At 51.8% G+C, this 62,640-nt stretch overlaps 9 protein-coding genes across 9 annotated transcripts; 6 read left to right on the top strand and 3 right to left on the bottom strand.

Moving 5' to 3' along the window:
• Window positions 1-13,515: 13,515 nt before the first annotated feature.
• Window positions 13,516-14,773, top strand: MIND_00896000 (Dienelactone hydrolase endo-1,3,1,4-beta-D-glucanase; the record flags this gene model as incomplete). The annotated part of the gene is made up of 9 exons (XM_037365607.1): window positions 13,516-13,603; window positions 13,653-13,751; window positions 13,798-13,829; window positions 13,915-13,971; window positions 14,018-14,080; window positions 14,127-14,259; window positions 14,310-14,545; window positions 14,600-14,635; window positions 14,684-14,773. Exons 1-9 carry the CDS (start codon window positions 13,546-13,548, stop codon window positions 14,771-14,773), a joined length of 804 nt encoding a protein of 267 aa, XP_037218849.1. The 5' UTR covers window positions 13,516-13,545.
• Window positions 14,774-16,921: 2,148 nt separating this feature from the next.
• Window positions 16,922-18,529, top strand: MIND_00895900 (uncharacterized protein; the record flags this gene model as incomplete). The annotated part of the gene is made up of 1 exon (XM_037365606.1): window positions 16,922-18,529. One exon carries the CDS (start codon window positions 16,922-16,924, stop codon window positions 18,527-18,529), a length of 1,608 nt encoding a protein of 535 aa, XP_037218848.1.
• A 134-nt stretch (window positions 18,530-18,663) lies between these two features.
• MIND_00895800 (Short-chain dehydrogenase/reductase family protein) lies at window positions 18,664-18,942 on the bottom strand (the record flags this gene model as incomplete). Its single annotated transcript, XM_037365605.1, has 1 exon — window positions 18,664-18,942. One exon carries the CDS (start codon window positions 18,940-18,942, stop codon window positions 18,664-18,666), a length of 279 nt encoding a protein of 92 aa, XP_037218847.1.
• A 1,844-nt stretch (window positions 18,943-20,786) lies between these two features.
• On the bottom strand, window positions 20,787-22,289 carry MIND_00895700 (uncharacterized protein; the record flags this gene model as incomplete). Its single annotated transcript, XM_037365604.1, has 1 exon — window positions 20,787-22,289. The coding sequence occupies one exon, from the start codon at window positions 22,287-22,289 to the stop codon at window positions 20,787-20,789; it is 1,503 nt and encodes a 500-aa protein (XP_037218846.1).
• Window positions 22,290-22,898: 609 nt separating this feature from the next.
• Window positions 22,899-27,336, top strand: MIND_00895600 (Kinase-like protein; the record flags this gene model as incomplete). Its single annotated transcript, XM_037365603.1, has 18 exons — window positions 22,899-22,973; window positions 23,021-23,235; window positions 23,282-23,318; window positions 23,370-23,538; window positions 23,585-23,640; window positions 23,684-24,437; window positions 24,488-24,615; window positions 24,663-24,812; window positions 24,867-25,040; window positions 25,092-25,340; window positions 25,392-25,580; window positions 25,626-25,694; window positions 25,743-25,952; window positions 26,001-26,756; window positions 26,808-26,907; window positions 26,955-27,024; window positions 27,073-27,199; window positions 27,244-27,336. The coding sequence occupies 18 exons, from the start codon at window positions 22,899-22,901 to the stop codon at window positions 27,334-27,336; spliced, it is 3,621 nt and encodes a 1,206-aa protein (XP_037218845.1).
• Window positions 27,337-27,877: 541 nt separating this feature from the next.
• Window positions 27,878-28,682, top strand: MIND_00895500 (uncharacterized protein; the record flags this gene model as incomplete). Its single annotated transcript, XM_037365602.1, has 4 exons — window positions 27,878-28,131; window positions 28,189-28,282; window positions 28,337-28,514; window positions 28,564-28,682. Exons 1-4 carry the CDS (start codon window positions 28,010-28,012, stop codon window positions 28,680-28,682), a joined length of 513 nt encoding a protein of 170 aa, XP_037218844.1. The 5' UTR covers window positions 27,878-28,009.
• A 725-nt stretch (window positions 28,683-29,407) lies between these two features.
• On the top strand, window positions 29,408-30,630 carry MIND_00895400 (GH16 domain-containing protein; the record flags this gene model as incomplete). The annotated part of the gene is made up of 4 exons (XM_037365601.1): window positions 29,408-29,540; window positions 29,593-29,816; window positions 29,865-30,336; window positions 30,389-30,630. The coding sequence occupies 4 exons, from the start codon at window positions 29,408-29,410 to the stop codon at window positions 30,628-30,630; spliced, it is 1,071 nt and encodes a 356-aa protein (XP_037218843.1).
• A 128-nt stretch (window positions 30,631-30,758) lies between these two features.
• Window positions 30,759-33,162, top strand: MIND_00895300 (uncharacterized protein; the record flags this gene model as incomplete). Its single annotated transcript, XM_037365600.1, has 12 exons — window positions 30,759-30,951; window positions 31,001-31,053; window positions 31,107-31,392; window positions 31,646-31,706; window positions 31,756-31,849; window positions 31,897-32,061; window positions 32,111-32,264; window positions 32,314-32,363; window positions 32,420-32,740; window positions 32,791-32,941; window positions 32,995-33,033; window positions 33,080-33,162. The coding sequence occupies 12 exons, from the start codon at window positions 30,759-30,761 to the stop codon at window positions 33,160-33,162; spliced, it is 1,650 nt and encodes a 549-aa protein (XP_037218842.1).
• Window positions 33,163-52,664: 19,502 nt separating this feature from the next.
• MIND_00895200 (CxC2 domain-containing protein) lies at window positions 52,665-56,395 on the bottom strand (the record flags this gene model as incomplete). The annotated part of the gene is made up of 14 exons (XM_037365599.1): window positions 52,665-52,830; window positions 52,881-53,025; window positions 53,076-53,258; window positions 53,308-53,708; window positions 53,756-53,766; window positions 53,956-54,118; window positions 54,158-54,357; window positions 54,406-54,804; window positions 54,849-55,122; window positions 55,173-55,471; window positions 55,749-55,877; window positions 55,924-55,951; window positions 56,004-56,293; window positions 56,348-56,395. 14 exons carry the CDS (start codon window positions 56,393-56,395, stop codon window positions 52,665-52,667), a joined length of 2,736 nt encoding a protein of 911 aa, XP_037218841.1.
• Window positions 56,396-62,640: the final 6,245 nt, after the last annotated feature.

The following is a 62,640-nucleotide window of genomic DNA, read 5'->3' as shown; positions in this document are numbered from 1 at the left end:
ACCTTGGATGATATTGTGACAGAATGCTTATGTGATTGCCTACAATGCCCACCAATCATGTCATCATGAGAGCTCCGCTTTGAAACAAAATCCTTGAAGCCACGCTGCGTCCAAAAATTCAAGGATACACTGTTCATGTATATATTGTTTGTAATAAGCAATCACTTTGACTTTTTGACTTGAATTTTGGACGCAGCTTCAAGGATTTTGTTTCAAAGCGGAGCTGGGCATGTGCCTCATGATGATGTGATTGGTGGGCATTGTAGGCAATCACATAAGCATTCTGTCACAATATCATCCAAGGTACCCCTACCTGAGCTGCAAGGTGTACCCTAGGGTATACCCCAAGGTATACCCTAGGGTAGCACAGAAATATCATATTTCTTCACGCCTATTAGTCCTGACAAAAAGCTAATCTTTTAGTCACACTGAAAGGTGTACAGAAAGATGCCCTTTCCTTTCCCCTTTTGGGCAATCACAAAGATGTTCTTTGTGATAGTCCAAAAGAGGCACAGAAAGACGATTTTTCTGAATGTCTTTGTGTGTCATTGAAAGTTGTTCTTTGTGCAACACAAAAGGCACATCAAAAGCCCTGATTTTCAATTGGCCTTTTTGCAAAAACACAAAGATCACAATTTGTTGTAGACAGAAAGTTGGACAAAATGGCAGTCTTTTAATTGCTCTTTCATTGTGATGAAAAGAGAGTCTTTCTATGGTACTTAAAGATGGATAAAAAGAAATCATTTTGGTGTCTATTTTTATTCAGATAAAATATCTTATTTCTTTCCAAAGGAAATATATATTAAAAGGTGATATTTGTGTTCATGTTTCTGAGGGAAAAGAAAGATTTGCATTTACCGTGTGAAATGCACCAGCTGCACTCAGGTCTCATTGGAGCTAGTGGATTTGACACCAGGTTGACTCAGTGCACTCAGTGCAGTTGTCAAATGTGCACAACTACAGATGCAATGGGAGGTGGTGGAGGGAGTTCACTCCAGGGGAGGCAGCGACAGTGTACTGCTTGGTATTTTCCTTTCCCAGGCAGTGAGGTGGCGAAGGACGATGGCCAGAGTCGCGGGCAGAGCCAGAGACAGAGTCGAAGCAGGGGCAGGGGAGGGTATGTAGGGCAAAGGAATTGATTCGTCATACAAGATCAACTCCGCTAACATCTCGTCACCGAGTTGTTGGATCACCTGTCGAGGATATCCATCAAGCGGACATCCGCGGGGAGGGGGCAATCCTGGGCAAGATGGTTTGGGTTGCCGCACCTGAAGCAGGCGCGACAAGGAGCACCCCGAGCCCTAGTGTGATCCAACTCCATAGGGACAGGAGCTGGAGGCGCTGGAGTGGGGGGCGCGGGGCGCGGGTGGCACGACTGGGGCCACTGGGCGGAAAGGGGCCGCAGCTGGGATGTGGTTGACCGGAAACAAAGTCCAGATCACACTGCCTGGCATCTTGGATGCAGCTGACTTGATCAGCTTGGCCCAGACCAGGGCCTCGTATTGACGGAAGGCCCAGGTCCACCAGCTAAGGTAGTCCCAGAGGTGAGGTCCGGGGGGTCGTTTGAGGACGTAATTCCGTTGTTGATCAAGGGATCAAGTCTATGGCGGAACTTAGTTACCTTGACCAACGTGTCCTCGAATCCGGTGAGGTCCATCAGGTCCTTGAAGTCATCAGTCTACTGGTAGACATCCTGCGTACCCATGTGATAGGCGGAGGTCTCCAGTTTGGAGAGAGCGTGATCTTGCAACCAGAGTCGAAACTCGGAAATGAACGAGCCCCAGGACGGAAACGGAAATGGGGCTTTGCTTCCGTGGCACTCTACCCATTGCTGAGCAGGTCCTTCTGCCATAAACGACATGGCATAGCGGACGGCCTTTTCCTTGCTCGCCTCTCCATTGACCACAAAGGCCTCAGGGGCAAGATTAGATGATTGTAAGGGCAACCCCGGAGGCCTGAGATCAAGGTCCTAGCAGGGGAGGATCCAAAGCGTGAACATTGGTAAGCGAATACAAATGAAGCTGACCTAGCAGGGGAGGATCCAAAGAGAAGAAACTCTAAGGGTCCGCCTGCTAGGGAGCTGACTGTATACTGCTTGTCCGTAGCTGCCGCTGTCGGGCACAGAAGGCTTGGGCGGCGTCGCAGGCGAGGTCCCAGGGCGACCGTCGGGAGGGCGTTGACGGATCGGTGATTGTGCGGGCGAGATGGAGGGCCGGACCGGAGACGGAACCGAGTCGGACCGGAATCGGAGGCGTCTCCGAGGGGCCGAAAGGGAGGTTCCCCTGACATCACCCCCCTTTGAATGCGGCGTCCCGACGCATAGACCGGAACGGAATCGAGTCGAAGGTCGCGGAGGCGATGTGTCGGGGCTTGCCAGGGTACTTACGATAGAACTCCGCAATTTTCTCCGGGCGAAGACGCGGTCGAAGCGGACCCATTGGTCGTGCGATGCGTCGTAGCCTTTCCATCTGACGAAGTAGTTCAGCCGCTTATACCTCACCCTTGCGTCCAGGATTTCCTCTACTTCCCACTCCGGGACTCCGTCCTCGAGGTCCGGAGGGGGCTGGTCGTAGCCGGGGCGTCCGTCGAAGGGGTCGTCCTGAGCGAGCTCGAGCTTGACGACGGGGAAGACCGGGTGGAGCTTCGAGTAGCGCGGAGGGAGGTCGAGCTTGTAGGCACCTTTGCTGATCTCCGCGACTATCTTGAACGGCCCAAGGCGGCGATGGGAGAACTTTTCCGAGGGGCGAGTCGTCCTGATGTCAGAGGCATCCAGCCAAACACGGTCGCCAACCTTAAACTCCGGAGACGGAGTCCGTCTCCGGTCGTAGTAGCGCTTGTACTCCTCTTTGGCCTTAGTGAGCGGCCTTGGCTTCAGCAACACCAGTGGCGATCCGGTCGCGGAACTCGTTCACTGACTCCATGGCGGAACGGACTCCGGGTTCGAAGCCCATGCGCGGAGCCGTCCCGTGTCCGTCATGAAGGGGACCTGCTGCGTGGAGGAGTGAACGTGGTTGTTGTAGGCGAACTCCGCGGCCGGAATCAGCTCATCCCAGTCGTCCTGCTGGTAGTTGGTGAAGATCCGCAAGTACTGCTCCAGCTCCTGGTTGACGCGCTCTGTCTGACCGTCTGTCTGCGGGTGGTACGCGGTGGACGTGGCGGGCTTGATGCCGATTAGACGCCAAAGTTCTCGGGTGAAGTCCGCGATGAACTGCGAGCCGCGGTCGGAGACGTACTTCTCCGGAGTCCCATGGTGCCGCCAGACATTCCGGTAGTAGAGGCGGGCTGCCCCTACTGCACCGACCGTCGTATGACACTCTGAGAAGTGGGCGCGCTTTCCGAGGGTGTCAACGACGACCATGATCGCGTCGTACCCATGGGCTTCGGGAAGCTCTACGATGAAGTCGACGGAGACGGTATGCCAGCGTTCCGGAGGCGTTTCCGTGGGGTGCAGTTCTCCGTGGGGCAGTCTCCGGAGTGCCTTGGTGCGACAGCACAAGTCACAGGTCGCAACATACCGGCCGATATGGCGAGACATCTGAGGCCACCAGTAGTTCCGGGAGACCAACTCCAGGGTCTTGAAACGACCTGCGTGTCCGGCGACTCGGGTGTCATGGCAGAGCTCGATGATGCGTCTCCGGAGGTCCTTGTCTTTTGGTATGACGATCTTTCCTCGGAAATGGAGAAGACCGCCGGAGACGGCCCACTCGTCAGAACGTGAGGAGCGGGGGCCTCGAGCTTGACCTTGAACCTTAAGAAGTTGCCGGGCCGCTAGTGCGACGGGCTCCTCCAGGTCAGGCTCACCGGAGAGGGCATCACGGATGTCACGGAGGAGTTCAGAGCCGGGACCGGAACGGAAACGCCCTCGAGTGCGCGGGACGTGGAAGAGTTCAGGCCGCAGAAGGACGACGTCGGAGTTGTCGGAATCGACTCCGTGGTCGGGTCTCCGGGAGAGGGCGTCAGGCCGACCCATATCGCGGCCAGGTTTGTGGTGCAGCGTGAAGTCGAACCGGGAGAGGTACAGAGACCACCGGGCCTGTCTCCGGTTGAGGTGTTGCGTCTTCCTGAAGTACTCCAAATTCTTATGGTCAGTCCAAATCTCGACAGGGTGCGCGGCGCCCTCGAGGAAGTGTCTATATTCCTCGAGTGCGCGGATGATCGCGAGCATCTCCTTGTCGTGGATTTCGTAGTTGCGCTGGACATCATTTAAGCTTTTGGAATAGAATGCTACAGGGTGCCACTTCCCGTCCGGGGCGGATTGTGAAAAAGAACCGCCCCGTCGCATAATCAGAGCTGTCCGCCTCAAGTCGGAAAGGCCGTGCGTCGTCCGGAATCGCCAGGACCGGTTCCGAGGTGACCGGTCCCTGATCGCTTGGAACGCGGAGGCCTCCGCGTCGCCCCAAGTCCATTGCTGGTCCTTCTTGGTGAGCACGAAAAGAGGGCGCGCAAGGGTCGAGAAGTCCCGAATGAACCTGCGGTAGAAGTTAGCGAACCCGAGGAACTGCTGAATGTCCTTCTTGTTTTCCGGAGTCGGCCAAGCGGAGACGCCTGCGACCTTGACGGGGTCCATTTCGACGTGGTTGTGGGAGATGATGACTCCGAGGTACTCGATTGACGATTTTTCAAAGTCGCACTTCTCCGCCGGAGGTACAACTTGTGCTCTCGGAGTCGCCGCAAGACCTCCTGAACAATCTGCCGGTGTTTCCGGAGGTCGGAATGGGCGATCAAGATGTCGTCAAGGTAGATCATGACGTCTCCGGAGAGGATGAGGTCCTGAAAAATGTCATTCATCATCGCTTTGGAACGTCATGGGAGAGTTTGTCAGGCCGAAATACATCACCAAGGGCTCGAACAGGCCTCGGTTAGTCCGGAAAGCCGCTTTCCACTCGTCACCTTCCTTGATCCGGACGTTGTTGAAGCCCCAACGGACGCCGAGTTTGGTGAAGTAACGAGCGCCTTTGAGCCGGTTGATGAGGTCGTTGATCAGCGGAAGGGGGTACCGGTTTTTGACAGTCATCGCATTGAGAGCACGGTAGTCCTGGACGAAGCGGAGTCCGCCGTCCTTCTTCTTGACGAAGAAGACCGGAGACGCCATCGGAGACTTGGAGGGGCGAATCCGGCCCGTCGAAAGCCCTTCCTCGATGAACGCGTCGAGCTCGCGTTGCTCGAGGGGCGAGATGGGGTACACCTTGCAGTTGGTGGGCTTAGCGTCGGGGACGAGTTCAATGGCGTGGTCCCAGGCTCTCCGCTCCGGTAGCGTGTCGAAGGACTCCTTGTTGAAGACGCCCTGGAACTCCTTAGCCCAGTCCGGGATCTCGGAGGGCGGAGGGGCGGAGTTCCTGGCGAAGGCTTCGGCCAGGCGTTGCGAGACAGTACTGCCAGCGCGTATCTCCTCCGAGGGGCGGAACGAGGTGTAGAAGATGCGGTCACCATCTTCAAGCTGACCATCGTCATCGTCGTCGCCGGAGTCCGGCCGTCAGATCAGGCAGGCCGGAGTCGTCACCGGAGACGGAGTCGTCTCCGTCATCAGACCCAGAAAGGTCCATGGCGCAGACCGAGGGGAACGGGCCGGAGCGGAGACGCTTCTGAAGCGACCGGAGTCGCCGCAACTCGGTCCGTTCGACCCGCTCTTCCTCACGGCAGGTCGAGCAATTGCGGGGGCACCGTGTCATCTTGACCTCCTTGGTTTCCCAATTGATCTCTGGGTTATGTTTCCGCAACCAGGAATACCCCAGGATGAGGTCTTGCTTGCCAAGATGGGTGACGGCCAGCTGAACTCGTTCGGCATGGCCCTTTGTAGCGCAGGACCAAGTCCGCGATCTGTTTGATGGAGCCAGCGTCATTGGGGGTGCCATCGACATTGAAAACCGGAATCGGCTGATCGAGGGTGCGGACCGGAATGCCATTCCGAGCAACATAGTTCGTGTCAATGAAGTCGGAGGTGGCACCACAGTCGACAAGCCCAGAGAGTGAGAGCTTCAGCGCTGGTGGTGGACTCGAGCTCTAACGGGAGGTGGAGGGAGTTCGCCCCAGGGGCAGCGGCAACGGTGTACTGCTTGGGCAGTTTCTTTTCCCAGGCAGTGAGGCGGCGGAGGACGATGACCGGAGTCGCGGGCGGAGTCGGAGACGGAGTCGAGGCGGGGGCAGGAGAGGGTGTGTCTTTCGTTTCGGGCTCATTGTAGGGCAAGGAACTGCATTCATCATACAAAGAGGCAAAACGATTTATAGACGCGAACGAGGGCACACCAGTCACTCGTCGCGGGGACAAAATCCTCTCCGGCCATCGACTCCGCTGCCGTCTCCGGCAGGGCAGCTGTGTCCGTGTAGCGGGCGATCAACTCCGCTAACATCTCGTCACCGAGTTGTTGGATCACCTCGTCGAGGATGTCCATTGAGCGGACATCGGCGGGGAGGGGGCAATCCCGGCGAGATGGTTTGGGTCGCCGCACCTGAAGCAGGCGCGACGAGGGGCACCCCGAGCCCTGGTGCGATCCAACTCCATAGGGACGGGAGCTGGAGGCGCCGGAGCGGGGCGCGGGCCGCGGGTGGCACGACCGAGCCACCGGGCGGAAAGGGGCCGGAGCCGGGATGCGGTTGACCGGAAACGGAGTCCGAATCAAACCGCCAGGCGTCTTGGGGGCGGCTGACTTGATCAGCTTGGCCCGGACCAGGGCCTCGTATTGACGGAAGGCCCGGGTGCGCCAGCTAAGGTAATCCCGGAGGTCCGGGGGGTCGTTCGAGGACGTGATTCCGTTGTTGATCAGGGGGTCAAGTCCGTGGCGGAACTTGGTCACCTTGACCAACGCGTCTTCAATCCGGCGAGGTCCATCAGGTCCTCGAAGTCGCCGGTGTACTGGTAGACATCCTTTGTGCCCATGTGATAGGCGGAAGTCTCCAGTTTGGAGAGAGCATGATCTTGCTCGTTCTCCTCGACGAACCGGAGTCGAAACTCGGAAACGAACGAGCCCCAGGACGGAAACGGAAACGGGGCTTTGCTTCCGTGGCGCTCCGCCCATTGCTGAGCGGGTCCTTCTGCCATAAACGACATGGCATAGCGGACGGCCTTTTTCCTCGCCGCCTCTCCGTTGACCACGAAGGCCTCAGGGGCAAGGCGGGCGTAGGTGCGGACCGCGTAAAGGAACGCGCCCGCGTTTCCGGTCGCCGTTGAAGGTGAACGGGGGTTTGGTCGCAAGACCAATTTTGAGGCGAGGTTGATGTCGCCAAAAAGGGCTTCGAGTCGCCCTGGACCGGAGTCGGAGTCGGAATCGACGTCTCCGGCGATGGTGTTTGGGGTCCGCCAGCATTATTAGCGGCGGCAGCGGCAGCGGAAGCCTGGTTGGTGAGTAAAGCAAGGGCCTCAGTTAGGCTATCGATTTTCGCCTCGAGTGAGTCCAGCCGGGCGTCTGCGGTAGGAGTGACTCCGGACGGCATGACGGGTGCGGGGACCACAGGAGTAGAGGAGGAGGGGACAAGTGGCAGGGGCGGTGACGAGGGCGGAACGGACTCGTACTCCGAGCCTGAGTCAGCGCCGAACCTGGCAATCTTGTCCGGTTGATCCCGTAGAGAGTTTCTTCTGCTGTAAGGGCAACCCCGGAGGCCTGAGATCAAGGTCCTAGCAGGGGAGGATCCAAAGCGTGAACATTGGTAAGCGAATACAAATGAAGCTGACCTAGCAGGGGAGGATCCAAAGAGAAGAAACTCTAAGGGTCCGCCTGCTAGGGAGCTGACTGTATACTGCTTGTCCGTAGCTGCCGCTGTCGGGCACAGAAGGCTTGGGCGGCGTCGCAGGCGAGGTCCCAGGGCGACCGGCCGGGAGGGCATTGACGGATCGGTGATTGTGCGGGCGAGATGGAGGGCCGGACCGGAGACGGAACCGGAGTCGGACCGGAATCGGAGGCGTCTCCGAGGGGCCGAAAGGGAGGTTCCCCTGACAATGATGATCATCAACATACCTTGTGGATCAATAATACCTTCAGGATCCTTCCATCTGTAAGGGCAACCCCGGAGGCCTGAGATCAAGGCCTAGCAGGGGAGGATCCAAAGCGTGAACATTGGGAAGCAAATACAAATGAAGCTGACCTAGCAGGGGAGGATCTAAAGAGAAGAAACTCTAAGGGTCCGCCTGCTAGGGAGCTGACTATATACTGCTCGTCCGTAGCTGCCGCTGTCGGGCACAGAAGGCCTGGGCGGCGTTGCAGGCAAGATCCCAGGGCGACCGTTGGAGGGGCGTTGACGGATCGGTGATTGTGCACACGAGATGGAGGGCCGGACTGGAGACGCCATTGGAATCGGAGACGTCTCCGAGGGGCCGAAAGGGGGATTCCCCTGACACCATCTGGTACTTGATTCATGTATCTAGCTCAAGTAGCTATGGAGATAGAGGCCCATCAGTAACCTATTAGCCAGTGATTGAACACTTTTAACATAGTTATTGAGTTGTGACCATAGGTCACTTAATGAAAGTTGTTTATATAGTCAGAATGCACAACTTTGATTTTGTGACAATCTGTGACATTCCCTGATCATTCTGCTGTTAAACTGCGGAATTTCCTTTTTGGGAACTATGTCACACTTGTGACCTCATATTACACAATGTAACAGAGTATATGAACTTGGTAGGATATGTGGGAACTATAGGTGATAGAGTTACTAGCCTTGAGTATCAGCTGTGTCACAAATGTCACACTGACCTTGTGCAATAGCACAAGAAATAACTTAGAGCCTGGGGTCTCAGAAATATTGCAGTTTTATTGCCCCCTTTATTGTGCTGTCCATTCTAATTAAAAGAGATGATTGGGATTAACAGGTGGACCAATTTTGAGGCAAGGTCAACTTGCCAAAGAGGGCTTTGGAATTGCCCTGGACTGGAGTCAGAGTCAGAATCGACGTCTCAGGAGGTGGTGTTATTTAGGGTCCGCCAGCAGTATTAGCGGCAGCAGCGGCAGCGGAAGCCTAGGTGGTGAGAAGAGCAAGAGCCTCAGTTAGGCGGTCGATCTTTGCCTCGAGTGCATTCAGCCGAGTGCCAGCATCAGGAGTAGCTCCGGAAGGCATGACAGGTGCGGGGATGACAGGAGTGACAGAGGAGGAGGGGACAAGTGGCAGTGGCAGTGGCAAGGGCGGAGTGGACTCGGACTCCGAGCCTGAGTCAGCACTGAACCTGGCAATCTTGTTCGGTTGATCCCATAGAGAGTTTCTTCTGCTATAAGGGCAACCCTGGAGGCCTGAGGTCAAGGTCCTAGCAGGGGAGGATCCAAAGAGAAGAAACTCTAAGGGTCCGCCTGCTAGGTAGCAAAACTATATACTGTGCTCTTGACGCGCCAAGGTTAATTGTTGCTCCGTGCAGTATGCCCGCACCATGTTGCAGGCCAGGTCCCAGGGGGGATCGCCAGGCAGGGGCGGCGATGCGCCTGATAGAGGCGGTGATGTGATCACTAAAGCCAGAACCGGAGTAGGCACCGGAGTCGGGGCGACTCCGACAGGCCGAGAGAGGGGTTCCTCCTGATAGTCATCGTGTTGAGAGCCTGGTAGTCCTGGACAAAGTGAAGTCCGCCATCCTTCTTTTTAACAAAGAAGACTGGAGATGCCATTGGAGACTTGGAGGGATGAATCCGGCTCGTTGACAGCCCTTCCTTGATGAACATGTCGAGCTTGCGTTGCTGGAGGGGCAAGATGGGGTACACCTTGCAGTTGGTGGGCTTAGTGTCCAGGACAAGCTCGATGGCGTGGTCCCAGGCTCTCCACTCCGGTAGCGTATCGAAGGACTCCTTGTTGAAGATGTCCTGGAACTCCGTAGCCCAGTCTGGGATGTCAGAGGGCGGAGGGGTGAAGTTCCTGGCAAAGGCTTCGGCCAGGCACTGCGAGACGGTACTGCCTATGCATATTTCCTCCGAGGGACGGACCAAGGTGTAAAAGATGTGGTCACCATCTTCAAGCTGGTCGTTATCGTTGTCCAAGTCCGAGTCCAGTATCAGATCAGTTGTGCTTCCGCAGCAAAGAGTACCCCAGGATAAGGTCTTGTTTGCCAAGATGAGTGACGGTGAGTTGAACCCGTTCAGCGTGGCCCTTGTAGCGCAAAAAACCAAGTCCGCAATCTGTTTGATGGAGCCAGCATCATTTGGAGTGCCATCAACATTAAAGACCAGAATTGGCTGGTTAAGGGTGCAGACTGAAATGCCATTCATGATTCCGAGCGACATAGTTTATGTCGATAAAGTCGGAGGTGGCGCCGCAGTCGACCAGACCAGAGAGTGACAGCTTCAGTGCACTTGTGAGGTAGAGGAAGTTTACCCCAGGGCAGCAGCAACAGTGTACTGCTTGGGTAATTTCTTTTCCCAGGCAGTGAGGCGGCAAAGGACAATGACCGGAATTGCGGGCAGAGTTGGAGATGGAGTCGAAGCAGGGGCAGGAGAGTGTCTTTCGTTTCAGGCTTGTTGTAGAGAAAAAAACTGCATTCATCATACAAAGAGGCAAAACAATTTATGGATGTGAATGATTGAAAGCCTTAATTATTTTATATAAGTTGAATATAATATGACATTGTACATGGTCTAGGATATCCATCAGCAATCATCTAGAAAGATATTTGAACACACTTTTGAATTCTCCATGTATTACCAATATCCTCTTTAAAGATCTTATTTACTGCTTTGCCTGCCAAACTAGGAGGAGATATGCCCTGAAAGGCTTGGTTGTCTAAAGCTTCGAAAAACTGCCAGGTCCAATTTTCTCTAGGATCTGAAGAAGTATATAGATGAACTTCAGACCATGATTGCTTAGAATTCATAGCAGATATTATATCTTTTGACTCCGAGGGCCACATGTTAATCCAGCCAAAGTCTTCAAATGAGTGGGTAACTGTATTCATTAGAAATAGGGGAAGATTCCAATTTAAAGCATACCAATCACTATATCTTCAATTGGAAGTCCATAAGTCTGGGAGAGTATATGTCCATCTTCAACTAAGAGTTTCCAGGCAGTTGTAATCATTATTTTTTGGACAATATTTCCAAGCCATGCTGTAAAGTGGTCTTGGTATGGGATAATACATCTATAAACAAGTCACTCAAAACCATAGAAGCAAGAGTTATAATAAAAATGTACTTTGTTTGTGATTGTTCAGTAATATACTTGCAGGTGCCCTTATAGGTTGTTGGCTCTGCGTGAGTGATTGTGACTTCTAGATTTTTTAGAATCCCATTGAATTCACTTCCAAATATAGAGCCCAGTTTTATGAAATTCTTCTTTCCATGTTTCTGAGCATTGAAATATCCAATATCACCTGGTTTTGGAAGTGCCTGCCCCTCAAGCATATAGTCCTTCATTAAGAATTCAATAGGCCAAAGCTCTATAATCCGGTTGATTGGTAGACTGGTAGCATCTTGTTCATTTATCCAGCTAATTTTCTGAAGATTATTCATATTGTTTTGAGCCCAAAAGTTAGCAGAAAATAGCTGATTAGCAGATGAGATGGCTAGATATTGTTAATTCAAAATAATAGTAATCCAAAAAGATTACCAGCTGGAATTAGAGTTGGAAACCAGATAGTCCAATCAAGTAAACTTAGCTAGAAGATCCTATTTAGAGACAATCATCTCAATAATATAAGTAATTTGCTTACATTCCATGGTCCATCTCTGGCAATATGCTTGATATGTGAATAAAATCCTCTGTCATCATTTGCAGCCATTTCATGTCCTATCAAAAGTTGGCCTTTTGAGTTGATTCTGAGATTCTCAGGCTAAATCTAATATGAAATTTTATATTATTACAATGACAGACACTCACATATGTAAATGACCGAGGACATGGCAAGTTCATACTATTGAGTAGATATGATCCACCAGCCTGATATCCTCTTCAGGAGTGTGTTTATGATAGTAAAAAACAGACCAATAAGTCCTTCATCTAAAGCAGGCTTAGCAGAGTTATAAAGTTTATAGTATTATTTGAACTAACCATTCTTAACAATATGACCAGAAGCCTTGGTCTTGACTCAGATGCTGGTTGTATATAGGTAGAAATAAAAGCCAGCAGATTTACAGAATAAGCTAGTTGAATGTATCAGAAAAAGTAACCAGAGAACTAAAATGCCTAACACATAACCATAAATGCTGGATGTTCATGTGGAAATGATCTACCGATAATCTTGGGAAGATTTGTATGCCTTTCAAATCATAAGATCACTTATAAAAAACAATAGCAGAAATAACAAACCAAGTTTGGCCTTGCCATTTGAGATCATTAATTATGTTCTATTGTTGTATATAGAAGTATCAGATTCTAGAAAGTTGAACAACACAAATACTAGCCTTGGTTTGATAGTCTTTCCCCCCAACATACTGCCTGATAATGACAGCCTTGCCTTTCCATGATGCCTCAAATGAGTGGTAGGTTGTGTTTCTAATTTCTGTGCATTCACTATCCAGTGATATCTCATCCTGGTAGATAAGTTGTAACTGAGAGAGAGAGAGAGAATCAACTCTTTGTAGAAAGTAAATAATCATATAGCATACCCCGGAAGTATCCCGTATATTATCTTGTGTAATTATTTTTACTGGTAAATGCTGAGCAACTGCAACACATATTTGTGTGAGGACTGATATCTGGTAAAAGAAACATTTAGATATATACTGATACTATATATATATAATATTTCACCTGAAATGCATGTCGAGCATCATCTAGTTGAGCATTCATATCTTTGATTGCACTCTGTATGCTTGCAGATCGAAAAATGTGCTTGTACCATTTTGCATGTAGTAATTTTTGCATAAACATGGTAATCTCCAAAAGAATACTAAAATAGGTCAATACTGTATATGAGCATACAATATATCAATGCCAAACCATTTAAATCGTTCTAGATCACGAAGAAAATTTGCAGGAGGTGACTTGGGGTCTAGACTCTTCATACATTCACCAAGAAAGACAACAAGTTCAGTTGCACGCAATGCAAGCCTTCGACAGGCATCTTTGCTATCTCGAACAGTCTATCAAAGCTTATCATCAGGCTGGAGACATGCAAGATAAGAACCAAGACTTACCTGTATGGTCTCCAAAATAATAATAACTGAACTGATTGGTGACGATATCCATGAACATTGCAGCACTGTTGCCGAGTATTCTAGGGCTCCAAGAGTGGCAATGGCAATGGCAATTCCATCGTCGACCCGTTTATTGGGAGGAAGACTGATTGAACAACTTGAGTCAGAGGTTAACTTGACTCCAAGTCCAGCAGTGTTGGTCGACAATGCATATGGCAGTGAGATCTGGGTATTCTCTGGCGCATCACTGGCACCAAGAGCTTGAGCACTTGGTCGACTGTCTGCTGACGAGCACATGGGAGCTTCCTCGTACCGATTTCTGGTGGCGCGGGACAAATGCGTTGGGAAACAGCATCCAAGACACATGGTTTATGAAGATTGAGGCAATGTTGCGCCACACTTCGCATTGCTATATTTGACGGAATTTGATCGGAGTTGCCACCGACGTCACACTGACATCATGATGGCGTGACATCGGCTCTCCGAAACTGACAACACTGTCGACATGGAGGCTTCAGACGAGTGCTGCTTCACGGGAAGTTTGCACGAAGGACAGCCAAACGGTTTGTACGCTAGCTTCCCCGCACCCCATTTATGGAGCATTCAATACAGGAACCATCAAAAACATTAACGATGTCCCAACATATTGTACCATGCCTTTGGGAGGCGTAGGATCACAGCATGACACGAACGCAATCATCTACCTTCCTGGTCAGTGGATCATACATTTCAATAAGATTCTCAAAGCAATCCCCAGACGTCTTTGGGATGCAGCTCGTGAATAATCAGGTAAAATTGCATTCACAATACCCTTGTCGTCTCAGCGGGATAAAAACAGCTCTTGGTGCGTTCTCTCTAAAATGCAACTGCTTAGCTAGAGATATTCAACAAAACGCTCAAGGCGGATCGTTTGACTGATTCAGGCTACAACGTGAGTCTAAGGCTCTCATTATTTCTCCGTTGGATGTTCTTCCTAGGTGTACATGCCTGATTATCTGAACGGAGACCCTCGCCCTGGGTCTGTCGATCAAGCTCCACCGGTAAAAACATCTTCAAGTGATCCATGTGCTCCTACATTGATTCCAGACATCGTTCAATGTCAACGCCTGGAAGGCTGCACATACCGTGACGCAAACACGTCCCCCCCTCGATAAGGTGATCGCGGGACTCAAGAATGAGGGTTACACTGTGTTTGCTGCCACTGGATATTGCTTTGGCGGTCTGTACTCCTTCGTGCTTCGTTGTTCTTGTAATGATCTCCGCTCATAGCGCGGTACGTGGTGGACCTTGCACTGGAAAATGCCATCCAAGTGGCCGTCATCTCGCACCCATCCCAACTTCTTATCCCCTTCGACATTGACGCGTTGGTGGCCGCCTCCAATGTGCCGCTGCTGATCAACTCCTGCGAGTTCGACCCGCATTTCCCCCAAGAGTGGCAAAGCATCGCGGACGAGAAGCTGGGCGCGGGGAAGTATGCGCCGGGCTACAAGAGGACGTACTGGGAGGTGAGCTGTTTTCGGATGAATCTTGAGGGAGGAGGAGCTGATTCTATTTACTAGGGATGCTCACATGGCTTTTTGACGAAAGGCGACTTGGTACGGCCCAGCCAGATGATAAGCACGGAATCCTGATTCTCATACTAGTCCGATTCCAAAGTCAAGTCTGGGCAAGATGGCGCTGTTGAAGCAACGATAGCTTGGATTCGGGAGCACCTTCAGAATTCGCAAGCGTGATTACATAATCACAAGCTCATGATCAATAACATTACAACCCGACGTAAACAAACCTATTACAAACAAACAAACAAACCTGTTGAGCAAAGATGTATAGACAAAATAAGTAACTTCGAAACTCAAACACTCAATTTACTCTGTCTGCCATCTAGCTCGTCGAGAGGGAGACCGTAATCCCTCGTGGCGTAAACAGCCCTTGGAATATTGATGGTGATGCCAGGGGACTGTATTCCGGACAATAAGACCCCTGTCGACTTGAGGTTACCAGTGCTTTCCGTTGTGCGCCCAGCCAAGACTAACACGGCGGCCGGCCAACGGCCGGCGGACATGTATGAGCATGCACGAGATCCCGCTCATGACCGGCTAGCAGTCCACGGCAAGGAACTGCAGATTGGACCCCGACTGGTCGGTGACGAACTTGAAGAAGAACAGACTCCAGGTTCTGATTAAAGAGCTATGAAACGAGGGCAGTTCAAGATCGGAACTCATTCGACGATTATTCCAGACTGTGAGTTATCAGCAACAAAGAAGGATCCGTCATTGAATTAAAGCACCATGAGGTTACTGGTATCGCCCACAAATGGTTTGATCGCACGACTGGACTTCAAGATACGCCAAGTAATGGATTGTATTGGATTAATACACGGCACGGTCCGACTGACGAACGCCGGGTTCCAGAAACCTGGACGAGAGTCAAAAAAGATGGATACTGAAAGCAGATCAAGGGCTGACCAGTACTGTGAATATTCGCACGAGCTCCGAGTCGGGTTTAGCACATGTACATATGATGGAAGTTGCGACGATGCTGTCTTCACGCTTTCGTATGCATCGCTAGTTATCCAGCGACCGGCCTCCGACAAGAAAATGTTTTGTCCAGGTTTATACTGGGTGAACTGGTAAGTGATCCCAACGCCATAGACTGAAGAGAGGTGAGAAGAAAGTGGTGGCAGAAATGTATCACTTGCCAGTGAGGTCCAGAAGAGTTGAAAGAGGGAAGATTAGGACAGCAAACTTGCGATTCCAGATGATCCATAGACGGTGAATCTGGTCAATATAATCAAGACCATGAACCGCGGTGTTGATTGGTCAACGCACATTTACTAGTGCGTCCCCGATTGTCAGGGTGGCCATGAGAAACCCAGTTTTGACGACCTTGACTGGTACCTCCAAGTGGACTAGACGCGCCTTGGAATGTGTATGGACCTTAATTTCATTGGAAAGAGAAGGAGAGAATTTGAAGATGGTGGCATACCCGTAATATTTGGACTAATGGCGATTCCCTGGCGTAAAAGCCCATGCGTCGAGTCGTCGGAATGGAACCAGAAGACCCACTCGCCCAGCTTCTCGCTGAATACGAATACTACTCTCGGCCGCTCCGTAACACGCCCCGGGTCGATCTCGGTCCCGGAGAGAGGGCCTGTCCACAGAAATCCCAGTTGAGCAAGTCTGTCGATGAGTAGACGTTGATGCTAGTTAATTCCCTGCACTTCATTCTGACCAAACCAATAGTATGCGCCCTCGCTATGCACAATTCCACCCGCATGCACTGAGGACAGCCCCAGACGTATCATACCACGTTGCCCCTGGTAGGATGAAGCGGTTTCTACGCGCGAGAGCAGTAGAAGCGGCGAGGAGTAGGAGAGTGCAGGTAACTTCGCAAATGAAGAACATAACTCTCAAACCATTCTGTCGCCATTATTTGAGGGGAAGAGGAGTTGTGGTCATAAGACTCGAGGGAGAAGAAGCCCACGTCAATCTTGTCTCAGTCAGACTGCAAAAAATCAGCCTACATATGAGGGGCTGATATACAAATCGCCGGCCCGACCAAAGACTACCAAAGAGCATAGCAAGAGTACTAGTCACATCATACTTGAAACTCTTTTTGTTTCGCAGTGCACTTTTGAAGAGGCGAAACTGAAACAGATACATAGTATCCGCAATCCAAAACAAAATCAACCCGTGAATGAAGCCGGAAGCTCATAGTCATGGTATCAGAATCCTCAGCGCGCACTCAACGCCGGTCCTGAGACTTACGTCCGACATATGATAGGTCCCCATGGAGGACAAGAAGCTTATATTGCGTCTGCAAGCGATCCCCGCCGCCTGTCGTTATCGCCCTGAGCTTTGCCTTCCTTGGGCCCGACGGCCATGAACTCCCCATTCGCCTGCAAGCTCGAAACCAACTATTGCCCCACGGACGACGAGGTTCAGGAAATTCAAGAGCTCCTTATCATACCGTGTCAGCAGTTAGACGCTTTGGATGCACGGGTCCAGGAAATGCGACGGGCGATTGACAAAGTCATAGAGCGACGGAATGAGATTTTAACATATGTGGCCGCTCACAAAGCGCTTCTCTCTCCCATCCGCCGTCTCCCGCTCGACATCCTCCAAGAAATCTTCATTTCTTGTTTGCCCGGGGACCGAAACTGCGCTCTGAATGCCAGCGAAGCGCCACTGGTTCTCGGACGTGTCTGCAGTTACTGGAGAGAAATCACACATTCCACGCCATTTCTTTGGTCAAAACTACATTTCGTGGACCCTTCTTCCACATCTGGCGCTTCCCCAAGCAGCTCATGTACCCGGTACAAGGCCCAGCAATGGCTGGATGCTGCTAGCGTTTGGCTGACTCGATCTGGATGTTGCCCACTTTCGATCTCCTTATACGGCCCAGGAAACCCCAGTGCGGAAGCTTTGCCGCATGAACTCGAACAGGGCACCGTCTTCCGATTCCTCAAGGCCTTGTTGCCCTTCTCGTCGCGCTGGTCTGACTTGAAATTTATCATGCCTAAAGCCAACCTAACTGCCCTGAAACAAGTCTCGCCATCAGATGTTCCGCTGCTCAAGACACTATGTTTGGTGGATGAAGGCATGGGGTACCACCAATTCGGCGACAATTGGGATCGACTTTGCTGTCTGAACCTTCTCGGTGGGCCTCAGCTATCGAGGTTTGACATCTCAGCGTTAGGCATCTTGCTGGGACGTCTCCCGCTGATTTGGGAAAATCTCACTGAAATAGACGTCGATGGCACTCACACCGATGCAGGCGAAGTGCTCGTGGCTCTATCCAAATGTTCACGGCTTGTGTCTTGTGCTTTTGCAATCGGAATGGGCGTCACACATTCCGCAGACATAGTTGAGCTCGCGTCTCTGAAGAATTTGACCTTGCGAATTGCGTATTCCACGTCCTCTCTCGCTTTTCTACACAACCTATGGGCCCCTTCACTCCGCAGTTTTGCCTTGGTCGCCAGCTCGGTCAATCCAGAGCTCACAGTTGACATCGGGACTTTATCGGGCTTCTTTCGTGGCACGAATGAACTCGAAACATTTATCCTCTCTCCAGACCCGTTCCCCGGCGCGTTTGTCATCGACGTGTTGCAAGCTCTGCCCCCAACGATCAAACATCTTCAGCTCACCCCCTTCGTTGACCAACCTCTTTCAAACTCGAGCACTTTGTGGTCTGCGGCCTGGGCCCCATCTTCAGTCAGAACTGCCTCGAGTTTGGACCATGTTATCGAAATCCTAACCCAACCTCATATCTGCCCCAACCTGAATACCTTCAAACTCAACTCGGCCCATACATCGGAGAAAGCGGTGATAGCATTTGTAGAAGCTCGCAGGTTGAAGAATATCAACATTACTTTCCACCGGCCACCAGAAATCGGCATCAAGGCGTCGTTTGTTGGGTCGCAGGTTGTTGTAAATTACCCCAACCATATATCATTTTCCTCTCGTGCAGGATTACCGACCCTATTGTAGTTATCCTTGTTTATTCTGTAAATTAGTTGTCAAATAATAAGGAACATGATATAGTCCATTATTCTGTTACCCTCTCAGACCAAATTCACAGTCTGACTGCGACAAATAGTCTTCTACGAGCATCTCATTCGTTTTTAACTGTTCTGAATGTTTTCATCGATATAATCGCAAACGCGATAAAAACATGCAACCCACCACGCCTTGGCTTTCTTCATTTCCTCTCTCTCTTCCTTCAACGCCTTTTGCAACTTCTCCACTTGGACCGTCACCGTCGTTGTCCCGCTTTGCGAGGCGGTCGAACGGGCTTGGAAATCATCAAGAAAGAGCTCCAGCCGCTTCTGTGCGCTTTTGGTGGTGAGCGGCTTGCTTGCGAGGGCGGTTACACGGGGAGGAGGGTGCAAAGGTGAATCCATCGAAAAGATGATGTGATGAGATAAGCAGCTGATCTCAGCTTCTTGCCTCCGAACTTTCAACTCAACGGCCCACCTGCTCGAGTTATGCAATAAGCCCGAGCTCCCCGATTTTGTGTTTGCTGACGCCGAAACGATTGTACCAAGGCTCCCGAAGAGATGACAGCGGCCCAAGGATTCAATGCTCTCGATACACCAGGAATTCGGTATATAACCCTTGAAAATGTAAGAGCTCATTACCAGCCAACTCACTTCTACTGCGTGCCAAACTTGGAGCATGTCCTCATATCCTTCGTTCGTATTTGCAACTACTGCGGAAGACGTCGCCACTGCGTTTGCAGACGAAATCAATGGCAAGAATGGTGACCGTCCTTACTTGCTTGGACCTGGCGGCCCGCCTGCATGTTCACTCACGAAAACTGCGTTTCAGTGCTTATTACTGGGACCTCTGTGAACGGGATCGGTTTCGAAGCAGCGAGGGTCATAGCAAAATATGCAAACCTCGTTGTTATCACAGGCTATAATGAAGAAAGGTGCGACTTGAACTCCACTCAACTATGTATCCTTATCATACGGCCCAGATTGAGGCTTCAGAAGAAGCAATCAAGAAGGAGACACCAACCTCAAACGTCAGACGTCTTATCCTCGATCTCTCTTCGCTAGAAGCGGTTCGCAAGGCAGCCGATACACTGAACCAATCCATGTCCTCATCCACAACGCCGCTGCCGCCCTTCGCGGGTTCAAAATTACCGTCGACAATCTCGAAATGCAGCTTGCAACAAACCACGTCGGGCCTTTCCTGCTCACCAGCCTGCTCAAGCGGAAGCTTTTGGCTGCAGCATCAGCTACCTATTCGCCACGTGTCGTATTCTTGCTCACACAGTCGGCAACGGCGTTAACCTTGATTTTCTCAAGGCGCCAAAAGAGGCCCGAGGGCGCCTACTTCCAAGCCAAATCGGCAAACGTTTCGACAGCAGTCGAGCTCTCCCGCCGTTCGAAAGGCGAAATTCTAGGCTACAGCGTGCATCCTGGAGGTCTTCACTCTTTCTCTTCTCTTTTAATGTTATTCAACTTGTCTGCAGTTATTCTCACCAACATCAATCACGGCGACGACGTTCTTCCTATCATGCAGCGTTTGGGGGTGCTGAACGCAGACGGCACGCCTAACACAAAGGACTTTCGGTGGAAAACGATTCCCCAAGGTGCAGCAACGTAAGTCATAAGTCTTCAACTAAGCATTGGCTCGTTAAATTCGAGTTGTAGGACCGTCGCTGCTGCCTTTGACCCGCGTCTTGTCGGAACACCGGGAGCGTACCTCGTCGACTCAACAGTTGCGAACGAGATGGCTGCGGCTCATAGTACCAACCCGGCTCGTCCTTTTTTTCTGCAAACAATGTAAAATGGCAGCTGACTGTGAAACTGTAGGCCATTACAGCGAGTCTCTGGGCAGCGACGGAAGAAATTATCGGGGAGAAGTTTAGGTTCTAGCGAACACCCTCCACGGTGGTCAAAAAATATATACTAATGACAAATTCAATTCTCTTCTTAAAAACGAATCTTCTCCCAATGAACCGCACTCAGATTTCGAGATAGCTTTTTTAGCGAGCGAGGATAATTGGCGTGAATCAAGTCCCAGTAATACAAACAAACCAGCTGCGGAGCGAGCGATGCTGGACTGGACTGGGGAGCTGAGGTGGGGGATTAGAAGCGCTAGAGTCGGTTTTTGGGGAATGGGAGCCACAACGTTGGCAAGGTTTCGTCAAAAGGTTAACAAACCAGTTGACTCTCACTCTCTCAGAGAAAAACGACAAGCTATGTGTTCGTCACGCTCCCGACCATTGTGTACTCTAGCCGCTTGGTCGCGTATATGTGTAAACATCGAAGTTTAAGCCCTCGGCGCATATGTCCTGCATGACCGCTTTGAATTCGTCTGAAAGCTCTGCTCCATCGGTGTCATTAGCGGAGATGGAGATGTTTTTCCATCGGGCAACTCCGGGCGGAGTCGGCAATGCATTGTAAACCTCGTCCTTCCACCAGCGAGAGCGCACCATAGCGACGACCACGTCCTCGTCGTAGCAGTCCCCTACATTCTCGAGATTTATTGCTTCAAGTCGGGGCGCCGGTGGGTTGGCATCCATTTCTCGGTAGGTGAGCCGCTCAAAAAAAGCATTGTCGACACAAGCAAAACAACAGATGAGCTGGAGATCGACGACTGACGGAATATTGAGCAGAATGTCATCCAAGGTCTCGCTGTTCATTTCAGAACCGAAGATTTCCAGCTCCTCAAGTGCAGTACAACGCCCAAGGAACGCTGAGAATGGTCCTCTTAGTGAGTTTTCAAAGGATACAGACCAATCGAGATAAACATCGAGCTTCGATAGAGCGGGAAATGTGAAATGAGCGAAAAAAGGGTCGAGATTCCCAGACATCCTCAAGTTCAGGTTGCGAAGCCGAGGTAGAGAGACGAAATGGGGCGGAATCGAAATGTCATCGCCTTGTTCCCAGCCATCGCTATCAACTTGAAGATCGCTGACGGAGGTGCATTGCTCTATTGTGGCAAGAAACTCGGACGACGTAAACGGCCGATACGTTGTTAGTTCGAGTTTGGTGAGCTGCGACCAGGGAAGTGGCAGTTTTGCAAGACGGCCAATGGAGATCGATAGATCGAATAATTTGGGTGCGTGTAGAAATATGTCGGATTCTTTGCCTTTGGCACCCTGACTCAAGGCAAGTTTTGCGAAAGTCAAGTGTTCAAGCAAGGTAGGCCGCGGTGCGGCATTGAGAAAAGGGGTGAGATCGAAGTTGACATTTATACGAGACCAGCGATGGGCAAAGGATAAAACCGTCTTCACCACTGTGGCAGAGACCGGTTTTTTATGGTCCCTACAAGTCATGGTAATGGACAACGGGTGTGGCGAAGACCGCTGGAATACTGTCTTTGTAACTTCTGTGTACCATGGTGATATGTTCGAAACATTGAGTTTCATAGCCCAGGCCCATAAACGTGGCGAGCTGATGACCAATTGGCGCCAATATGCGCAGACAGACGCCAGGCGGAGGACCAGTCGGGAAGGGGGTTCGAACGATCCGAGTCCCAGCCAAAAAGCCTGTTTGAAGATAACGAGAAGGACGTCGGCAGGTAGCATTCGCACAGGCGAAACAACGTATTTCAGTGCAGCAATTCGGGCTCGTTGACGGTCGCGGGTCCATAAAAGCATTTTAAGCTGCGATTCTATCCGAGCGAGTTTGGCTTCCTCTTCGACAAGAAGCGACCGTGCTTGTCTTTCAAACCCGGGCGCAGCAGATTCGGCAAGGATAGTGTAAAAGTCGTTCATGGTGGAGTCCTCCATTTTGTTGCATGGAAAGCTACTTGAAACTGTCACACAGTTTTACCGTGAAGGCACAAGTTGCAATATCGTCAATATGACGCGTCAGAACCGGAGTTCGTGGTGGTTGGAGGAGAAATGGGTGTAGTCACGTGTACAGGATCATGATTCTTCCTCAAGACCTCTTCCGAAGTTCCACGCGAGCGGGTTCCTGCAATCTTCTTTTGGTTTTCGCATGTGGCTGCTTCTATAATTGCCCTCAACATGAGAGCAAGCTGCGGAAGCTGAACAAGTTGAGCATTGAACAAGCAGTCACTCTTTGCTAATCGCTCAATTCAACATAGCGCTCAATTAGACTACATTCGTTGGGAACCAATCTGGGTATGGCATATTGCTGTTGAGCGGACATGAATCAGGTGGGAAGCTGCGTCCAGGGCTCGCTAAACGACGGCCGAACTCAGTTGGCCCCAGAGCGATGCCGGTCAACTTCTTCCGGTTTCTGTTGCGGTCATCTGCTCGACAGAGAAGATTCCGTTGACATGGTATGACTGGCTATGCTTTTGCAATAGATAACTGACCGACTGTGTAGGTGACCATTGCCTGCGGCTTTCCCGCCTCTCTTGCAAGTTGAGAATGCGTCGCTTGTTCGGGCGAGACAACGCGCGAGTCAACTTCCGGCCCACTCCCTTTCTCCAGACTGGACCATCCGTGCGTTACTTATCGCCTTCTACCACTCCTGCTTTACCATCCACTAGAATGGCGGCGCACCACCACAGCCAGCATCCGCCCAAACATGGGCACCAGTCCAGACCGTGGCCAACTACAGCGACATTCACGAGCTTGTTCATCGAATTCGGTTTCTCGCCTCCATGGGTTCCGAAGACCGGCCACTTGTGCTTGATATGTGTGATCGAGCTTCAACCGACACTGCTGCTCGTGAAGCAGTGAAGGCTTTGATGCACGAATTCAAGTGATATCGTTTGCTCTCCTCGTCTTACTCGACTAAATTCTTGTAGATGTGGGACTGCAGACGCTCAACTCTCTGCCGCACGTGTCAGCCTTCCATTCCTCGTTACCATCGATAGAATCACTCATTTCTCTTAGCTTTGGGCTATCCTGTTGCGCAACTCTTCCACTGCATTCATCTCTCAATCAGCCGCCCCCGACTTTCTTGACTCCGTTGCGGAATTACTGGTGTCGCCCCGAACCAGCCCAGTTGTGCGCCATCGAGTTTTACGAGTGTTGGGAGATGCTGTCTGGAACAACCCGACGAGTGAGTTAGCATCCATAGAGAAGGTTTCGAACTAATCTAGGAACAGAGGAACCTTTCCGGCGGCTTTGGTTATCCGTAAAGCCTGTGGAGGAGCCCGAGCAGGTAGGCGGTATCATTCTTAAAACTTCAAGCTAATGAGTTGAAGGGATCTCCTTATAATGCCCATGATGCTATCCTTCGCCCTCCTGCGACTGCGGTGGTAACTTCCACAAAATCTAGCAATCGTGGCGCTCTTCCTATGGCCGATGGACGTTTTCCTCCCTCACGAACGCCTCTGCAGATACTCGAATGGGACGCCCCACCACCTTCATATGAATTCGCCACGGAAACTAACAATGCTTCTTTGCGTGGTTCTTGGGTCTACTCGCCATCTCGACGAGTGAGTAATAGGAGCAGCAGCAGCAGCAGCAACTCAGCGCCTGTCCGTCGGCGTCAATCCGACCAACTATCATACGCCAGCACGGACGATTTCATTCTGGACATCTCACCTGCTCACAGTCCTACCTTGGAAGAGGTACAAGCACAGGATATTTGGCCGTCTGTTGTTAACGCTGGTCGCTCTGCGCTTGCATCTCCGAGGGTCGATGTTCATTCTTCAAAAGGAAGCTCGGGAACCTGGTCTACGAGGGCCAATGCAGGTGCTTTTAACTCCAATTCGGCTTCGAGCTTGCGATCTCGCCAGTCGTGGCACAGCGAGACGGCGCACATGTATCATGAACCCATGATTATGGACGTTCAAGCACTCTCGCCAGTAGAACAATGGCGAGCGGGTGTTGCAGAAGAGAACCCCGCTCCGAAGACTCCGTCGAAACCACGTCGGGTTCCGCGACTGAAGCCCTCGCCAGTACCTTCGAAAACGGCGGGAAAAGCAAAACAAATTGCTGCGACAAGGAGGAAGCGTGTGTTTTCTCCTCACTCTCTATAGTGTAGCCCTAAAGTAATCCGTTAGCTTTTGGCGAAACGGACAATTATTCAATGGCGAGCAAGCCTGAGGTCGGCATACTTTCCACCACACCCACTTCAAACCTTCATAGAGGAGATCGAGAGAACTCAAAGCTCAATAGCGCCATCTATGCGGTATGTCTCTTCCTTGCTTTCTTTGTAAGCTTATGTCTACCGAGTAGAATACCTTGGTATATCTGAAGGATGTGGCATGGAACAACGACGAATCTGCGTCACTTATCAAGCTGAGCTCATTCAGCAAAGCCATATCGCAGCTCAATCCCATGAACTCGTTGGTTTTTGCGCTGCAGTACAGGCAACTCTTACTCCAGGTAGCCTGCCAGTCCTTGTTGTGATACCCTGCGGATGTCATTGACATCGACCAGATTTCAATGGACCTAAACGTGTCAGAGGATAGACAATTGATGGCTGCCTTGAAGAGCGATCATGATGACATCACCAACCGACTCTTGGATGTGCTGTATTCAAGTACTGACGAGCAAGCGGTGCTGTCGTTAGAAGACGAATCCGCTCAATCATTCCTCGACGTCGTCCAATTTGTGCGTTCTCGAGTCCAAAGCCTTTCCAATAAATTAAAACCGATCGATCAGACCCTCGATCACGCTCTCCTCCATAAACGCGATGCTAATAGTCGCGCGCGACGCCTGATTAGCAAGCTTGCACGCATTGCTGACAAGCTTCCAACCGCACTCATTATCTCCGGTGTCGAACAGCGGGATGAGCATGCGACCTTTTGTGGTGGATTCGGCGACGTATTCCGTGCTATTTACCAAGGAAAACCAGTCGCACTCAAACACATGCGGAGGTTCCAGGGCAGTGACCAGCGGGATATTCGCAAGGTTAGAATTATTCTCTCAAGCTAATATTTCACTGGTTACAAGTTTACCCAGAAATTTTGTCGCGAAGCACTCGTTTGGCAACGACTCCGCCATCCATTTGTCGTTCCGCTCATAGGAATTGATACTGAAAGTTTCCCGACGTCGCTCTGCCTTGTTTCTCCGTGGATGCGTCATGGCACTGTGATCAACTACCTGAAGACTTTCCATGGCGCCAGCCGACGCGTGGTCATCGATCGTTTGGTTTGTTTCCAGCAATCGTCCTCTTCATTGCCTGACTTGCTCCAGATTCGCGAAATTGCACAAGGGCTAGCCTTTTTGCATGACCAAAATGTTGTTCATGGCGACCTGCGTGGCGTAAGTATCATGTTACGATTTACAAACGAATATTGAAATGGATTGTAGTCAAACATCTTGATCGATGACGACGGTCATGCTTGTCTCACGGACTTTGGCCTAACAGTACTCTCAGATGCCACCACTCAGACGCAACATGGAGCGGGCAGTGTTCGATGGATGGCGCCGGAGATTTTGAACCCAACCGCCTGTGGTCTCGAAAAATTCGCCAAGACGACTGCAAGCGACATCTATGCATTTGCTTGCGTGTGTTTGGAGGTAATTGTGGACCATTAACTACGCAATGAGGCTGAAGCACATCATCAGCTATACACGGGTTTCCCTCCTTTCCACGCAGAGATATTGCATGATGCCCCCGTTATCTTACAGGTCATGGCTGGGGTTCGGCCGAGCAAGCCCGATGACGCTGCCATCCCCGACTACGTTTGGGAAATCATGCAGCAGTCATGGTCGCACAACCATGCGGATAGGCCCACCATATTAGGAATCGTGCTCGAACTCGCTATGCACGAACGCGTCGTTGAGAGAGATTTCTCGGACACGATTAGTATGGACGAATGTGAAGAACCATCGTCCATCTACACCAGCGATAGCGCAAGCATGTCAAGTTCATGCGACCAAGCGGGAGGTGACTATGATGGATGGGCATCGTCTGTCATTGCTCCTCTAAACAAGTTCATTGACCGAAACATCAATCCACGGGAGCACTTTGTCCACCTTCGCGAAATCGCTGAGGGTTTTGCTGGCTCTGTCGTATATGAGGCTCACGCTGGACTTGACGATGGAGATGTCATAACCCGTTTCTCTGCCATCAAGACTGTCCCAATTCTTCCTGGGGGAACGAACACGAAGCTCGGTGAATTGGTACACGAGCTACAGGTTATGGAGCACGTGCCCCCAGCCGAGTCAGTACTACGTGTCGATTCGGTTTACATCGACACGGTCGAAGATGTTATCTGGATTCATATGGAGCTCATGGATCGGTCACTGGCAAGTCTTATAAATCTTATTGGTGCTGGCTTGCGTTTGTCGGATCGGGTCATCGCTGGCTGTGCTAAGGATGTGGGTTGGGTTTGTGTTGTTATTACTTAACTCAAACTGAAGTCAATTCAGATTCTGGGCGCTCTTAACCACCTGCAAAGCCACAATGTTGCGATGGGGAACTTGGCCTCCAAGAATGTTCTCATCAACAGTGATGGATTTGTGAAAATCAGTGAGTCTGCTATTTCTTCATGAGACCTGGCTGGAACCATGATAAAGCCAACTTTTCGAGCGCCGTGAAGCTTTCTCCCAACCTCACAGACCACAAGCGCGGACTCTACATTGAAAAGTGTGTCCCTTTCTGCCGTCTTTTTTTTTCATGCACCAATCGTTACAGGGACAGACGAGCACTTGGCTCTCTCGTCTTGGAGCTGGCCGCTGCATCCCGCGCCCCCTCCCAGATGTTGCATGACTTTGTTCAACTGTGTTTTCATTCGGAGAAGGACTACAAACAGCTTATGGAGGTGAGCAGGTTCTCCCACTATGACCAGCACTGATGATCCGCCAGAGCGCCTTCATTCGCGACGCGTGTCCACGCTTTTCTTTGACTCAACTGCTTGGACATTGCACTATGTTTGACTTGCAACGCGATGCAGTGTAGTTCATTTTTCTAGATTGGAGGACGATAAACTAGAATACTAAAGCCTTTACGAGCACTAATCAAGATATCAACAAGCTGGTGTATGAGCAAGGAAATGGAACAAATGTACTCTCTCGCTACTTCTCGCTACTGACTCGCCGCGAAGTGACAGGAACGGCGCTCGTTGCCAACTGGTTGCTGTGTCTTCACCCGTCGAATTGATCCGCGCGCAATTGAGTCGGAGGTTGATCAGCTAGATGGGCTGCACTTTCCGAAACACTTGGGAAACACCTGCTGATTGCGTCCTCTCTGAAAGCGAAGTTCAGCGCAGATTTACCAGAGACGACCTTCCCCCAATACGTCGAATCTCCAAGATCTAAAATAAAGCAAAGCAAGGATTGGTTTAGACGAAGATGAACACGAAGATCCCCGCGTTTGCCAAGCCATATCACAGAAAGCATCAAACGATTCCCGAAGTTCCGACTGTTTCAGATTGCATTGAACACGGGCGGCAACTTCGAAGCGCAATCGAAGCGTATAAAAATGGCCCTTCTGTGTGCTCTATCTCCCCATTCTCTTTCTTCTCGCTTTCTTTTGTCTCTCTTCGTCCTCCGTGCTCTTGCCGTTGCGCCGCGCGTACCCTTTACAACAGTCTCCTCGAAAGCTAGTCTTCTACAACCCACAATTCATCACCATGAAGTTCACGCTCATGTCTACCGTCTTCCTGGCTGCCGCCACCTCCGTCTTTGCCACCCCCATGGCCCCCGTTAAGCGCGGTGTCAACCCAAGTCAGGTTCTCGACTTTGGTGTTGCCCGGTTTGTCCCCACTTCGTGTTGCCCTGCGGCACTCATTCCTGACAATTGTTTTTACAGCGGAAAGAACCCCACCGGCACCGGCGACTGCTCTGGGCTCAGAGGAATCAAGATCCCTTGCTCTTGCCCACCCACTCGCGCTGACTTTATCAACGTATGTTTGACTGCGAAACGTTTCTGCCATTGCACTCCCTGACGCTGGCTTCAGTCCCTCAATGCCAACGTGAAGGCCGGCCATGATATCCACAACCCCGCTGTCCCCGCGCCATTCCCGAGCGACAACTCCATCCGCTCGCAGATCACCCGTCTCCAGACGCAAATTTCGTCCCTCCAGAACCTGCGGGGCCCTGGCGTCGGCTGCCCTGCTGTCTCGACCAACTGGAATGGTGAGCAGGCTGGTAGAGAGGAGCCATCACTAATATATGCACTCTCCAGACAAACTGGCCCAACTCATCGCTCGCCAGAAACGTGACGATGGGGAGGATGATCATGACGACGAGGACTTCGGATTTGACGACGAAGTTGACGATGAGTTTGAGGATGATGAGGAGTAGATCCCACAACTTTGTCCATATGAGAAGAACTGTTGAGTTTACATCAACCTGTGGCTCCCGAAGGCACAGAAAAAGAAAAAGACAACACATCAAGCTGGCCATGAGATGTGCGCAAATCCAGCATGAGCAGCTGACGCGAGTCGTCAGTAAATACCCAAAACGTGAATGTTACTTATGTGACCAATGTAAGCTAATGTAGTTGGCTTTGTCTCTTTAAATCTCGATGAGCGACTTTTCGTTTCGGGCTCACAACTCCTTTGCTCCGTCTGAGGCTCGACAATGGACCAAGACTGCCCATTGACAACTGGACGACTCGGACTAGTTAGAACGCCTCATTCAAACCGCAAAGCCATCCCTTCAACTACCGGCAGGAATCGATCCAAGAAGTTCCAACAACAGGAAAAATCCTGCCCGGACCTGTGCTAATTTTAACATGGACAAAAATACGCATATTGCACGTGTCGAACGCCAGTGAGTGGAGAAGGCGAAGCAACTTGATTGTTCTCTTGTCAGCAACGGCGGTGGAGCCTCTCGTTACTAGCTTCCAACGCGCTTGACTTCACCTCTCATAGACACAGCTGCGCTGCGTCCTCTGCTAACATCCAGTGCCGGTTCACGGCCTTCTGTCAAATTCAAGTTCCCACTTTCATCAGGCAAACCATCCGCTCCTTAAGGCTTATATAGCGACGAGTCAGCGCCAAAATTGCTCACTTTCTTCCCTCACAATGCCTTCGACACCGCTCTCACTACTATCTGTCGCCGCCCTAATCCCTTTCTCTCTCGCAGGGACCAGCTACAGTCTAGTCAAAGAATATGCTGGGTCAACGTTTTTTGACGAATGGGACTTCTATGGACATTGTGCGTTATGGCAGGTGTCTCTCAACGCGTTTCTAACTATCCACACACCCAGTTGACAATCTAACTAACGGAGATACCATATTCGTGACGAAAGACGTCGCAACCTCGTCAAGGCTCGCATATGTTGACCCCTCGACTAATCGTGCGATCATCAAAGTCGACAACACATCCACTGTCCTCTTCAATGACAAGCGCAACACGGTCAGAATCTCCAGCAAGGACGAGTTCGAAGTTGGAAGTGTTTGGGTTGCGGATATGTATCATGTGCCTTTTGGTGTAGGCCTCGTTGTTGGTTTGGCAATTGATACTGACGATACTTATTAGTGTTCTGTCTGGCCTGCTTTTTGGTCGCAAGCACCCAACTGGCCGATTGGTGGGGAGATCGATACATTCGAGCACTGGAACAGCGAACTTCACAACCAAATGACGCTCCACACAGAGCCAGGTTGTAATCAAATCTCGCCAGTCCAAACATCAACAGTGGTAAACTCGACTGACTGCTCGCATCTCGACAACTCGAATGCTGGATGCAGTGTCATGGATCCCAACGACTCGAGCTATGGCGCCAAATTTGCAGCAGCCCAGGGTGGTATATTCGTGACTGAATATGCTGAATCCGGAATTTCAGTCTGGTTTTTCAGCCGCGCAAGTGTACCTAAATCATTCTCTTCCAACGCTTCTTCTTTCTCTACCAGTGACCTCGGGACTCCCGTGGCAAATTGGCCCACGGGCGGCTGTGCCGTCGATACATTTTTCAAGTCGCAGAACCTTATTTTTGACATCACTCTGTGTGGAGGTAAGCGTAGGTGCAAGTCAATTTCCAGGCTTACATACTAAAAGGTTGGTAGACGCGGCTGGAGCGCCTGCTGTCTTTGCACAAACCTGTCCAGGAACATGCTATACGGACTATGTCGTTGGAAATGGCAGCGTATACAACAATGCTTATTTTGACGTTGCTTCGGTGCGCGTCTACAGCGTGAATGGGACCACCACCATTGCCAGGAAAAATGATGCTTCGGCTCTGCAAGTTTCGATATGGCGGGTTGTCTTCCTGCTGGCAGGGATGTCATACTGGCTTTCGATGGACTGAGGATATTGTAGACTTGCTTGAGTCTTGCGGAGGTAGAATAAGTCGAGTAATCAGATGTAGTAGTATGTGACTGTCACGAGCTTTGTCATCAAAAATTCTCTTCTTCTTCGTCATCGTTTGCGTTGACCATGGACGTGGACATGAAGACCAAAGAAGACGCGACAAACCTCGACCTTGTCGACGAGAAGCCACGGGACAGAGATAACGGGAGTAGTCGAAAGGACCGTGACTATGACCGCGACAAGGACAGAGATCGCGAGCGCGACCGTGAGCGTGATAGAGACCGAGACAGAGACAGAGACCGCGATAGGGATAGTAAGCGTGCGTAATTATCCTATTTTCATCTCAGAAAATGACTTGGTATGTTCAGGTTCTGGCCGCAGCCGTCGTTCAGACCACTGGGAGCCTGAGGGCAGAGGAGATGTCAGAATCTTTTTCATGGGTCCACTACACTGGCAACTGAGGCTCTCACTTAGCGTCGAAAGCGCTCCCGGTCACGCTCTCGCTCTCGTCGTCGTTCTGCTTCACCAAGAAGACGTGGCGGCAAACGGTCACGTTCTCGCAGCAGGTCAAGGAGTCGCTCTCGGTCTCGCAGCCGGGGTGGGGGCGGCTCCTTTGCCCGCTCGCTTGGTGGGCCAATGAACGCCGACCACGAAGAAGCGGTCGAGTTCAGCAAGATCAGCAAGAGAGAAAACCGTGTCTATGTTGGCAACCTCAGCTACGAGGTCCGCTACCGCGATCTGATGGAATTCATGAGGGGAGGTGGGTGGGGGATTATCAGTTGTTTTTTCTTTTGGCTGGTTTTGGAGACGGCAGCGTGTCGGATGATGGGCTTTGCTGGAGCGACGCTGGCTCTTAAAATTGCCTTTCGTATGGCTTCTAGTGCAGTCGTGGCCGTGCAAACGAAGAGAAGTTTCTGTTTCTCGGATGGGGCAAAGCCGCGGGGGGAGTTTTTTCTGTGTTTTCTTGGAAATGGTCGAGTTGGAGAGGATATTGATTGGAGGTTGATTGATAGCTGGAGAGGTTCTCTTCGCCGAAGTCCTCATTACGCCTACCGGGGTTTCAAAAGGATGCGGGTCAGCATATGTTTTCTGCCGCGTCGAACTGATTTAATGAAGCGCTTAGAATTGTCGAGTTCGCCTCCCAAGAAGATGCTCAACGTGCCGTTCGTGAATTATCTGAGGTTTCGCTGCTTGGTCGCCCTGTATTTATTCGCGAGGTTCATGGCTGCCAACACGCTTAATCAAGGTCACTAACTAGTTACAGGATCGCGAGGCTGAGTCTCGTTTTGGCGCTACACCCGTTCCTGGAAAAATCGGGGCTGCTATGGCGGGTCAGGGACTTCACAGTGCTCCTCCACCTCGGCCTCCGTCTCACAACTTCTACGGCGGGGGCCAATCGAATCCTGGTAACCAGCTCTATGTTGGAAATGTATGCATTTCCCCTTTTCTTGGCGATCCCTGCTCATAACACTACATAGCTACCCTATCAAGCTGGCTGGCAAGACCTAAAAGATCTTTTCCGTGTGGCTGGCAACATTATTCGTGCCGACATCAATCTTGGTGCTGATGGTCGGCCAAAAGGCTCGGGCACTGTTGTCTTTGAGACCGCAAAAGATGCTCAAGCCGCTATTAGTAAATCATATGGTTTATCTGCAGCCAAAAAAGCTAACCACTGGCTTAGACATGTACCACGGGCAAGACTGGTATGGTCGTACCCTCGAAGTTCGAGAGGTATGAATGACTGTTTATTGGCTGTGGGTTTTCTGTGATATCTAATCTGGTGGTAGGACCGTTATGCGGGTCTTTCCGGCGGTGGGGGATTCCGTGGCGGTCTACGTGGAGCTCGTGGCCTTGGAGGACGTGGCCTAGGCGGACGTGGATTTGGCAGTCGCGGATTCGGTGGTCGCGGAGGCGGTTTTGGTGGCAGCACTGGCCGCGACTTTTCCAACCAAGACATTTATGCTGACTATACCGGACCTGATCATGGCGGAGCTGCAAACTCGTATAGTGGCGGCGGCGGCGGATTCAACGCTGGGTTCGGTGGAGGCCAAGGAGGTGCAGGGGGTGGCTTCCAGGAAGAACCGAGTCAGCAGATTATGGTGCGGAATGTCAGTATCCTTGGCCCTCAATCCGTTTTCCGTTACTCATGCGTTATCAGTTACCTTGGTCGACTGCAAACGAAGACCTTGTCGAGCTTTTCGAGACGACGGGACAGGTAGAGCTTGCGGAGATTTTGTTTGACGGAACTCGGTCCAAAGGTTGCGGCGTTGTGCAGTTTGCGCAAGTCAGTGAGGCGGAAACTGCAATCGGTAATCAGTCCTGTTAGCTTCACTTTCGTTCCTATCTGATCAACTTATTATAGCCAAATTCCAGCACTATATGTACGGTGGTCGTCCCTTGGGTATGTTCACAGGCCCTCTGAGATCTCATCCTGACAATGCTAACAGATGTCCGCTTCAATGACCGTTGGCATACGTTTACCCCGACCGCAGCCAAGGGTGGTCAGGTGGGGCAGCCCGAGATGATGTGAAGTAGCACAAAAATTACTGGACAAACTTTCTAGTACAATTGCTCTGAGTCTTGTATGCCCTTCCAATTTACGAAACAATAAACAATGATTTTCTGATTCTTCTGCCTGGTAATCAATTACCCTGAAGATTATATATCCGGTTAAATTCTTTTTCTCTGCTACGTGCCAGAGCCTCGAAAAATATCGTTTTCTTCAACGGCTGCACCTCGACACTGTGGGATGCATATGGAAGAGGCCGCACCAAGTTCATAAATGTACTCACATCGGGGTTTTGGTGAAAAAAAGCGGCCCGAAGCTAGACTTATTTGTGGCAGATAGAGGCCCAAATCACTGCAGGAGTTCGGGAATAAACAGCCCCCGTTTCGATCGATTATATGGCTAAAATCAATGTACCAAAAAAATAATTTTTTTATACCTCTATTTGTGCCAAAAAAGGTTCACTTATATGATCCAGGGCCCTGATATATGTTATATAAGGGCATATTCACCATATCAGTGCATCTTTTTTGGCACAATAGAGGTGCAAAAAAAATTTATTTTCTGATACATTGATTTTAGGTGTATAATCGATCGAAATAGGTGCTGTTTATTCCTGAACTCCCGCAGTGAATAACTAGGGCCGATTGTTACACAAATCATGGGCCCTGATTTTGGTGCACGTGACTTAGAAAATGCCAAATAAGGTAATTTCCAAGTCACATGCACGGAAATCCATGGCCTTGATTTAAATCCAATCAGCTGACCATATTTGGCGCCAGTTTTCCCACAAATAAGTCCTGCTTCAGGCCCCTGTTTTTGCGTGAATCCCTGATATGACTACCGAGCTCATTGATAGGCCAAATTTGGAGGTAGAGAGCCTGGAGTTCCAACAAAGTCTTTCAAAGGAGAGTCACCCATGACCTGCTCATGCCAACCTTATACCAGTCTGCAACTAAAATGCCAGACAGTGTTGTCTCTAATCCCTAGTTTAGTGCCATTTCACTATCATTTTCTGGGGCTTCTGTATCAGAGTCCAAGCTAATAGCTTTCAGTATTCCTTAGCTGTATAGGTCGGGAGCCTGAGAGGCACCTGCGTAGCCTACAGTTGACTGCCAGTTATCAGGTGGGATGTGCCAGGTTAACACTGACAAGTCATGGCTCTATCTAGGGTTCCTATATAACTGAATAAACAGGAATAAATAATTTAGATGTTTCAAAACTTTCAAGACCTTTTATCACCTAAGTCAACCATATTGGCACTTGTCAGCGTGGATACAGGTATAAATAGTACTTAATATATATTAGTAATTTAAACCCATAAGTAACTAAAGTATATAACGAGACCTAGGAAAGGACTCGGAATAGCATTGAATAATCTGAACAGCAGGAAGGCCAAAGGCTTGCCTGTTTAGCTGGTCCTACTACCAGGATTATATCAAGTAATTAGCATGACAAATTTCTTAAAAGGAGATTTGTGCTATTTGACAGGACAATCATTAGAGATGTTACAGATGGTCACAAATCGAAGTTATGTATTTTGACTATATAAAAAACTTTCATTAAGTAATCTGTAGTGGCAGCTAAATAGTTGTACCAGCACTGGCTAATCACTAGCTGATATATACCTGATAGGCCTCTATCTTCATAACTACTCAAGATAAATATATGATTGAAGTACTATTGATTGATCATGGGAGCTCATCAACATCACACTGGGTGCAAACCCAATGGCAGTTTGCCAAAGGGAGGCCCAACGGGAGCGGAAAGGCATACAAAGGTTTCTTTGTTTGAGACAAAGCAAAAAAAATCTGCTTTCAAACTCCTGTTGGACCCCCTTCTCCAACTGCCGTTGGCTTTGCCATGGGTGTCATATGATATAATCACAATATTGACTACTCCAGGCTAAGTTAAGTAGCATGTCCATCTCCAGCCCAAAGTGAATATAGCACTGAAATATCATCACTTCACTTATCAGTGTTATTTAATCTTTATCAGCTCTCAAAGATAAGCATGGATTTCCAGCTAACATGAGTAGATGAAGCTGGGAGAGAGCTTATTTGGAAGGTATATCATGCTACCAACATTGTGCCTATCTTGTCAAACTCTGGGTTCAAGAAACCTTTTTCTTTGCCCTTTAAACCTTTTATTTTGGTCCTGGTTGATAAGATAAGACAAGGAGGAGATAAAATGGACAATAAGATGATGATTGGATCTGTTGTATCCATGCCTACTCTTGCATTCGATTCCGATATCCATCTCTAGTATTCGGTTTTTATGCAATAAACATTTACTGAGCGTTTCCAATTACTCCAACTTATGATCTATGCAATCATCTATGCCTTGTTCCTTGTATGCAACTCCTCTTCTACTTTACTCTAATCTTGTTACTTACTTTGTTATCCCTTATTCCGTTTCCGTTACTTCTCGTACTATAAATACATTGATGTACTAGGGGCCTGCAGCTCATATGCCGTAGACAGGGACCTTGCTTTGCGACTTATGCTAATATATGATCTTTGCAAGGGTAATGATTGAATATAACTTCAGCCGCCATAGATCATAATACCATACTACATATGTCTTTTCTGCTGTACAGGGAGCATAGTAATGGTGCCATGGAAAAGCTTGAAGTTCAGGGAAGTCCTTCTTGGGAGAATCATACACAGAGTTCAATAACACAACTAGTTCATTTAAGTTGAAGGATATGTTCTTCGTTCTGTACTAGTTGACAGTGAAAACTATCACTACTATAGTGTTCAACTCTAACTCCCCTATAGGTATTACAGTAATTTGTGATATTGAGCAAGATCGAATGGGACATACACTTGTCTACATATGCACCAACCGAGGTCAACCACTGTTGAGCAATTGTAAATGTACCAACCTCATTGTTTATCTGCTAGAACTCCTCATGACCAATTGAAACTAAGATCTTGGACGTCAGACACAATAGCGGCATCAACGGAGGCGCGTCTAGATGTATAGGCTGGAAACAAATATCGATAATAAATAGCAAGCAGATGATAAAATCTGACCGCCACCCGCTAGGGTCGTAAGCATTAATCCTCCTGCCATGGCCCATATCTTGCCCTCCACCATTTGAAGAAACTCGCATAAGACCCCTGTCATGCAACCTCAGTTGGTCTCCAAAGGACACACACTCACATTATGTCTCTTTCCTGAAAACAATCAAATACAAATCTAGATACTGTCAGACTTTGGGTTGGGCTGTGCAAGGTCTCTTCTGAGAACGCGCACCCGGAACAGAACAGACGAGGTCATTGGGCCCGCTAGCTCCGCTTGCGGGGTAGATGTAAGGGCAACCCTGGAGACTCCGACGAAAGCCTAGCAGGGGAGGATCCAAAGCGTGAATAAGACTACAGGAAATACACGGAGGGACCGACCTAGCAGGGGAGGATCCAAAGAGAAGAAACTCTAAGGGTCCGCCTGCTAGGGCGCCAACTATATACTGGTCGTCCGTAACTGCCGACGTAGAGCGCAGAAGGCCTGAGCGGTGTCGCAGGCTCTGTCCCAAGGTGATCGTTGGGAGGGTCTTGACGGATCGGTGATTGTGCGGGCGAAGGAGGCCGTGGACGATGGTCGGGGTGGGTCGGAGCGTCCGAGGGGGCGCTGGTCGGATGCGCCTCGGATGCGTTCGAGGGTCCGGCGAGGAGGCCAAGGGGGTTCCCCTGACATCACCCCCCCCTTTGAATGCGGCGTCCCGACGCATAGTTCGGAAGGGCAAGGAGTCGAAGGTCGCTGAGGCGATGTGCCGTGGTTTACCTGGGTACCTCCGATAGAAGTCCGCAATTTTGTCTGGCGCGAAGACACGGTCGAACCGAACCCACGAGTCGTGCGAAGCATCGTAGCCTTTCCACCTGACGAAGTAGTTAAGACGCTTATACCTTATCCTGGCATCCAAGATTTCCTCGACTTCCCATTCGGGGACTCCGTCCTCTAGTTCGGGGGCGGTTCGTCGTAGCCGGGTCGTCCATTGAAGGGGTCGTCCTGAGCGAGCTCGAGTTTAACAACGGGGAAGACGGGGTGGAGCTTGGAGTAACGCGGGGGGAGGTCGAGCTTGTAGGCACCTTTGCTAACCTCTGCGAGCACCTTGAACAGTCCGAGGCGTTTGTGGGAGAACTTCTCGGAGGGCCGAGTTGTTCTGATGTCAGAGGCATCTAACCAAACCTTATCACCAACTTGAATATTCGGAGCGTCTGATCGTCTCCGATCGTAGTACCGTTTATACTCGTCTTTGGCTTTGACGAGCGCGGCCTTCGCCTCGGAGACGCCGTCCGCTATCCGATCAGCAAAACTCGTTCACTGACTCCAACTCTGAGCGGGTGCCCGGCTCGAAACCCATTCGGGGAGCCGGCCAGTGTCCGTCATAAAAGGTACCTGTTGAGTGGAGGAGTGAACGTGGTTGTTATAGGCGAACTCAGCGGCAGGGATAAGCTCGTCCCAGTCGTCTTGTTGGTAGTTGGTGAAGATTCGGATGTACTGCTCGAGCTCCTGGTTAACGCGTTCGGTTTGTCCGTCGGTCTGCGGGTGGTAAGCCGTAGAGGTAGCCGGCTTGACGCCAATTAAGCGCCAGAGTTCGCGTAAAAGTCAGCGATGAACTGCGAACCGCGGTCTGAAATGTACTTCTCGGGGGTTCCGTGGTGTCTCCAGACGTTCCGATAGTACAAGCGGGCAGCTCCGACCGCGTCTATTGTCATATGGCATTCGGTGAAGTGAGCGCGTTTCCCGAGGGCGTCAACCACTACCATAAACCGTCATACCCATGGGCCTCGGGAGCTCGGACGATGAAGTCCACGGTGACGGTGTGCCAGCGCTCGGGGGGACTTCGGTTGGATGTAGCTCCCCGTGCGGAAGCCTTCGGAGGGCCTTCGTGCGACAGCATAAGTCGCAGGTCGCGACGTAGCGTCCGATATGGCGGGACATCTGTGGCCACCAGTAGTTGCGCGAAAACCAACTCCAGGGTCTTGAACCGCCCGGCATGTCCGGCGACACGCGTGTCGTGGCAGAGTTCTATAATGCGCCTCCTCAGGTCTTTGTCTTTGGGGACTACGACCTTGCCGCGGAAAGTACAGGAGGTCGCCTGAGACGGCCCACTCGTCCGAACGCGATGAGCGGGGGCCCCGAGCTTGACCTCGGACCTTCAAGAGTTGCCGAGCCGCAAGTGCGACGGGTTCCTCTAGGTCAGGCTCACCGGATAGCGCTTCCTTGATGTCGCGGACAAGTTCGGAGCCAGGCCCAGAGACAGTGACGGCCTCAAGCGCGCACGTGGAACAGTTCGGGGCGTAAGAGGGTGACATCCGAGTTGTCGTCGGAGATACCGTGGTCAGGCCGGGCGGGAGAGAGCATCGGGATGGCCCATCTGGCGACCTGGGACGTGGTGCAGCGTAAAGTCAAACCTGGAAAGGTACAACGACCATCGGGCTTGCCGACGATTAAGGTGTTGCGCCTTTCGGAAGTATTCCAAGTTCTTATGGTCAGTCCAGATCTCAACCGGATGCGCGGCGCCCTCGAGGAAATGCCGATACTCCTCGAGTGCGGGATGATCGCGAGCATCTCCTTGTCGTGAATCTCGTAGTTGCGCTGGACATCATTTAAGCTTTTGGAATAGAACGCTACAGGGTGCCACTTCCCGTCCGGGGCGGATTGTTGTGAAAGAACCGCCCCCGTCGCATAATCTGAGCTGTCTGCTTCAAGTCGGAAAGGCCGAGAGTCGTCCGGGATCGCTAAGACAGGTTCTGATACGACCCGCGTCCTTGATGGCTTGAAAGGCGGCGGCCTGGTCTCCCCCAGGTCCATTTCTGGTCTTTCTTGGTGAGCGCAAAGAGAGGTTGCGCTAGGGCCGAGAAATCCCGAATGAACCTGCGGTAGAAATTAGCAAACCCCAGGAACTGCTGAACGTCCTTCTTGTTTTCGGGCGGAGGCCATGCGGAGACTCCGGCGACCTTAACGGGGTCCATTTCGACATGGTTGTGCGAGATAATGACCCCCAAGTACTCGATTGACGATTTCTCGAAGTCGCACTTTTCCTTGCGAAGGTACAACTTGTGCATTCGGAGCCGCCGAAGGACCTCCCGGACGATCTTGCGGTGCTTGCGGAGGTCCGAATGTGCGATAAGGATGTCGTCGAGCACCTGTAGTTGTGCACATTTGACAACTGCACTGAGTGCACTGAGTCAACCTGGTGTCAAATCCACTAGCTCCACTGAGGCCTGAGTGCAGTTAGTGCATTTGTCTTCTGTTCCCCTATAAGACTGATCAAACTTTGATATAACATCAGTATTAATAATTGTTATACTTAATAAATGAATGTTAAGTTCCTTTTCTTCAGGCCGAAGACCCGTTATATAATTTGGAAGACTATATATATAGAAAATAATCAATAATCCCAATTTGGACACAAATGATATAGCTGGTTACAATCATCAAAACTTGTGATGGCCATCAAAAATGTTTCCACATTGATGACATTATATAGATGCCATCAGTTCCATCATCAATTACCATAATAGTAGTCTTAAATAAATAGAATAAGCCTTTAAAGGAATGTGACATATGTGACAAAAAGCCCTGCTCAGTGTATTTGACAACTGTTATGCTAGCTGCAGCTAGTTGCATTTGTAAAAATATAACACCTATGGCTCCTGTCGAGGTAGATCATAACGTCGCCTGAAAGAATGAGATCCTGGAAAATGTCATTCATCATCGTTTGGAACGTCGCGGGGGAGTTTGTCAGGCCGAAATACATCACCAAAGGTTCGAACAACCCTCGGTTAGTCCGAAAGGCCGCCTTCCACTCGTCTCCTTCTTTAATCCGGACGTTATTAAAACCCCAGCGAACGTCCGAGTTTGGTGAAGTAACGAGCGCCCTTGAGCCTGTTGATAAGGTCGTTAATCAACGGAAGGGGGTACCGGTTCTTAATCGTCATTGCGTTGAGGGCGCGGTAGTCCTGGACAAACCGAAGCCCTCCGTCCTTTTTCTTAACGAAGAAGACGGGGAGGCCATCGGAGATTTCGAAGGGCGAATACGGCCTGTGGCAAGTCCTTCCTCGATGAACTCGTCAAGTTCGCTGTTCGAGGGGGAGATCGGATACACCTTGCAGTTAGCGGGCTTCGCGTCGGGGACAAGTTCGATAGCGTGGTCCCAAGCCCTTCGTTCTGGTAACGTGTCAAAGGACTCCTTGTCGAAGACGTCTTGGAACTCCTTGGCCCAGTCCGGGATCTCCGAAGGCGGAGGGGCCGAGTTACGGGCGAAGGCCTCTGCAAGGCGTTGGGACACTATACTGCCAGCGCGGATCTCCTCAACTGGGCGAAAGGAGGTGTAGAAGATGCGGTCGCCGTCTTCAAGATGCTCGTCGCCGTCGAGATCTGGTGAGGGCTCCGGAGGGTCCGAAGCAGCTCCGAGCTCGTCATCAGCATCATCTGGGCCAGCGATATCGATAGCGCAAACAGTGGGGAAGGCGCCCGCAAGTAGTCGTGATTTAAGGAGTCGGAGCCGCCGAACCTCGGCGCGTTCGGTCCGCTCTTCGTCACGGCAGGTAGAGCAGCTGCGGGGGGCAACGACTCATTTTCACCTCCTTTGTTTCCCAGTTGATCTCGGGGTTATGCTTTTTGAGCCAGGAGTATCCGAGTATCAGTGTGACGGGTACGACCTCAACCTGGACGACTCAGTACCGTTCAAACGCTAGAAGATCAGTCTTATCAGATACGGGTAGTCATATGATCATACAGTAGTCACGAGTATTGTAACAGTAAGCGTGACCAAAGTCACACCAGCAGCAATCTTAACCAAGTTCCTCTTCTCTCTTGTGCCTCGTCTTTCCTCCTTCTCGTGGACCCGTCCCGACTGCCTGAGTACGCTTCCCTGCTCCCTCCCGCCGTAGGTTACGGGTCAACCGTCGGGCAGCCATTGGATTCCAATGGCTGTCCGACCCCCTTATCGACACGACAACTCCTCGCTTCCACCCCGCGTAAGCTCCCCGAACGACAGCGTCACAAATGGAGCCCACCGCGAGGGCTTACTACATGGGCTGGGGGGCGAAGAGTTGTTTTTCTACGAAACGAAGAGGATTCGTTGCTGCTACGTGGCTCTTCCCACGGCCGGATTCCTGCCGTGAGAGGTCAGCCAGACTTACTCGTTTCATCTTGACTGGGCTGACTACCCGACTGATTCCCTAACGAAATTCCTTGCCGACATCGCTTAAAATTCGAAGCCGTCACTTGTGACTGCAAGAAAACTCTTTTCCTTCCACTTCCAAGTCGTCTTTCGACTCGACTTGACCTCTCGTCCCGTATGTCGTCCTCCAACGCCCCAAAGATCGTGTTGCGAAAAGTATCGAGCTCAACGTCAGCCCCCAAGCTCCCTCCCAAGACGTCTCGTCCACCGGTTAGCTTGGACTCTGCAGAGGCGGCTGGATTCCAGCCGCCGGTCTTGGGGCTTGACGAGGAAACGGATACTAGAGGCTCCACATCCAGTGCTTTTGACTCCAACTCCCCTTGGACGCCGCTACAAACACCGGCAGCCCCCGGCTACCGGGCTCCAACGGCGCCAGCCCCTCCTGTGTCTCCATCGCCAATGTTGAGCGCAAAAGCTCCGGTCTTCCGTCCAGCTTCAGATGCCGCCATAAGAAACGAGGAAGGCAGGGGCCGAGCCGCTAGCGGAGCTTCCGTCAAAACCGTCCGCGCCTCTGACGAAGAGCGAGATTCAGAACGACAAAACTCCTCTGGGGAAGAATCTTCCCGAGCTTCAGGCCGATCCGCGGGCCAATCCTCAAGCTGGCAAGAGTTGTCTCCTCCTAAGCGTCGACCAGCTAGCCCTATTGCCGTTAGCTTTCGACCTCCCCCTCCCCACTTCAGAGACGAATCCATTACTACGGCGCTTCGGACCGTTGCTGGATCCCCGCAACTGGCCATACCTCAAATCTTCGAATACCTCGGGGAAAGTCTGGGCTTGTACTACGAGTCCTTGGAGGATGCCGTTCTCAGACATCATCAAGAGGACCCGGAGACAGAACGTTACGATCCGTTAATCACGTACGGATTGGAAGGAGTCGAGCAAATATTGGACATACAGAAATTGGATCTGCTACGGCTGATACTCAGACGCTACCACTCGCCACGTCGGGACATGACTTGGGACTCGCTGGAGGAAGAAGTGGATGCCATTTCTTCTCTGCCAGCAGCAGACAACTTGGTTGCGCCCGTATTCCCTCAGACGGAGCCGCGATACTTCCGCCTTGAAGTCAAAACGTTCGCACGAGTGGCCCATGTCGTCTTCGCTTTTCATCAGATCCTTGAAGGGCTGGAACAGTTGGAAAAGCAAACCAGCAGATCCAACTTCCAAGTCGACTACGGGTTCAAACTTCTGTCCGTCCTGAATCGAGCTAGCGAAGCCGACAAGGTTCTTTTGGCTTTCGAACGGTGCAGCTACGCCTGGCTGGAGCCAAAACCCGAGTGCGCCGTACTCTGACCCACTGGGGTAATGTCGCAAGGCAGGAATCGGAAGCTTCGATTTCTTCACTAGCTTCCACTCGATCGGAGCTGCGAACGCGCCAAGCGGCATTGGATCCAGAGCCAGCTTTGAGATTGTACGTCTCCAGACCGGACTACCAAGAATACCTCGAGCAGGCAAACCCTACTGTATGGCAGCGAGTGAAAGCGCACTACCAAGCTGCTCAAGATGTCTACTCTCAACCGTACCGCACTGACTCTTGGCCTACGCATCCACAAGCTCCGCTTCTACCTATGAAACCCATCATACCTACGACTGCGCCGATTCTCCCTCAAGCCGGGGTCCGTTTTGCTAATCTGGCCAGCGCACCGTCTCCCATTTCTCATCGACCTTTCCCCGCTCCTTCGGCCGCTGCACGTGCTGGAATCCAGAACGTGTTCGGCAACATAGCTTCTCTAGGAGACAACGAGATTGGGGGGCCATATGTGCCGCTGACAGGGCGCGAGTCGAACACTCGCACGTACACGGAACGGGGGGCCTACAATCCCTATCCTACTTTCGCTTCCGGGCAACAGCCTCATTTACCCTCTACGTCTGGCTTCCAGTATCCTCAGACTCAACCCTTCCAGGCTCCTACGCCCTCGCGCGGCGCCCCTCAGCCCTCGGATTCGTCGAGTCAAGCAAAGAGCGTTCAGACAATGGGCGGGGATATCGCGGGCCGACGGGAGGAGGCGGGCCGCCGGGACCGCCCGGTCCACCCGGTCCACCCGGACCGGGAGGAGGATCAGGTGGCCCACCCGGTGGCGGGCCCCCGTATGGCGGCTACTCTGGCGGATTCCCGTTCGGAGGAGCTCAGCCGCCTAACCCGGGGGGCCCACCTGGTGGTCCGCCTCCACCGCCGGGAACGGGGCCGCCTTTCAACCCACCGGATGCCGGATGGGGGGCTTATCATCCGTTTCAAATCGACACTCAGATGAAGCAGTCCGAAGTACCCGCCTGGGACGGAAAGGGAGACTCATTGATCAAATACTTGGTCGGCATGAAGGACCTGGCTAGAAAAGGGCCACTGATTCAATACCAAATGGCGCAAAGTTGCCCCGCAGCGCTGGGAAGGCGCCGCGAAAGGATGGTGGGACGTTCTCCCGGACGTCGTGAAGGATGTGCACCAGTCTTCATGGGTTCATATGCTCAGAGCTATTACCTCGCAGTTCATGTCCTCTCGCTGGGAGCGTGAAGAAATAAGCCGTTTCGAGTCGATGTTCTTCCGTCAGAAGGGCCACGAAGAAGAGCTACCTACCGACTTCTTCCAACGAAGAATTCTCCTAGCGAAATTCCTGTATGCTACGGATGATGAAGCTACCGCCGTACATCGTATCATTCGCAACCAGCCTGACGCTTGGAAGGATGAAGTCCGTTGCCCTACGATATCACACCTGATAATGCTGGCTGAACACTATGGCGAAACTCTAATCTACACTTGGGAATCTGCGAAGATCATCCGCGCCCCTACGCGACCAGCAGGAGAACGGCTCAAAACGTCGATTCTTCCGCACCAGATCCGCTAATCTCGCTGCAATAGACGAAGATTGGGAGGAAGCGGAAGAGGAAGCGAAGGAAGCGGAGGAAAAGGAAGCCATGGCAGTCACTGGTCCTCGCTGGAACTCTAGAGTTAATCGCTCTAAGAGTATTTGGCCGAAGGGAGGCGAGATGAAAGGAATCAAATTCACCAGGGACGATTCGGTGAAGACTAACCCTCAGCCGAAAGGGGACTGCTTCATCTGCTCGAGCCCGTTACACCATGCCGCGCAATGCCCCAAGTACGAACTATGGAATAATACTCGATCAGCACATCTAGCTGAAGCGCTTCTGGCTCTGGTAGATCAAGACAGAGATGAGAGAGATAGAATCCTAGGCACTGATTCCGAGAATGACAATGTTGTTGCTGCTTATTCGCCGCCTGAATCCGCCAACGTGAACAGTTTCTCTGAGGCTTTGCTATCGGATTCCGATCTGCATAAGGTGGTTCTTACAGTTTCTTACGGAGGCAATCGCAACGTTCGCCGTCGAGAAAGCAGACAGAAACGAATACCTGCTAGCAAGAAGGAGAAATGGGCCGCTGCCTCGAGCAGAGAGAGAAGTCCCGTGCCCAAGGAAGCCCTGGATAAGCTGGCCAAGCACGTCACCTCTCCTTTAATCGTGGAGTCGGAAATAGCGCCCAATGGCGAAGTAGCGCAGGTCATTCGGCGGCTGAGGCAACTCCCGGCTGGAATGTCGTCTGTGGGATCTAAAGCTTTGCATATTCTCGCTCGCGTAGGCTCTCCCGTTCAGCCCCACGTCGTCGTCAGGCTGGATTCCGGCGCTGACCTGACGCTGGTCTCAGAAGAATTCGCTAACACGATCCCGGACCTACCGCCCCCGAAGGAAGGCTTACGGATGCAACTCTACCACTTGACCGGGAAAGCCAAAGTGCTGGGATATGTGCGGCTACCTTTGTACATCACAACTGTGGAGGATGAATTGGTCAAAATGGAAGCAGAAGCTTATGTCGTGAGGGGAATGCAAGTCCCTTTACTACTCGGCGAAGATTTCCAATCTGCTTACGAGTTGGGTATAACGAGACATGCTTCGGGAGAAAGCGAAGTGCTAATTGGCGCCACGAAACATCGTATCCATGCATCCTCTACCTCGGAGATCGACTTAGGCTTCCAAATGCGAAACGTCAACTTCACAAGGACAGTTAAGGAGTACGCTCCGGGTTCTTCTGGATCCCAGAAGCCGCGGAGGCGAGAACAGCCCATCAAGGACGAAGAAATACTAGTCCGCGCAGAGAAGGATGTGCTGATCTCAGCAGGCTCGGTGCACAACGTGCGAGTTTCGGCTCCTATGGAAGGGAGAGCGAACTGGTTGGTAGACAAGGTCCTTCTTACCATGGATGACGGCAGCATCATGGCCGCTCCCAGTACGATGATTTCCCGAGAAGCTCCTTACGTGCCCATCGCGAATACCAGCACGAAACCGTGGTTCGTGAGAGCTGGAGATGTGGTTGGCATCCTGCGAAACCCGGAGACTTACGAAGATTGGCCAGAAGATGAAGCAGATTTGGAGCGAATGGCGGCCAGCGTCGAAGCCTTAACCCGAGTCATACGTGCTAGCGCCCCAGTCAACGACCCCGCGGGCGGCTAGGAGCCAGACAGTGGACGCAGAACCCGAAGTAGCAGAAGGGGAGGCGGATGAGGAACTGTGGGGCCCGAAGACTACGGCCGTACCCGATCCGGACCCGTCTGATCCGTCGGTCAGCGTGTCCGAAGCTGTTTGTCTCGGCCCGGACATCCCGATTGACGTCCTCCCTCGCCTTCAAGAAGTGCTGACCCGGAATGCCGCGGCCTTCGGAATCGGGGGGCGATTAGGCCATGTCAAGGAGCAAGCCCCAGTCCCTACGAAGGAAGGAACTCAGCCAGTTTCCCTGCCTATGTACGCGGCCTCCCCCGAGTGGAGATTAGTCATCGATAAACAAATGGATCTCTGGATTGAGCGCGAAGTCATAGAGCCATCGACTAGTCCTTGGGGTGCGCCCTGCGTGGTTGTATTCCGGAACGGTAAGCCTAGGCTGGCGGTGGACTACCGCAAGCTCAACGCTTCTACGGTGGCAGATGAGTTTCCCATCCCGAGGCAATCCGAAATAGTCCAGGCGTTATCGGGGTCGCAGGTGCTGTCCAGTTTCGACGCTCTAGCAGGTTTCAATCAGGTGTCTATGGACGACGACGCGAAACCTAAAACCGCTTTCCGGACACACAGAGGGTTGTGGCAATTCAGGCGGATGCCGTTTGGGTTGCGCAATGGTCCTTCCATTTTTCAGCGCATCATGCAGGGAGTGCTGGCACCGTTCCTGTGGCTGTTCGCGCTGGTATACGTGGACGACATCGTAGTTTTCTCGCAAACCTGGGACGACCATCTAGTACATCTGGATAAGGTGTTATCTGCGATTCGCGGGGCAGGCATCACGCTCGAGCCGAAGAAGTGCTTCATTGGGTACACTTCTATTCTGCTGTCAGGGCAGAAAGTGTCTCGCTTAGGACTATCCACGCATAAGGAGAAAGTGGCGGCGATTCAAGAACTCGCGCGACCGACAACGGTGAATCAATTGCAGAAGTTCCTCGGGATGGCGAATTACTTTGCGATGTACATTCCGCATTACGCTTTCGTGGTTAAACCCTTGTTTGGACTTCTGACTAAAGGAGCTAAATGGGAATGGCGCGCGGAACACGAGAGAGCGTTCTTGGATGCCAAAGACGCTCTGTCGGTTGCACCCGTGTTAGGACACCCGATACGTGGACAACCGTATCGACTGTATACGGACGCCTCGGACGTAGCCATCGGTGCTAGCTTGCAGCAAGTGCAGAAGATCCGCGTCAGCGACCTCAGAGGCACGACAGCCTTCGATAAACTCCGTAAAGCTTGGGATGCTGGAGATCCAGTCCCTCGTTTGCATCCTTCGTTCATTAAGGATTTAGAGGAGGAATTGTACGCCGGCTCGCAATGGGCAGACGACTTCGAAGCTTCGGAAGTCTACGTGGAGCGAGTAATCTGCTACTGGAGCTGCACTCTCCGATCAGCCGAGAGGAACTACAGCGCAACGGAGCGTGAAGCGCTGGGAGCCAAGGAGGCCTTGGTCCGCTTTCAGCCATTCATCGAGGGTGAGAAAGTAGTTCTGGTAACGGATCATGCTGCGTTGCAATGGGCGAGAGTTTATGAAAACATGAATCGAAGGCTGGCGGCCTGGGGGGCGGTGTTTGCGGCCTATCCGGGACTACAAATAGTACATCGACCAGGGAAGATCCACTCGAACGTAGACCCCCTGTCGCGACTGCCGCGGATCCCAGACCACGACTCCCCAGTGAGAGACGAGGAGCTTGCGATAATACAAGACGAGGAAAAGAGGGAGCGGGCCGAAAGCTTAGAAGGGAGAGGCATGTTCACCCCTGCTGCGAAAGCCTCGTTTACGGCCAGCTGGTGGGACGAAGTGATCGATAGAGATGCTATGGTCATCACTCGAAAAGCAAGCGAAGGAGGCTGGAATCCAGCCCACCGCGATTGAGCAGTCTAAACCGGAGGAGAAGGAGCAAAGCGGAGTTTCGAATCAGGAACTACCTTTCGAGGAGGGTGACGCTTGGACTTACCCAGTGGGTGTGAAAGATGCAACGGTCGACAGAGATGAGGACTGGAACAAGAAGTCGCATCTACTCGTCTCCTTTGCACCGGACTTAGTGGCTGAATTCGTAAAAGGATACAAGGACGATCCATTTTTCCGGTCCAGATATGCGGAGGAAATAGCGCACCCAGACATGGTTCTCACTCCTTCTCGGTTCCAAAGAGGGAGCGGCGGCCTACTCTACTTCGTGGACGCGGACTGGAATACCAGACTATGCGTCCCGAGGTCGAAGGTGCCTTTCATGCTCAGCTGGCTCCATGATTCCGCCACCGAGACAGCACATGCGGGACCATTAAAGTTGCTACATCGCTGATGAGGGTGGATGACGGGTGGGGAGACCGGAGATGAGACCGACACTACACAACTAAAACTCAACAACAAAACAACAACTAGTCGTTCTGTCTGAGCGATAACCGTATAACACCGTTCCAAACGTCCAACAACCACCAATAACCGTCTCCTAATACGAGTGCAGAACCCTGGGAACAGAGCCTGTACACGGGTGTGCAAGGTTGTAGGGTAGATCGAATGAAATCTTGTTAAAGATTTGTTTTGTGGTTGTCCTTAAGCGTACTATCGACGAAATCCAGCAATAGGAAAGCGCCAATCGATGCCCAGAACCGTTTATACTCGTTTGGATCAGGAACTAACTGCCTTAAACCCAAGGAGTCGTCTCAAGTCAGGAACTAACTGCCTTAAACTCTCGACCGCCAACCGAAACCAAGTGTACGCCAACCGAAACTCTCTTATACGGCAACCGGAACCCTCAACTCTTTGATCACAATGCCTTTTTACTTGAATGAAAGAGCTAGCAGGATGATATTGACAAGCTAGATCCCCAGATGCACCTAGTAACGCGGGGCAATCCGTGAATCGCTCAAATACAGGACAGAGATATAAATACTAAACAGAAAATGATAAGATCAGGTAAATCGCCACAACAGAATGATGGTCCATGTGCATAATTTGTAAGGTATCGTTTCGCCATAAGGCCCAGAGTCGAAAATCCAGGTCTAGATGACCGGTAGCGTGTTTGGTGTCAATGACCTTTGTAAATCCTCCTTTATTGCGACCGTCTATGCGTTTTTGTGAACGGTCCGCTAACCGTTGTTGTTATCGTCGTGTTGCTCCACTTCCTAGCTTTCCATCGATATCCATGACTTGAGGTTAACCGCCAGACACCGTTAGGCAAATCTCTTAACGAGATAATCGCAATCTGTTGTCGAGTTGTTCGGTTGGACGGTTGCGGGTTAAGGTCGCCGCGATCTGCAGCCAAGCCCTCGTTTCCACTGAGTCATGCCTCCCGTTTAACCGCACCTCCACATGTCCTTATCCTTGCGTAAGTTCCGAAACCGTTCCAATGCTGTCAGGGACTGATCCGTTCAAGCCTGGTTGAACCTTCGTCGGAGCGTTCTGAGTTCGAGTCCCAGCGGTACCAGACCGAATATGCCTTTTAGTTTACACTCCCTTTTGGTATATATATAAAGGATTGGATGGATCCTCTATGTTGGTTGGGCTCTGCTGTTGTTTTGGTTGTTGTAAGAGTCGTTCTGAACGGCCAGTTGCTATCAACAACGGTCGAGTCGAAACGCCTCCTCGCAGATATCTCCCTAACTGGCCATTCGGGACTCATGCCAGTTCCTAGACGTGCGCTGTACCCATGAAACGAATGAAAACGGTGGTTTTCTATGTGTGTTCCAAAATGCGGCTTATCATCGCGTCAAGGAACTATTCTTCTGGAGCTCGCTGCATAAGGATGTCGAAGCCTTCGCCAAATCCTGCGATATCTGCCAGAAGATAAAAACGGATCACCGACGAAAGATGGGCGGACTCCGCCCATCTCACGTCCCCCGCCGCTCCCTTCTCTACCATCTCTATGGACATGATCACTGGTTTACCGCCTTCGGGAGACGAGAAGTTTACTGCTATTCTAGTATTTGTGGACAAGCTAACGAAATACGCCATATTCATACCGACTCACACTACTCTTTCGCAAGAAGGTTTCGCCAAACTATTCATCGACCATGTAGTCAACCGATTCGGAATGCCGGAAAGGATCATAGCCGACAGAGACCGTAGATGGGCTACCGCGTTCTGGAGAGCTGTTACGGCCCAGTACGGCAGCCGCATGGCCTTATCCACCTCTCATCACCCGCAAACCGATGGTCAAACTGAGATAGTTAACGCTTACTTGGAGCAAATGCTCCGGGCTTACGTCGCGAAGGATCGCACAACTTGGGCTCGATGGTTGGGAGAGATGAACTTTGCGTACAACGGCAATGTACACTCTTCTACTGGGTACAAACCGAGCTTCCTGCTCATGGGATACCATCCGAGAACAGAGGCCGGCGCGCTAATCCCGACTACGGATCCCGTAGTCAGGCCGTTCATGCGAGGACAAAAAGAGGAGGACTTCACTGAAGCCCTCAATGAACATCGTCAAGCGGCGAGGGACTCTCTCATACTAGCCCAAGAAAAGCAGGCTCGAGCATTCAACAAGCACCGTCGCCCGGTCGAAGAGATCCAGGAAGGGGATTTTGTCCTGGTCAACCCGCATACCCTGGAGCTAGTCGATGTGGCCGGGACGGGTCGCAAGCTAATACAGCGGACGATTGGCCCGTTCGAGGTTATGGAAAAGATTAACCCTGTGGTCTACCGCCTACGGCTCCCCGACTCTTACAATATGCACCCGGTGTTTAACTTGGAACATCTCAAACTTTATCACCCTTCGGAGGCCCGGTTCGGCGAACGAGAAGTCTTGCCAGACACTCGCGACTATCTAGCGCCGACCGAGGAATTCGAGGTGGAGGCAATATTGGGCCACCGCGTGCGCGTCGTCGAAAAGGACAAGAGTATCGAATGTTCCTAGTCCGTTGGGTGGGCTACGATCCTTCGGACGACAGCTGGGTATCAGAAAATGATCTGCGCAACGCTCCAGCTCTTAAGCGTGAATACCTTCGCGTCCATCATCTGAATTAGCGGGACGGACCGCACGTGACTACCTAGCATAAAAAGGTGTCAGAGTGACAAGTCACATCATTTTCTTCTCTTCCCGCATCCACTACCTTCTCCAGAAAAACGGTAAGCTCGCAGCGTCCGCTGGCATTCCGCCACGCTGCGAGCTAACCGAGCTTCGCTGACTCCTCTTTCAGATATGTCCCTAGTAATCTACCACTCGTCGATCCGATTCCACCAACCTCGCCTACGACCCTTTGCAGGATACGGAGACGGCGTCGCCCTGAACGTACAAATGTCCATGTCGTTGGGGTATCTTAGTGTCTTCAGCAACACAAGCAATCACCCTTGGCTGTAACAAATAGCTATTTGCTATGGCTATTCCCATAGAATTTAATTGCTTTCGCTCTGGGCTCCCCAGGCCCCTGGCAATCCCACACAAAAATGCTCTTGCCTGCTTTGGCTCTGCTTGGGTCCTGCCGCCAAGTTGCAGCCGGCACGAGTGGTCTCATCACTAGCTCATCACTTGGATCAATCGCATCATATACGACGTGCTACAATCAATTTTACACGGGTGGGGTCCGGGGAGGCTAACAAGCATTTCTAAAAAAGGTCCGTCAACATCCTAAACGGGACGTTGGCGTCTCAGCCTCATCCCACGTGCCTCCCTCGGTCCATCTCCCTGATGGTGCTCTCTGCCCTTCGCGCCGCCCTCAAAAGTCTGCGTTCATGGCTGAAGCCGCGTGGGTCCAGCTCTCCCTGGGTCGCGGAGCGCATTCAGCATGAGCTTCTCGTGCTCGTCGAGGTGGTCGTGGCGGTTGTGGTTGTGGAGGCCTCTTGGAGCTTCGTGCGCCAGCGTGTGACCCGCTGCGGCGCGGTCGCTGCTGGGTCTGGCGCGGCCACACTCTCCTGTGCGTCACCAACATCGTTAACCTCCCGCTGCTCATCCGCTTCGCAGCCAACCTGCTCCACCGCCGTTCCTGCCAGCAAATCCCGAAGCAATGGTACGTCGATCAGTTCCCTCGCGTTCGCCGCAGATTTGTTCCAGCTCTCATAAAAAGCTTCTCCGACCCTTTTGTGCATAGCGCACTGGCGTAGCGCATAAGCACGCAGGCCGCTGGACAATGCCACGTCTTCCTCATCCCTTGCCCCTGCGCTCATCCCATTCCTTCTGTATTGTCGCCAAGCAGCGTAACACGCGCTTCATCTCCTCGCGTATCAACGCCACTTCTTCGCGCCATCTGTCTCGCCGCGCCCTTGCCTTGGTCCAGTCAACCCACCACGGCTGTGGGGGTAGAATAATGAGCCTAGTATACTATAGCAGCAATGAATTTTACGCACAATCATGCAATTCTGTTCTGTCGGTGCCCCCTGCGATGCCCCAAATCCACGAGACCCGCGCTTCGATTGCAGTTTGAGTCGGCTCGTTTCGCGATGCCCCGGGCAGACTCCGCCGCGCGTAGTTTCTTGACAGAGGAGATGTCATTCTCGACACCTGCGCGCCCGTTGATATCGGGCGTCCTCGAAGTTTCCGGAACTCAGAGGAGAAGCCTTGGCCTTTCAAGGCGACCAAGGCATCATAAGCCTTCCGATACTTCAACGCCGCTCTCGCAATACGCTCCCCCAATGCGCTCCAACAACGTCGCAGACCGGGTTGCTCCTTTTTGCGCCACAGAATTCGAATTACGCCAATAGATGACGTGGGTCTTGGTGTATAAGCAGCCTCTCAGCGACATCAATGCATCCGCACATTGTCCCAACCGTAATTTCGTTTCTGCATCAGCGACCCCACGTCCACAATAGCGCCGGCGATCATCGGGTGACAATTCGGAAGGCAGATAGATTTTGAGATGTTCTGCTTTGGGAGGAGGTTCGTCTGGATTCCGTTTTTCATCGTCGCTCGCCCGGATATTCTTCTACGCCAGGCATGTAAGTCAGTTGTAGGTCGTGGAATGTCTTGAATCGCTTGTGCAATGAAAATCGCTGTTCCTGGATTGCACTCGAGCGGTCCGCGGAGATGAGTGTCTTGGCCTTCAGTTCTGCCAAGATGCGACGTCTATCATTTGCTTAGCAACTCCAAGAAAACGACCAGGGAATTCCTCTCACTGGGATTCCTCGAGCTGAAGGCCAGCTTTGACAAAACCAGCGGCGGTCATCTTTCCCTCGGGAACCAATGGTGCTCGACCAGCGCGTGCATCCTCGACTTCTGCTGCTTTCAGTTGCTGCATCACCTCCCGTTCGGATGGTCCCGCTAGATCAGGAATATCAAACCGGCGTCACTGCTCAGCGCTGATTACCGACCTTCTTTCCCCCCAATGATTAAGAAAGGGTTCGGCTCTCGGTGGTCCTTCTCCCAGTCGATGACCATTCTCTCCCAGACCTTAACCTTCTCCTCTGATATGCTCTCAGTCATCTCTTCGAATTCTTCCTCCTGTGTGCGCCGCTCTGCCAGAGCGACGATTAGCTTTCGCATGAGGATTCTCCCTGTCAGATGGTGATAAGCATAGTTCTCATGTCAATCTCCGGCACTTACCTTGCCCGATGTTCTTCTCGAAATTGAGATGGTCAATCTTATCTTCCAAGGTGTCGTGGCGAGCTCCTTCCCCCATCTCCTTCGTCGCCCAAGCACTAGGATTCAGTAGCGACCAAGTTCGTTCAATGCCTTCTCCGTCTGTTTTCCCAACTCCATGCGCGTAACTGAGAGTGTTCTTTGAGCGACAGTTTATCTCGTGGGCAGACGCATGCCAGACGGGTAAGGCAAACTGCATCTTGTACTTGGAGAGGTCCGTCGTGAGATCGCCGCGTTGTCGGATTCGTTCACCTCGGGCAGGTAAGAGAACCTGCCAATGGCAGGCAATGTCGTAGCTGATGGTCACGTTGATGACCTTCTCGCCTTGCAGCGTGGCCATGACAACGTAATCAATATTAGCGTATCTTTCAGCGGTTGGTCAATGGCAGACGTGAGACAAGCCAAGACACACCTTTCGCCTTTCTGCAGATCGCACATTCCCTGCTTCCGGACGAGCCCGTGTCGAGCGCACACCTACACCGCCTACCCCCGACACCCTCAAGCCTGTCGTCACTTTGGTGTCTTGTTGGATGAGGGCCGCGGGCGGCGCAGCTGTGAACCTGGCAGCGCTTAATAATGCCAAGGCAAGTTAAGCGGTTTCCAATCGCCTACCTCCTTCTCAGCCACGTATTCACGCAGATGCCGCTTGTAGGCCTCGGACTGGACAAAATACCCCTTGCCTTTCGCTAAGGCAGGATCTTGACGCTCATTTGCTCGAATGCGGTTCTTCAGTCGGAAGTTCGCGTCGACTGCCAAGATGAGCTTGTAGAGGAAACTGATTTTTGCATTAGATTGGCACACACTATCTCCTCACACACTCACCGTTGCGAGCGATCGACTCGTTTCCAACCTTCCGGTAGGTTTCGCCTGGTTGAGGACATGCCCAACAGGACACGGCCAACTCCCCGTCGCGGTTTCCGCAAGGCCGCCTGGGTCATGTGCTCGCCCGGCCCGTTTCGCCCGAATCAGGTAAGTGTATTGACGATGCATGCGAAAAAACGCCTTGTAACGATCCTATCGCTCCCGTTAACGCACCGCCAGATCCGGAAAATACGGGCCTACCGGAGTCGCCTCAAGTCGGGTCGCATCCGTCAACCTTTCAATCGAGCCGACAAAATCATTGACATTGATGTTGCCGACGACTTGCAAGAGTCGAAAGAGTTCCAGAGCCTCTAGCGTGGCGCATGTCTCTGGGTCTGTCGTGGTGGCAGGATACCAACCGTGAGCGAGCAGCTGCCGTAGGACATTCCGTCTTTGACCCAGCTCACAATTGCAGGTGCGCACGCGAAGAGTGAACACTCCCCGCACGTCAATAACCACCATGCGCTTCGTCACACTGGGGTTTGGGCACGGAAGTCCGTGGTGCCCGACCTGGAAGATCAAACCAAGGCCAATCTGGCCATCGAAATTGGGCAGCACCGAATAAAGGTTTGTCCGGCACCAAAACCGGCCGTTCCATTCCTAAATCAAATCAGACAATTGCCATCACAGATAAGCAGACCCACCTCGACGACGTGCAATGGACGTGTCTGGTGGGCACGGACAGTGCAAGACTGGCATTGTAGGTAGTCCCCACAATGACGACATCGAAACATCCGGGATTCGGGGCTTGACTCTGAGCAATGCGCGCAACAAGGCTTGTGAACGAAGTCGGCTAGCCCATCGCGCCGGACTAGCTCATCGAGGAACGTTGACGCGTGCGGTAACCAGACAGACATGGGATCATCCTGCACTCCCGTGAGTTGCCGTTTACTTTGCTCAGGTAAAGCACCTACTGAACTAGCATAGTGACGTCGTTTGGCCTTCTCGCTCGTATTTTGAGACCCCACGTCTTCCATGTCGGGCTCGGTCTCATATGATGAGACTGTGAGTGCGAGCGGACGTCGTCATCGCCAACACCCATCGGAGTCCACCCAGAAAGGCGATCGTCAGGCTCTTGAAGCTCTTCCGCGTCCAAACGAGGGCGCTTTCTTTTGACCCTGTTGACAACATCGGTGAAGACTCGTGCTCCATCCGCTGAAATGTGAATTTGTTCATCCCCCAGGAACGTTGTCGTCGCATTCGGAAGATTGTCGTCCTGGATATCCCCGAGCAAGTCGTCCTTCCGCCGACGACCTCGACGAAGCATCTGTGCAGGTGAGTGCGGAGCGTTTTGGTCTTGCCGCCTGGCCTTATTATATACACATTAGCCTCGTGCTTAGACATCAATACTCCTCGTATTTTCCCCTTCGCCACTGAACGCATGTCATTCCTCGGTCAAATGATGATTCATAAACCTCTTATTGCGACGATGACAAAGAGTACTGACAAGAAATATCGTAACTCGAAGTAATCAAAGTAGGACGAGCAGGGCAAAGACAACCCCGAGAAGTCAGCTCGAATTGACCCCATCGCGAGGAACGGACCGAAACCGTGGTTTCGGGAGACGGGTTGGGACACTCGTCCGTCATTGTAGCGCTGATGTGGCCAACTTGGTACACGTATCCCAACTCCGAAATGGGGACCAGCTGTGTCCAACGGCGGTTGTTCCAAACCTTCGCTTGGTGTCAGCATCTATAAATTCCTGAAAATTCCACTCACATCGACAAACCCGTGGTCTGGGGCGGCGCTCGTGCGCAATCAAGATGCATCCTTTGCAGGCGTACAACCCGTGCATGCACCTATTGCGCCACGAGCACCGATATAAGAGCCTCGCGTCCGCTAACGAAGTGAAACACCAGGCACATTCTTTGGGCGCGTTTCCCAGAGATCGCTGCTTTTCTTCGCGCAAGGTCCAGTCCGCCGCGTAGTTGGTCCACTGGTCTGCGCGAATTCTGAAACGGTGCAATACTTCGGGGTCGAATGGAGTGTCGTCTATAGCTTGAACAGGCTCCTCGATGAAGTCCTCGCCGCGCATCAGTCCACCACTGACCGGGACGGGTGGTGCTTCCGGTGCGTCCGCAACTGGCGCCTAGGGAATGTCAGCCACAAGCCCAACTCAAGACCAGAAGAAAAAAGCACGAACTGTAGCTCCGTCAGCCATGAAAAAGTCGGTAATTGGTCGTTGACGCATGAGTGGGGGTGGCGAGTCAAGATTCCAAGTCAAGTAACTTGGTAAGTGATGCCATCTGAATGGGACGACGTGCGAGATATATTATCACACGACGTGCGCGATATTGCGGAGGCAATTCTGATTCATCAGATTTGTACCTCGTGCTTGGTGCTGGCTAACCGAGATTTTTGGGGGTCTAAACAGCCCATCATATCCTCCGCGACACTCCCCTCCGACTCCTACATCCGACTTAAGTGAATCCCCAAACCGAGCCAAACAAACTGCTCACTGAGATGCTCCACCCGCACGCCAACGCCGGAGACTAGAGCTCAGTGGGGGGAGCGCCGCTGTGTCCTTGAGCTGCGGGACTCGACGAGCTTATTGCTGCTGCGGGCGGGTGTCACGCAGTAACAACTCTTCCTCCTACTTCCATCTCGTTCTTCCGTCAGTCGTTCACTGCCAATGGCTGGTACGCCCCTCATCTATTCTCTACTTTCTGGCCACTTATTGCATCCAGAGCCTCCTCCTTCACTGTCTTCAACTCGTGCGTTACAAATTATGGCAATCGATGGCGAAAATCTGCTGACTCAAATTTTCTAGTGGAGGAAGAGAACGTCAGGCGTCGAGCCATACGGGCGCGTATCCGTGCGCGACGCGAAGAAGCAGCTCAAGAAGGTATCGTGGGTCATCTTTTACTGCTAAGCAGTTCACTCACTCCTCACGACAGCAGAAAAGTTGTCCATCCAGCGGGAAAATACTCGCCAATTTCGCAAGCAGCAGCAGGCTGAGGCCGGTATGTCGTTTGTGCTTGGTGTGCTTTTGTAGCTCTGATAACAACGGTCAGCCAAACAACTGCGAATCCCAAATCATCGTCTCCTCCCCCACGTCAAAATGCGTCCAGGCTTCAGGAGTGAACGAGCTCGCGAGTGGACTCCAGACTCTGCCTATCTCACATCTGCTCGTCCTCCTCCGTCGCCTGTCAACCGAGCCTTGGCTCATTGCTGTCCATTGTGCGGCAACCTTTTCTCTCATCCAGTCGTGTATGCATTCTATGTGGCTGTCGCAGTACCTTGACTGATTTTCATTGCAGAAATGGCTCGTGCGGTCATGTTTACTGCTACATCTGCAGCCGAGGATCCCTGCAAAGTCGATTTGCCTGTCCGGTGGAGGACTGTCAACGAATGACGCTCCGGTCAGCTCCCCAGCGCGTGCCAACGATGGACAACATCTTCCAGGAGCTTTACGCTGCGGAGTATCCCGAGTGGGTCGACGATAGCAAGGTCTCTTACTCATTCCGCGGCCTTCAATTCCCCTTCTACGATGTCATTCCTGTAGAGCACTCAGCGGAGTCGGATGTTTTGACGGAGGTGAACTCAGAGGACGACCAGTAGCAGCTTGTAGTAGTGTTGTTCGTTGTTTTAGCGCCGTATGTGAACCTCGCCCTTGTCTGAATAGTATTACCACTGGCCAAGCCATGTAAAAAAGGCCCGAGGTCTCGATCACGTCTGCTAAAAAAAAAGCCATCAACTAAATGTCGTTTCGGCCCTTGAATGACCACCAGATGATACTGAATCATTCGCAGGTCGCGATGCCATCATCTAGGCCAATCTGAGGCCAAACGAACGTGATGCCCAATTGTATCTCGAGTGATCCTACGTGTGTTGGGGCCCAAAAACGTTCACAACTTCACGATATGAGCAGGTGGGGGTCTAATATTGGGCTAGTATATAGCTTATATGTCTTGCTAGCTAATATATTTTTTTTGGATTTAAAGTATACCATTAACTAACTCATTGCGAGCTCGCAAGACCACTAATAACCACAACGGAAAACTAGCTAACATCGCAAAAACTCACAACAAATTTTCATCTGGTCCTCCTTGACCATGATAGTAATTGAAGAATATCATGCCTGTAGACTTCCCCGTCTACTAACCTGTCTCCCTGGAGCCTCAGAGGACGTTTGTAGCTTCGTCAAGGTGAATGTGACACGCTGTGACCATCTCTCCTTCTCTCCTCTCATCGTTATGCTCGTCGAGCCTCCAATTCCTGGCAACGTCAAGACTCGGCGCGCGGCTACCACGATGGTTGCGCGTCGAATAGCCTCAGCGCAATACCGAGACAAGTGCCTCGCACATCCCCGTTAGACGCCACACCACTAACGGGCTCGACAGGCACAAAACGCTCGTGGCGCGAGAGAGCCCGGGAAAGAATGGCCCTGTCCGTCAGCACTTTAACGGTGCATTGCAAATTTTCTAACGCTCATTTAGACACCGTGCCAGTGCAGTATACCACGCACAGAGGGATGAGTTGCGGCGGCAATCTCGGGAGCGTAGTCGTCTCTATCGGCAACGGTGCGGAGTTCAAGTCAGTGCTCCAGTCACTGACTTCAGTATCAAGCAATTCCGCCAAAATCGCTGAAAGGAAACGTGCGGCCAGGGCCCGCGATTACGTGGCCGAGCATGGAGTGTCAGCCTATCTTGAGCGAGAGACGAAGCGACGCGAACGGCAGCAGATCATCGACGAGGATGAAGAACTGCGTGCGTGGGATCAGTACTGGAAAGAGCTTAAAAGCAGTAAGGCCCGCGACCGTGAGGCAGCTCGAGCCCTACTGGAAGTCAGCCGCGACCCCTAGTCTACTGTGGTTATCTTGCTGTCGTTGTTTTTTGTTTTTGCTATTCATGGACACCACTTTGCGTTGCAGAGAGACGAAAGATGATATATTATGGAGTTTACGGACGGCTGGGTATACGACGTTCTCGGACACGACCATGCAGCTCTGCATCACGGAAGCTTGCAATCGCTGCCGCCAGTGTTCGGTGTGAATCATGAGATGCCAAACGGATCCCACTGGTATTGAGTGCAGCTTCTAAGCTAAGTAAGGTTAGAAAAAGGGAGGGCAGGTGAGGAGTAGACGCTCACAAGGTCGGGTAAATGCCGGGATTCACTCCTTCAGTCACGATGTACCATGCCTCATCGGAAGCACGATGCTCGATCCTCGTCAAATCGATGGTATCATCCGAGCGAAGGAGAGAAACAGGTATGCGATCGACGGGTAGCGGTAGGCCTCGAAGTTGTGGGGCATTCGAGGTATAACCCTTTTTGACTGCGTAGGTGTATGCCCGTTGAGCCTCGGCGCGGTCTGCGTAGCCTTGGTGAACTGCTAGGCGAAAGCCCCGTGTTGCGGCTGCATTGTACTGCTGGAAGACTCCCGTGGTCCACCCTCGAAAGACGACCCAGCAGGTGGAAACTCGGACTGGGTCCGGATCGCGGTATAGTTGGACAACGTGGCCGCCAGGAACCCCTTGCGTGGCAGAAGAAGCCTCAGACCTGACAGAATATCAGAGATGTGCAATGTCAGTGGTGACAGCTGACCATTCAGACGTGATTGTGGTGGGGACAGAAGGTGATGAATACACGTAGAGTTTGCTGGGCGATGCCGCGACGGTATTTTGGACCCGCGGAGGCAGAGGCGGGACCAGAGGTGGTGGTGCAGTGGGCGCTGGACGTAGAACTCGAGGCGGCGAAGGTGGTTGAGGCGGAGACCGGTGATGCGAAGGAGAAGATACCCGATGACGTGACAAATGATCTTGGCTTGGCTCATCGTCGGAGACAGTAATCGCCGAGCTATCAGAGTCCAGATCCGCAGTGTCCGAGGCATCGGGAAGTGGAATAGATGGGAGTCGTGGTGCGTGACGACGGGTTGGATGGCGAACGATCTCCCAATGTGATGGCGCAGAGTTTTGATCTGGCGAATGTCCTTCAAGACTCGCAGCCGCTAGGGCTTGTTCGAGTTCATCAATACGAGTGTATGCCGCGGCAAGTTCTCGCGAAAGTTCGCTAGACCGAGTGGAAGAGGACGAGGTGCGCGTGGTGCGACGAGACATGGGGACAAAATGTAAGTTGGGAGAGAGAGAGAGAGAGAAGAGGGTGTCATGAGATCGTTTATTATCATTTGGAGAAAACACATGTGTACAAAAAATCACTGGGCCTTGTCAAGGTCAAGTTATTGATCTTTCGAAGAATCAAGATAGAAAGACGCACCCGGCAGAACAAATGTATGAGCGGGCAGGTCATGGTACTCCGGCTCTGGTTGATCAATGCTCAAGAACCATCTGTTAGACCATGAGCGAAGGGGACTAAAATGTGAGAAATCTGTCCTTACCGACGAACAGCCTCATCAACGACGGGCAGGTCCTCTGCCAATACATCGAGAAGTTCCATGGTACCACCAGGGGTGTAGGGGTTTAGGCACGGAGGATGTTTGAAGACTACCACAGCCCCAGCTACGCCCGATGATTGCTCGGCATGACGCGAGCGACACTAGCATTCGGCTGGAAGTCGTTTGTGTCCTCATCGGCGCTGCTGGAGTGACAGAAACACGGTCGGAGAATACTGTAGCAGAATTCGCTCCCGGGTTCTCTTCGTTAGCGATATGAACGACGGGCTTGTCGCAGTGGTGGCAATGGATGGGGCTAGTCGAAAAGACGGTGTTTAGAGCAACCCCGTTGGATACGATAGTGTGTGGAGGGTGGCTGGGTCGGATACGCATGATGCGACGTTGCCCACGGATGGGGTAGAGCACGAGCGGATTGCCCGTGGAGTGTTCGTTTCAGTCGTCGTAGTCGCCATGGAGTGCAATCGAGAGACGTAGATCGCCAAGCCACTTGGAATCACCAAGTAGACAGACAGAAAGATTGGCGAAGCTATTGGATCCGAAAGTAAGTGACTGTTCAGTTCTTTCTTTTCTTCCACCCACTCATCCATGGCTTCCTCGTCGCAGTCGACTTCCTCTGCTCTGCCAGACATGGCGTCTGCCTCTTCACAGTCTGTCGCTGCCCTGCCGCCGCCGCTGGTCTCTGTAGTACGCACTCTTCTTGCCAATAGAGTGTCAGCTTAACATGTCGCAGCCGCTTGGGATGGAACCGACCAAGAAATATCGACGAAAGGCGCGGAGCGAGAAGAAGAGCTTGAAGATGTGGGCCGAGGGCAAGCGCGAAACCGTTCTGGCGCCACATGTTGAAGGCTACATGGACGCCTTGGCGACTAGTTGGCGAGCTGAGCGGGACTTTCGAGCGATGGTGTGCAACGAGTACCATGCCCGCGTGCCGTGGACCGTGTCTGACATAGAGGAGCCCGAGACGCTTCTGGACTACGACCCCAATGCCGCTCCCCCGACGACAGCCATTTGTCGGCCGAGGAGCTGCAAGCGGTGGGATCGAATTGCGCTACTGAATGCGGTAAGTGTCACATGCTCGCATGACGTGTCAATGCTGACGAGACTTTTTCCCTCCTCCCTTCCATGTCGTTTTCGAATAGCGCATTCAACGCTGGCTCAAGTATCGCGCTCGGAAGATGAGCAACAAATACACCGTCAAGCGCCCCCCGCCTCGACAGTCCCTTTATGCGGCTCTTTGCGAAGATGGATGTGCTGGAGAAGCCGGGTCGCAAACGAGCGGGCTGGCAGCAGTTTCAGAGCACGGAGGCTGAAATGCTCCGCCCCATCTACGCCGAACGATTTGGCGGAGGCGGTCGCCAACGCTGAGGCCCAAGGTCTGCCCAGGCCACGCAACCATGCCGGTTTCCACGGAGAGGTGGCCCAATCTATATATGCGGGCTTCAGCGAAGAAGTCAGGGCTGATTGGGAGCTCCGCGCCAGACTCTCTAGCGAGTCCGCGCACGCTGCTTACAAACAGCTGAAGAGTGCCGGCTTCCCGAAGGATGCTCACTGGCGCAAAAGGTAACGTCCGCTTTGTCTTCATCGGCAACGGACACTGATCCTCTCGCAGCGCTATCGCCGATATGCGCAAAGCTGTCGTGCCCTTTCTCGCCATGCTCTTCGAAATGACAGGATTCCACGCCCTCTGCATCGTTGGTGGACTCGACCCCGATCGACCCGAAGATGATCCCATTCGAACTATCATGTAAGTCGTACATTAATTGGTTGTAGCGACTTATGACTGACTGGTCTGCAGATTTCAAGCAGGTCGAAATAAAGCTCCTGTTCCTCAACCTTTTTCGAACGCGCAACCAGCCGCAACCGCTGCTCTAACTACGGCATTTAAGCAACATCTTAATACATGCTTTAGTGAGTGAATAGCTCGTATGTTTAGTTGTTCCCTAACTGATCCGTTTTGTAGATGCGGAGGACCGGCGTGCAGCGAATCTCTGGCCCAGATCCAAATGAAACGACAACCGAGGACATTCTCAAGGCTGCGCAGTATACGTTGGACAAGGAAACTGCATCGGACGGGGCGACATCGAGCA

This window comes from Mycena indigotica, assembly GCF_014461135.1.
Source record: "Mycena indigotica strain 171206Taipei chromosome Unknown Mind.scaff0007, whole genome shotgun sequence".
NCBI lineage: Eukaryota > Fungi > Basidiomycota > Agaricomycetes > Agaricales > Mycenaceae > Mycena > Mycena indigotica.
The sequence above is the reverse complement of the archived record's forward strand: the minus strand, read 5'-3'. Positions and strand labels throughout refer to the sequence as shown.